The following is a 72,089-nucleotide window of genomic DNA, read 5'->3' on the forward strand; positions in this document are numbered from 1 at the left end:
TCTTTCCGTTGCAATGGTGAATGGAATTGTTTCCTTAATTTCTCTTTCAGTTTTCTCATTATTAGTGTATAGGAATGCAAGGGATTTCTGTGTGTTGATTTTATATCCTGCAACTTTACTATAATTATTGATTAGCTGTAGTAATTTTCTGGTGGAATTTTTAGGGTTTTCTATGTAGAGGATCATGTCATCTGCAAACAGTGAGAGTGTTACTTCTTCTTTTCCAATTTGGATTCCTTTTATTTCTTTTTCTGCTCTGACTGCTGTGGCCAAAACTTCCAAAACTCTGTTGAATAGTAATGGTGAAAGTGGGCACCCTTGTCTTGTCCCTGACTTTAGCGGAAATGCTTTCAATTTTTCACCATTGAGGATAATGTTTGCTGTAGGTTTGTCATATATAGCTTTTATTATGTTGAGGTATGTTCCTTCTATTCCTGCTTTCTGGAGATTTCTTATCATAAATGGATGTTGAACTTTGTCAAAGCCTTTCTCTGCATCTATTGAGATAATCATATGGTTTTTATTTTTCAATTTGTTAATGTGGTGTATAACATTGATTGATTTGCAGATATTGAAGAATCCTTGCATCCCTGGGATAAAGCCCAATTGGTCATGGTGTATGATATTTTTAATGTGTTGTTGGATTCTGATTGCTAGAATTTTGTTAAGGATTTTTGCATCTATGTTCATCAGTGATATTGGCCTGTAGTTTTCATTTTTTGTGGGATCTTTGTCAGGTTTTGGTATTAGGGTGATGGTGGCCTCATAGAATGAGTTTGGAAGTTTACCTTCCTCTGCAATTTTCTGGAAGAGTTTGAGCAGGATAGGTGTTAGATCTTCTCTAAATTTTTGGTAGAATTCAGTTGTGAAGCCTTCTGGACCTGGGCTTTTGTTTGCTGGAAGATTTTTGATTACAGTTTCAATTTCCATGCTTGTGATGGGTCTTTTAAGATTTTCTATTTCTTCCTGGTACAGTTTTGGAAAGTTGTACTTTTCTAAGAATTTGTCCATTTCTTCCACGTTGTCCATTTTATTGGCATATAATTGTTGATAGTAGTCTCTTATGATCCTTTGTATTTCTGTGTTGTCTGTTGTGATCTCTCCATTTTCATTTCTAATTTTATTGATTTGATTTTTCTCCCTTTGTTTCTTGATGAGTCTGGCTAATGGTTTGTCAATTTTATTTATCCTTTCAAAGAACCAGCTTTTGGCTTTGTTGATTTTTGCTATGGTCTCTTTTGTTTCTTTTGCATTTATTTCTGCCCTAATTTTTAAGATTTCTTTCCTTCTACTAACCCTGGGGTTCTTCATTTCTTCCTTTTCTAGTTGCTTTAGGTGTAGGGTTAGGTTATTTATTTGACTTTTTTCTTGTTTCTTGAGGTATGCCTGTATTGCTATGAATTTTCCCCTTAGGACTGCTTTTAAAGTGTCCCACAGGTTTTGAGTTGTTATGTTTTCATTTTCATTAGTTTCTATGCAAATTTTGATTTCTTTTTTGATTTCTTCTGTTATTTGTTGGTTATTCAGCAGCGTGTTGTTCATCCTCCATATGTTGGAATTTTTAATAGTTTTTCTCCTGTAATTGAGATCTAATCTTACTGCATTGTGGTCAGAAATGATGTTTGGAATGATTTCTATGTTTTTGAATTTACCAAGGCTAGATTTATGGCCCAGGATGTGATCTATCCTGGAGAAGGTTCCATGTGCACTTGAGAAAATGATGAAATTCATTATTTTGGGATGAAACGTCCTATAGATATCAATTAGGTCTAACTGGTCTATTGTATCATTTAAAGTTTGTATTTCCTTGTTAATTTTCTGTTTAGTTGATCTATCCATAGATGTGAGTGGGGTATTAAAGTCTCCCACTATTATTGAGTTATTGTTAATTTCTCCTTTCATACTTGTTAGCATTTGTCTTACATATTGCGGCGCTTCCGTGTTGGATGCATATATATTTATAATTGTTATATCTTCTTCTTGGATTGATCCTTTGATCATTATGTAGTTACCATCTTTGTCTCTTTTCACAGCCTTTGTTTTAAAGTCTATTTTATCTGATATAAGTATTGCCACTCCTGCTTTCTTTTGGTCCCTATTTGCATGGAAAATCTTTTCCCAGCTCTTCACTTTCAGTCTGTATGTGTCCCCTGTTTTGAGGTGGGTCTCTTGAAGACAACATATGTAGGGGTCTTGTTTTTGTATCCATTCAGCCAGTCTTTGTCTTTTGTTTGGGGCATTCAACCCATTTACGTTTAAGGTAATTCCTGATAAGTATGATCCTGTTGCCATTTACTTTATTGTTTTGGGTTCGAGTTAATACACCGTTTTTTTATTTCCTGTCTAGAGAATACCCTTTAGTATTTGTTGGAGAGCTGGTTTGGCGGTGCTGAATTCTCTCAGCTTTTGCTTGTCTGAGAAGCTTTTGATTTCTCCTTCATATTTGAATGAGATCCTTGCTGGGTACAATAATCTGGGCTGTAGGTTATTTTCTTTCATCACTTTAAGTATGTCTTGCCATTCCCTCCTGGCTTGAAGAGTTTCTATTGAAAGATCAGCTGTTATCCTTATGGGAATTCCCTTGTGTGTTACTTATTGTTTTTCCCTTGCTGCTTTTAATATTTGTTCTTTGTGTTTCATCTTTGTTAATTTGATTAATATGTGTCTTGGTGTGTTTTGCCTTGGGTTTATCCTGTTTGGGACTCTCTGGGTCTCTTGGACTTGGGTGATTATTTCCTTCCCCATTTTAGGGAAGTTTTCAACTATTATCTCTTCCAGTATTTTCTCATGGTCTTTCTTTTTGTCTTCTTCTTCTGGGACCCCTATGATTCGAATGTTGTAGCATTTAATATTGTCCTGGAGGTATCTGAGATTGTCCTCATTTCTTTTAATTCGTTTTTCTTTTATCCTCTCTGATTCATTTATTTCTACCATTCTATCTTCTAATTCACTAGTCCTATCTTCTGCCTCTGTTATTCTACTATTTGTTGCCTCCAGAGTGTTTTTAATTTCATTTATTGCATTATTCATTTTATATGGACGCTCTTTTATTTCTTCTAGGTCCTTGTTAAACCTTTCTTGCATCTTCTCAATCTTTGTCTCCAAGCTATTTATCTGTGATTCCATTTTGATTTCAAGACTTTGGATCAATTTCTCTATCATTATTCGGAATTCTTTATCAGGTAGATTCCCTATCTCTTCCTCTTTTGTTTGGTTTGGTGGGCATTTATCCTGTTCCTTTATCTGCTGGGTATTCCTCTGTCTCTTCATCTTGTTTAAATTGCTGAGTTTGGGGTGTCCTTTCTGTATTTTGGCAGGTTGTGGAGTTCTCTTTATTGTGACGTTTCCTCGCTGTGTGTGGGTTTGTACAGGTGGCTTGTCAAGGTTTCTTGGTTAGGGAAGCCTGTGTCGGTGTTCTGGTGGGTGGAGCTGTATTTCTTCTCTCTGGAGTGCAATGAAATGTCCAGTAATGAGTTATGGGATGTCTATGGTTTTGGGGTGACTTTGGGTTGCCTGTATCTTCGAGCTCAGGGCTGTGTTCCTTGCTGCTGGAGAATTTGCTTGGTATGTCTTGCCCTGAAACTTGTTTCACCCAGAGAGGTTTACAGCGTTATATGGAGAAGAGAAGAGTGAGGAGGGAGTTAGAGGTGACCTGAATGAGATGAGGTGGAATCAATAGAGGAGAGAGTGGGCTATTCAGTAATCTCTTCCTTATGTGCACTCCACAACTGGACCGCTCAGAGTTGTTCACAGAGTTATACAGAGAAGAGAAGAAGGAAGAAGGTGGCAGAGGTGGCCAAGAGGATAAATGGGGGGAATGAAAAGGAGGGAGACAGATCCAGCCAGTAATCAGTTCCCTAAGTGTTCTCCACCGTCTGGAACACACAGAAATTCACAGAGTTGGGTAGAGTAGAGAGGGGTTAGGGAGGAGACACAGGGGACCTGGTGGAGAAAAAGGAGAGTCCAAAGGGAGAGAGAGCAGTTAAGCCAGTAATCTCGCTCCCTAGTGAAAAATGGGTCCTGAAGATTGGGTTCTTAAAGGTACAGAATTGGTAACAAATACATAAAAGCAAAAATTAAAAATCTAGAGTAGAGTTTGGAGTTTCAAAAATACGACGTTAAAGAAAAGAAGAAGGAAAAGAAAGAGAGAAAAAACGAACAAACAAAAAACAAACAAGGTCGCAAAAATTATAAAGAAAATATAGGTACAAAATTGATAACTAATACGAAAAAGCAAAAGTTAAAAATCTAGAGTAGAGTTTGGAATTTCAAAAATACAATGTTAAAAAAAGAAGACGAAAAAGAAAGAGAGGGGAAAAAAAGACAAACAAGAACAAGCAGAGTCGCATAAATTATATAAAAAAAAATACAGGTACAAAATTGATAACAAATACCAAAAAGCATAAATTAAAAATCTAGAGTAGAGTTTGGAATTTCAGATATACAATGTTATTTAAAAGAAGAAGAGAAAGAAACAGAGAAAAAGAAAAAAGAAAAAAGTGTCACAGAAATTATATAAAAACAAAAACAAACAAAAAACTATAGGTACAAATTTGATAACAAATACTAAAAAGCTAAAATTAAAAATCTAGAATAGAGTTTGGAATTTCAAAAATACAATGTTAAAGAAAAGAAGGAAAAGAAAAAAAGGTCAAAAAATAATTTAAAAAAATATATGAAGTTTGCTTTATAAAAAAATAGGGTCTTCTTTTTTTTTTGCAAAGTAATTGGTTATAAAAGTGGAAATTAAAGGAATAATAGAGGTCTTAAAATTTTTTTTTAATTAAAAAAAAAGAAAGAAAGAATGATCATACAAATAGTAAAAATATATCTAGTACTTTGTCCGTTTTTTTTTTTTTTTTGGGGGGGGGGCATAACAACTTTAATATTTTATTTTCTCGAGAAAAGTGCACATCTTTATGACTGAACATCTAAGAACGGCTTACACAAGGAGAACCACACCCAGAATATAAAGGTCTAGAGCTCTCTCCTGGTGTGTTCTGGGATCATGGAGGAGAAGTCACTTATTGGAATTAGCACTTCAAGACTGAGATCAAATTTCACCCCTTGTTTTGTTTTCAGTGGAGCTGGGAGAGAAACACACAAGAAAATGATCCCCAGAGAAGCCAAAGAAAAGTAAAACAAACATAACCCCAAACCCCAAAAGGCGATCATGGCAATTTCCTGCTGACATTGGAAAGACAACTTGAAAGCAAATAAGAAGGCACAGCAAGGATGCAGGATACAGCCTCAAGGCACCTCCCCAGATCCCAGCCTCCCTGGCACCAGGAAGCTGTCTTCCCACAGCCTTTTGCTTAATCTTTGTTTGTAAACTCAACAAACCTCCATTCCCTCCTGGTGATCTTTGAGAACATCAGGTGCAGTTTTCCAGACACTGTCAGGAGTTAAACCTCCCCCCAAAACATCATAAGATAAAAACTGAACACCATTTTTAGACCAAACAAGAAAAATTCTCCTACATCATTCCCAGGCTTGAGAGAACCCTCAAGAGTGGCAGCTGTCTCAACTACAACTTAAAGTTGAACTGCTGAAAAGTCTTGTGTAAACAGAAATCTTAGGCCAGGCCAGGTACAAGATGCAGCCAAAGCTGTCTTTTATCACATAGGCTATCACACAAGTCAGCTGGTCCCCTTGATAGTGACACTCTGGCCAAACATTTTTTTTTCTGGCAGCAGTTTAAGGAAAATGGACAGGCAAAGGCAATCTTGACAGGCCATGGTGTGTCTTAAGAAGCCTTTTTCTAGCTGCTTTAATTTCTTTTATGTTAAAGCAACTAACATTTTAGACTCCCCTGACCCAAACCTTCTGATAAGTCTCATGTGGTGTATTTCCAAGAACTTGTCCTTTTCATCGCAGTCAAGTTTGTTGGTGTTTAAAAATACCCCCACTTTTGACACTCTAAGGGCAGTCCCTGGTTTGGGGTGAACAGGGCCCTCTAGAAACAAATTCAATCTCCAGCTTCTGTAAAGGTAAGAACTACGTTAAACTGGACCCAGACCTTGCCCATTCCTGGTAGGAAGTAGCAGAGATCCTCAAGGCTACAGAAAGTCACTTTGGCAGCAGGGGCTGGGAGACTGGACAAATCACACACTTTGGCTGTCCTCACAGTGGAAAGTTCTGGGGTATCAGTGTTCCAGGGTAGAAAGACGTACTGTGTCACCAAGGTTGGATTCAGGTGGGCAGGAAGGGCCACTGAGTGGAGGATGGGGCCAGGAAGGTGTCAAAATGAAGATCACCTCCCAGCAGGAGCCCCTGGTAGCTAGGGACGCCCAACCTGGGCGTTTTGTTTTGTCCGGTTTTGTTGTGAGTATTGTGGGTTCAGTTCATTTTTGGCTAGTTTCTTGGTCCGACTTATATTTCTCAAGATCTATAGGCCCCTTCCTATGTAGATGGTAGTAACCACAGGGTTTTAATCTATTGCCTGTAGCTTCCAAGGCGGTTCCCTCTGTTATAGCTTCTTCTGTTTGCTGGTCTCTTCAGTGTCTGGTTTCTGCCCTAACACAAAGGGGACGGTGGAGGACACTTTTTTTTTTTTTTAGGCTCACTTGTTCAGTCGCGCTGAGGGGAGGTAGGGAGGGATTCTGCAAACAAATAACACTGGCGTGTGCTCGCAGTGCCTCAGCCACACTGGGTCTGCCCCCCGTTCATGGCGCGTGTAGCCTCTCTGCCCACGCTGCTCAGCCTCTAGGTTGCTCCGCCGGGAACCATCCGCGGCCGGCCCTGGGCTGCCTGTACTTCCCAGGTCCAAGCCTCTCAGGTTCAGGCACTCAGGTAGTCCTCAGAGGCGCAGACTTTTGGTTGGGCCTACGTTTTGTGCCCTTCCCAGATCCGAGCAGCTCAGGTAATGAGGTGTTTGGCGCGCGCGATTGCTGCGACTTATCACCTCTCCGCCGCTCGGTTATCTAGGTGTGCACTGGCGCACTTTCTCAGGCAGATGTTGACCATCCAGACCCCCAAGAAGTTTTAGTTAGCAAAGAAGCCTGCTTACAGTTTTATAGATAATGTCTCTCTGGGTCTGCGATTCTCCCCTTCCGGCTCTGGCTGCCTATCACTGGAGGGGGATGGTCTGCCGCCGGCTATCTCTGTACAGTCCTTTATTCCATGCGCCGGCCTGGCGGTGTCATAGGTTAGGGCTGGCTTTTCGCGTGGTAGATATCCCACAGTCTGGTTTGCTAGCCCAAATTATTTTGCTCAGATAGTGCTCAGGGTATTCAGGCAAGATTCTTGCGATGCAATCCGCGCCGCGCCTCCCTGCCCAGCCCCCGCTTGCTAATGGCAGATTCAGGCATCTGCACTGCTTCTCCACTGGGGGAGTTACCGTAGGGCTCGCAATGTGCGGGTTTTAATTATTTATTTTTCCTCCCTGTTATGTTGCCCTCTGTGCTTCCAAGGCTGGGCACAGATTCGGCAGTGAGAAGGTTTCCTGGTGTTTGGAAACTTCTCTCTTTTTAAGACTCCCTTCCTGGGACGGAACTCCGTCCCTCCCTCTTTTGTCCCTTTTTTTGTCTTTTATATTTTTTCCTACCTTCTTTCGAAGACTTGGGTTGCTTTTCTGGGTGCCTGATGTCCTCTGCCGGCATTCAGAAGTTGTTTTGTGGAATTTACTTGGCGTTTAAATGTTCTTTTGATGAATTTGTGGGGGAGAAAGTGTTCTCCCCGTCCTACTCCTCCACCATCTTAGCTCCTCCCCCACTAGGTTGGTGATAGCTTTTTTTTCCAAGGAGCAAGTGTGTTTAAATTTCATGGCTGCAGTCAACATCTTCAGTGATTTTAGAGCCCCCCAAAATAAACTCTGTTTCCACTGTTTCCCCATCTATTTGTCATGAAGTGGTGGGACTGGATGCCATTTTAGTTTCCTGAATGTTGAGCTTTAAGCCAACTTCTTCACTCTCCTCTTTCACTTTCATCAAGAGGCTTTTTAGTTCTTCACTTTCTGCCATAAGGGTGGTGTCATCTGCATATCTGAGGTTGTTGATGTTTCTTCCAGAAATCTTGATTCCAGCTTGTGCTTCATCCAGCGCAGTGTTTTTCATGATGTACTCTGCATATAAGTTAAATAAGCAGGGTGACAATATAGAATATATAGCCTTGACGTACTTCTTTCCTGATTTGAAACCAGTCTGTTGTTCCATGTCCAGTTCTAACTGTTGCTTCCTGACCTGCGTACAGGTTTCTCATAAGGCAGGTAAGGTGGTCTGGTATTCTCATCTCTTTAAGAATTTTCCACAGTTTGTTTTGATCCCTAAAAGTCAAAGGCTTTGGTGTAGTCAGTAAAGCAGAAGTAGATTTTTATGGAACTTTCTTGCTTTTTCAATGATCTAACAGATGTTGGCAATCTGATCTCTGGTTCCTCCGCCTTTTCAAAATCCAGCTTGAACATCTGGAAGTTCACGGTTCATGTACTGTTGAAGCCTGACTTGGAGAATTTTGAGCATTACTCTGCTAGTGTGTGAGATGAGTGCAATTGTGTGGTAGTTTGAGCATTCTTTGGCATTGCCTTTCTTTGGGATTGGAATGAAAACTGACCTTTTCCAGTCCTGTGGCCACTGATGAGTTTTTCAAATTTGATGGCATATCGAATGCAGCTCTTTCACAGCATCATCTTTCAAAATTTGAAATAGTTCAACTGGAATTCCATCACCTCCATTAGCTTTGTTCACAGTGTAGCTTCCTAAGGCCCACGTGACTTTGCATTCCAGGATGTCTGGCTCTAGGTGAGTGATCATGCCATCATGATTATCTGGGTAGTGAAGATCTTTTTTGTACAGTTCTTCTGTGTATTCTTGCCACCTCTTCTTAATATCTTCTGCTTCTGTTAGGTCCATACCATTTCTCTCCTTTATTGAGCCCATCTTTGCATGAAATGTTCCCTTTGTATCTCTAATTTTCTTGAAGAGATCTCTGAAAGTGAAGTCGCTCAGTCGTGTCCGACTCCTTGTGACCCCATGGACTGTAGCCTACCAGGCTCCTCTGTCCATGGGATTTTCCAGGCAATAGTACTGGAGTGGATTGCCATTTCCTTCTCCAGGGGATCTTCCTGACCCAGGGATCGAACCCAGGTCTCCCGCATTGTAGACAGACACTTTACTGTCTGAGCCACTGGGGAAGTCTGAAGAGATCTCTAGTCCTTCCCACTCTGTTGTTTTCCTCTCTTTCTTTGCACTGATTGCTGAGGAAGGCTTTCTTATCTCTCCTTGCTATTCTTTGGAACTCTGCATTCAGATGTGTATATCTTTCCTTTTCTCCTTTGCTTTTCACTTCTCTTCTTCTCCCAGCTATTTGTAAGACCTCCTTAGACAGCCATTTTGCTCTTTTGCATTTTTCTTCTTGTGGATGGTCTTCCTCCCTGTGCCACAAACCTCCATCCATAGTTCATCAGGCGCTCTGTCTATCAGATCTAGTCCCTTAAATCTATTTCTCACTTCCACTGTATAATCATAAGGGATTTGATTTAGGTCATACCTGAATGGTCTAGTGGTTTTCCCTACTTTCTTCAATCTAAGTCTGAATTTGGCAATAAGGAGTTCATGATCTGAGCCACAGTCAGCTCCCGGCCTTGTTTTTGCTGACTGTATAGAGCTTCTCCATCTTTGGCTGCAAAGAATATAATCAATCTGATTTCGGTATTGACCATCTGGTGATGTCCATGTGTAGAGATGTGTCCTGTGTTGTTGGAAGAGGGTGTTTGCTATGACCAGTGCATTCTCTTGGCAGAACTCTATTAGCCTTTGCCTTGCTTCATTTTGTACTCCAAGGCCATATTTGCCTGTTACTCCAGGTGTTTCTTGACTTCTTTCTTCTGCATCCCAGTACCCTTTAATTAAAAGAACATCTTTTTTGGGTGTTAGTTCTAGAAGGTCTTGTAGGTCTTCATAGAACCATTCAACTTCAGCTTCTTGAGCATTAGTGGTCAGGGCATAGGCTTGGATTATTGTGATATTGAACGGTTTGCCTTGGAAACAAACAGAGATTATTCTGTCTTTTTTGAGACTGCATCCAAGTATTGCATTTCGGAATTTTTTATTGACTGTGATGGCTACTCCATTTCTTCTAAGGAATTCTTGTTCAAAGTAGTAGGTATAATGGTCATCTGAGTTAAATTCACCCATTCCAGTCCATTTTAGTTCACTGATTCCTAAAATGTCGATGCTCAGTCTTGTCATCTCCTGTTTGACAACTTCCAATTTGCCTTGATTCATGGACCTAACATTCCAGGTTTCTGTGCAATATCACTCTTTACAGCATCAAAGCTTGCTTCCATCACCAGTCACATCCACAACTGGGTGTTGTTTTTGCTTTGGCTACATCTCTTCATTCTTTCTGGAGGTATTTCCCCACTGATCTCCAGTAGCATATTGGGCACCTACTGACCTGGGGATTTCCTCTTTCAGTATCCTATCATTTTGCCTTTTCATACTGTTCATGGGGTTCTCAAAGCAAGAATACTGAAGTGGTTTGCCATTCCCTTTCTCGAGTAGACCACATTTTGTCTGAAATCTCCACCATGACCTGTCCATCTTGGGTGGCCTCACACAGTATGGCTCATGGTTTCACTGAATTAGACAAGGCTGTGGTCCATGAGATTAGATTGGTTAGTTCTCTGTATTTGTGGCTTTCAGTCTGTCTGCCCTCTGCTGGAGAAGGCTAAGAGGCTTATGGAAGCTTCCTGATGGGATAGACTGATTGAGGATGAACCTGGGTCTTGTTCTGGTGGGCGGGGCCATACTCAGTAATTTGTTAATCCAATTTTCTGTTGATGGGTGGGACTGTGTCCCCTCCCTGCTATTTACCTGGGGCCAAACTGTGGTGGAGGTAATGAAGTTAATGGAGACCTCCTTCAAAACATCCCATGCATGTACTGCTACACTCAGAACCCCCAACCCTGCAGCAGGTCTCCACCAACCCACGCCTCAGCCAGAGACTCCTGGACACCCACAGGCAAATCCGGAACAGTCTTCTGTGGGGTCACTGCTCCCTTCTCCTGGGTCCTGGTGCACAAGGTCCTGTTGTGCCCTCCAAGAGACTATTTCCCAGTCCTGTGTATGTTCTGGCAGCTCTATTGTTGGGTTAATGGTGACCTCCTCCAAGAGGGCTTATGCCATACCCAAGTCTGCTGCACCCAGAGACCCTGTTCCTGCAGCAGACCACCGCTGACCCGTACCTCCACAGGAGACACTCAAACACAGTTTTGTCTCCGTCTCTGTGGGGCCCCTGGGACCTCGTGCCCACAAGATTTGTTTGAGCCCTCTGAGCGTCTATGGCAGGAATGGGGTTTGATTTTAAATGCGAATTTGCCCCTCCTTCCATCTCGTTGCAGCTTCTCCTTTGCCCTTGGACATGGGGTATCTCCTCAGATACTCAGATAGGCTACCAAATACAGAGTGTCAGGGTTAATCTCTTAAGAAATGTTGAAAAGCACTGCCTTTCATAAACAAGTGGAGAAGGCAATGGCACCCCACTCTAGTACTCTTGCCTGGGAAAGTCCCATGGACGGAGGAGCCTGGTGGGCTGCAGTCCATGGGGTTGCTAAGAGTCGGACATGACTGAGCGGCTTGACTTTCACTTTTCACTTTCATGCATTGGAGAAGGAAATGGCAACCCACTCCAGTGTTCTTGCCTAGAGAATCCCAGGGACGGGGGAGCCTGGTGGGCTGCCATCTATGGGGTCGCACAGAGTCAGACACGACTGAAGTGACTTAGCAGCAGCAGCAGCAGCATAAACAAGTGAAAATATTCTGAAACATCATATACCTACATATGCATTAATGTATTTGTATATATATATGTGTGTGTGTGTGTGACTGTATGAATTTGTGATCAGTTCAGTTCAATTCAGTCACTCAGTTGGGTCCGACTCTTTGCGACCCCATGAATCGCAGCACGCCAGGCCTCCCTGTCCATCACCAACTCCTGGAATTCACTCAGACTCAAGTCCATCGAGTCAGTGATGCCATCCAGCCATCTCATCCTCTGTCATCCCCTTCTCCTCCTGCCCCCAATCCCTCCCAGCATCAGAGTCTTTTCCAATGAGTCAAGTCTTTGCATGAGGTGGCCAAAGTACTGGACTTTCAGCTTTAGCATCATTCCTTCCAAAGAAAATCCCAGGGCTGATCCCTTTCAGAATGGACTGGTTAGATTTCCTTGCAGTCCAAGGGACTCTCAAGAGTCTTCTCCAACATCACAGTTCAAAAGCATCAATTCTTTGGCGCTCAGCTTTCTTCACAGTCCAACTCTCACATCCATAAATGACCACTGGAAAAACCATAGCCTTGACTAGACGGACCTGTGTTGGCAAAGTAATGTCTCTGCTTTTGAATATACTATCTAGGTTGGTCATAACTTTTCTTCCAAGGAGTAAGCGTCTTTTAATTTCATGGCTGCAGTCACCATCTTCAGTGATTTTGGAGCCCCCCAAAATAGTCTGAGACTGTTTCCACTATTTCCCCATCTGTTTCCCATGAAGTGATGGGACCAGATGCCATGATCTTTGTCTTCTGAATGCTGAGCTTTAAACCAACTTCTCACTCTTCTCTTTCACTTTCATCAAGAGGCTTTTTAGTTCCACTTCACTTTCTCTTCACTTGGATTACTGTTATATTGAATGGTTTGCCTTGGAAACGAACAGAGATCATTCTTTCGTTTGTGAGATTGCATCCAAGTACTGCATTTCGGACTCTTTTGTTGACCATGATGGCTACTCCATTTCTTCTAAGGGATTCCTGCCCGCAGTAGTAGATAGAATGGTCATCAGAGTTAAATTCACCCATTCCAGTCCATTTTAGTTCACTGATTCCTAGAATGTCGACGTTCACTCTTGCCGTCTTCTGTCTGACCACTTTCAATTTCCCTTGATTCATGGACCTGACATTCCAGGTTCCTATGCAATATTGCTCTTTACAGCATAAGACCTTGCTTCTATCACCAGTCACATCCACAACTGGGTATTGTTTTTGCTTTGGCTCTATCCCTTCATTCTTTCTGGAGTTATTTCTCCACTGATCTCCAGTAGCATACTGGGCACCTACCGACCTGGGAAGTTCCTCTTTCAGTATCCTATAATTTTGCCTTTTCATACTGTTCATGGGGTTCTCAAAGCAAGAATACTGAAGTGGTTTGCCATTCCCTTCTCCAGTGGGCCACATTCTGTCAGACCTCTCCACCATGACCCACCCGTCTTGGGTGGCCCCACGGGCATGGCTTAGTTTCATTGAGTTAGACAAGGCTGTGGTCCTAATGTGATTAGATTGAGTAGTTTTCTGTGATTATGGTTTCAGTGTGTCTGCCCTCTGATGCCCTCTTGCAACACCTACCGTCTTACTTGGGTTTCTCTTACCTTGGACGAGGGATATCGCCTCACTGCCGCCCCTCCTGACTTTGAACGTGGGATAGCTCCTCTAGGCCCTCCTGCGCCCGCGCAGCCACTGCTCCTTGGACCTGGGGTTACTCCTCTCGGCCACCTCCCCTGGCCTAGGGCGGTGGGTAGCACCTCCTGGCCGCCACCCCTGACCTCGGACGTGGGGTAGCTCCTCTCGGCCACGTTACATGTGCTGTCGCAGCCGCCCATGCTATATGAACTTGTGATAACTATTACTAAATTAAAGGATTATGACCACAAATCCAGAAGACAAAGAACACGACTGAACTGTAAACAGATGTTGTTATTCAAATTAACACTCAAGATGAAATTTACACATTACCTCAAAGATGTGTTACTAAAATTAAACCCCAATGCACTGGCACGACCCAGAGGGATGGTACAGGGAGGGAGGAGGGAGGAGGGTTCAGGATGGGGAACATGTGTATACCTGTGGCAGATTCATTTTGATATATGGCAAAACCAATACAACATTGTAAAGTTAAAAAATAAAATTAAAAAAAATAAATAAAATTAAAAAAGAAAGAAAAACACAATGAAACAGAAACTGCCTAATGTCCTTTATCTATTAAAGGAGTTGAGTACAATGTTCCAGAAATCTGCAGGGCAAGAAGATTTAATTGAAAATTTTCCAAGAGGTAACGAAGAAATATCACTAGACTCAGACAAAACCATCCATATGATCATATGAGTTGCAATTAAAGTACTTCCCATTCAAATTTGATCCTTAATCCCCTAGGCAGAATTAGGTACTTCTGAAAGTTTTCATTAAAGCCTATATATGTAGAGAAAACCATAATTTCAAAAAGTACATGCACACCAATGTACAACAGCAGTATGTACAATAGCCAGGACATGGAAGTGACCTAAATGTTCACCAACAGAGCCATGGATAAAGAAAAATTCCTAACAATTCTGTATCTATTAATGTTTTTTCATTAATGCACAAACATACTAACCTACTGGAAAGATGTCTTTGTTTTACACATACATGAGAATTAAAAAATAAAAATAGTCATCTTTCTGTTTATTTCTTTCTTTTGTTTGTTTATTTCAAGTACTAATATTTTCACAGATTCTGTGGACTCATAAAGATCTAATGTATGAATCCAATTTCTTATATTTCCCCCATGAATATTTCATAGCTACTAGACTGTAAAATTTATTTCTGAGTGATTTATCACCACAAGCAACAAGCCAGTTAATGGTTTTTGTATGTATTGATGGTTTAATACATTTTTTTAAAATAAAATGCCTTATCAAAGTGAATGCAACTTCCCTGTGGGTCCAGTGGTTAGAACTTAACCTTCCAATAAATAGGCTGCAGGTCCCAACACTGATCGGAAGCCAAGACCCTACATGTATCATGTTAAAAAAAAAAAAATAGAAACAATATTGTAACCAATTCAATAAAGATTTTAAAAGGGGTCCACATTAAAAAAAAATCTTGAAAAAAAAAAAAGAGTGAATGGACTTATAGAATTTTGATAGATAAACCAACCAAGGGGACTTTTCAAAACACATCTGTACTTTCTTATCTCAAGTCATATTTTGCTCTTCTCACAGATTCGCATTTAACTCACTCATCCAACTATCCTCAGAGCATTGCTGAAAACCATTTCAATGGAAATATTCCTTACTTCATCCTACAGCATATAAAGAGGGAAAGGGGAGTGAAAAGCTGACTTAAAACTCAACATTCAGAAAACCAAGATCATGGCATCTGGTTACATCACCTCATGGCATATAGATGGGGAAACAATGGAAATAGTAAAAACTTTATTTTCTTGGGCTACAAAATCACTGAGAACAGTGACTACATCCATGATATTAAAAGACACTTGATCCTTGGAAGACAAGCTATGACAAACTTAGACAGAGTATTAAAAAGCAGACAGATTACTTTGCCAGCAAAGTCTGTATAGTCGAAGCTATTGTCTTTCCAGTATTCACGTATGGATGTGAGAGTTGGACCATAAAGAAGACGGAGTGCTGAAGAAGTGATGCTTTCTAACTGTGGTGTTGGAGAAGACTCTTGAGTCCCTTGGACTGCAAGGAGATCCAACCAGTCCATCCTAAAGAGAATCAACCACGAATATTCATTGGAAAGACTGATGCTGGAGCTGAAGCTCCCATACTTTGGCTACCTGATGGGAAGAGCTGAGTCATTGGAAATGACTGGGATGCTGGGAAAGACTGAAGGCAGGAGGAGAAGGGGACCACACAGGATGATATGGTTGGATGGCATCACCCATTCAATGGAGATGAATTTAAGCAAGCTCAGGGAGATGGTAAAGGACAGGGAAGCCTGGTGTTCTGCAGTACATGGGGTCACAAAGAATCGTCCGTGACTGAGCAGCTGAACAACAACAGAATTGGCAATCATCTGTTAGCTGCTATTAGTATGTATCTGTCTGCTTCCACAGGAAGACAGCTCACTGGATGAATTACTGGGCCCATCTGCTTTCTGATGAATCCTGAGGCTTAGTCTCTTATTGGCATTCAATCTGTATGTACTGAATTCATGCCAAAGCGTGGACAGGAGGACTGTACAGCACATACATTCTTTATGAGCACATGTAGGTAAATGTTTACAGCACATTGTACTGAACTTATTCTCTAGCCTGCTCCTGTCTGATAAAGGAGAAATCGAGACGTTCTGTGGACAAGGAAACTTCACCATTCCTATACAAATGATCTTAATAATAACACCCTTTTATCAAGAGCAGTGTCAACAGACCGACTGACTGAAATGCCCAGAATGGAATTAATGTGTGCCATTCAGCCAGACTAACACGTGTGATGGAAAGAAAACAGAGAGTGATTAATAAATACCAGTATGGGAACATTAAAACAAAGGTGCTCAGTGCTGAGACACAATGGACCTTTCTCTACGGGACCCATCCTCTCTGAGATCTGTAGGACATTTGGTCCTGTCCACGTCAACCTGCAATCCTAAAACTTTCCCCAAGTACCAGGAAGGTCATGGATACATGACTTTTGCTTCTTCTCGTGTCTCTGTTTCTCTCCAGCTGGAGAGCTTTGAGACATTTTCAATATCAAATAAAGCTCAAAGAAAGCGGTGAACATTTATAGCACGAAAACTTGATGTGAAGTATAGATGTTCTATCCTCTATGCACATTGAGTGCTATCCGTCATTTGCTTGGGCTGTGCGCACCTCATAGTGTTTCCCTGACATGTAGTGGAAGAACTGGTCAGTCTTTCCTGAGTCACACTAAGAGGGCACCTTTGGGAGCTATGCTGAAATTGTACAATGTGGGTAACTATTTACAGAAATCCCTACTCTGGGTCGCTCTGCTTCTAGATGGGGACTCCTGTGAGAACATACGTGCGTCTTCCTTCTGTCTTTGTACATTCCTGTTTGTCTTACTGAATCCTGACGTCTTTCCCTGACATCACACTTCTCAGCGTGAACAGTGGCAGGGTCAGGGTGCTGGGTGACTTCTAGACACACCAGGGCCAGTGCCCCCTGGCCTTCTAGAGCCTTCTTCCTCGTCCACTGGATAGTGCTGAATACAACCCTTTCTACCATATGCCCAGGCATCTAATGACCCTTGGACAATGGCTCTGGATTCCAGTCCTTAATACATCCTTCGGTCTTTGTTTTGACTAAGAAATGGCATACACACACACACACACACACACACACACACGGTAGCCCACATTTGCCCATCACAAGCCAAAATCCCCAAAGAAACACCCTGACTTATTAATTCACCAGCTGTACCAATGGGGACTCAACCAACACCAAAGTGCAAAGGCCATGACGCTGTTAAAGTTGCTCATCAGTAGATGAAGACTGGTTAAAAAAGAACAGAGGATGATAAACTGGGGGAAGGAGAAAGAGTAAGGGAGTGTGGGGCTGTTATACTGGACGGAGAACCGTGTCCTGCAGAAATCTACAGGTTCCTATGAGGACTGAGGCTTCATTTTGGGTCAGGGCAGCAGGGTAACTCAGGCGATTCAGGATTTCTCAGCCTCCCTGTGATGGACATGTGATGGGACAATTCTCTGTCAGCGGTTGCCCTGCATATTGTAGGCTGTTTAGCATCCTGTTTCATTTCTAACAACCAGATGGAAGGTGTCACCACCCACCTATCCCACTGTCACAACCATACATGACAAGTGTCTCTCCTGGGTGTGGGGGCACATGCTCCATTTGAATCAGCATAGACAATAACCTTCTCTGGGGTCACAGAGCATGTACTCAATTGAGAGGCACCATGTAGAGAAACTGGAATTCTGAAAGAGATGGGAATACCAGACCACCTGACCTGCCTCTTGAGAACCTGTATGCAGGTCAGGAAGCAACAGTTAGAACTGGACATGGAACAACAGACTGGTTCCAAATAGGAAAAGGAGTGTGTCAAGTCTGTATATTGTCACCCTGCTTATTTAACTTATATGCAGAGTACATCATGAGAAACGCTGGGCTGGAAGAAGCACAAGCTGCAATCAAGATTGCCAGGAGACATATCAATAACCTCAGATATGCAGATGACACCACCCTTATGGCAGAAAGTGAAGAGGAACTAAAGAGCCTCTTAATGAAGGTGAAAGAGGAGAGTGAAAAAGTTGACTTAAAGCTCAACATTCAGAGAATGAAGATCATGGCATCTGGTCCCATCATGGCAAATAGATTGGGAAACAGTGGAAACACTGCCTGACTTTATTTTGGGGGGCTCCAAAATCACTGAAGATGGTGACTGCTGCCATGAAATTAAAAGACTCTTACACCTTGGAAGGAAAAGTATGACCAAGCTAGAGAGCATATTAAAAAGCAGAGACATTACTTTGCCAACAAAGGCCCATCTAATCAAGGCTATGGTTTTTCCAGTAGTCATGCATGGATATGAGAGTCAGACTATAAAGAAAGCTGAGTGCTGAAGAATTGATGCTTTTGAACTGTGATGTTGGAGAAGACTCTTGAGAGTCCCTTTCACTGCAAAGAGCTCCACCCAGTCCATCCTAAAGGAGATCAGTCCTGGGTGTTCATTGGAAGGACTGATGTTGAAGCTGAAACTTCAATACTTTGGCCACCTGACATGAAGAACTGACTCACTGGAAAAGACCCTGATGCTGGGAAAGATTGAAGGCTGGAGGAGACGGAGATGACAGAGGATGAGATGGTTGAATGGCATCACCAACTCAATGGACATGAGTTTGAGTAAAAACTCTGGGAGTTGGTGATGGACAGGGAGGCCTGGTGTGCTGCAGTCCATGGGGTCGCAAAGAGTCAGATGTGAATGAGCAACTGAACTAAACTGAGGTAGAGAGTGTCTCCAAGATCAGACCTTTAAAGATGGGCTTGCGGTTCTTTATTTCTACTTTAGATTCTAATAACGTTGAACCTTGGTCAGGAGTCCATGAGGAAACCTGTGTGTTCTTCGTGACCAAGGTCACACGTTTCCTTGCATTGTTTAGATAGGAGTTGTGTAATATAAGATATAAAAACAGTGACCACAGAGAAAAAGGAAAGTAAGACAAAATTAATAAACTTGGAAAGAGAGGCTTTGTAGTTCCAGAAAACTGGAGAATCGAGGAGACACCAGGAAGATGTACCAAGCATGGTTTATTATTATTTGTTGGGGGATTACAAGATTATTGTTTGAGTAAGGTGATTCTGCTTTGTTTATCAGTTTTTTACCTACATTTTTTGTCAATATTTATGAAGGAGACTTTGGATTAAAGGTCCTATGACTGCCTTTAGTTACAAACAAGCAGGTTGCTAAAACCTGCTGCAATAACCTCTTGGAGAAACTGTGTTTAATCCCCCCTTGATTGGCAGTTAGAAAGGTCTTCCTGAGATGGTATGGTCCAAGAACACACTCCCCGGTGACACGTGTTGGTAAGAATATGAAAGGAAAATGTGAGAATGTTAGAGGTGCCTAAGGAGAGATGGAAGGGTGATGATGGATAGATAAGAGGTGTTAGCTGGGATCATACTCCTGTTAAAATTATCTGAGTCAGGATGACTCTGGTGGTCCAAGGGTTAAGACTCAACACATCCGCTACATGAGGTGATGATTCCACCCCTGGTTGGGTAACTAAGATCCCTGGTTGTGGAAAAAAAAAAAAAAACAAAGTAGAGATTCTTTGGCTGTTTGAGGGACCTTGAGAGTAACTAGATGTATAGAGTTAGGAAATTTCCTTTTTTATTTTAAATTCTACAAGTTACAAGAAATACAGTCGTGCTTTTTCACTTCCTTAGAAACAACTGAGTCAATGAGTAAATGATATATCACAGATTAGATGGATAAAGGATGTCTTGAAGGGGAGAGAGGAACAGAATTGCTCACGTGCCTTTTCAGACATGAGGGTAAGGGGCATTTGGACAGAACCTCCTCTTAGCTATAAGGAGGACAGAGCCCGCTGTGGGGCAGGAAGAGGTGATCAACATTTTGTGCTGACATGTCCCTCCCCTCAGAGAAACGGGAGGTTTTCCAAAGGTCTCTTCAGAAATATTTTTTAACTTTGTTAAATCACACACTCGACTTTAGAAAATAAATTTTAGACTATCTCCTAAATGTTAAGGAAATGGCAGAGGAGTTGGAGATATGTACCTTGGACAGCTTATCCCAGCCTTATCTCAGGATACAAAGGTAAATAAATATTCCTGGCCTTGGAACATTAGAGTGCATTGTGATATCTCACTCCCTCTAAATGTTCCATGTCCAGATCCTCTTAAGCTTCTCTTAAAACAACCCTCATGATAAAGATAACACACTGATGTGACAGCAGATCCCTGCCAAACAGGATACGGAAGATGACTTCTGTGTAACCTTGGGCTTAGGAGGAACAACCATTGGTTCGTGACACGTCACACCAACAAAACGATCCTATAAAAAGTGGCACAATTCCCGTCCTCTCCAGCCACTGGGACACAGTCAGCCTCGACAGACGAAGGACCACGACAGACAAGATGAAGGTTCTGTTCCTGACTCTTCTCCTTGGTGTGGTTTGTGCCGCCCAAGAAGAGGAAGCTGAGCAAAATCTCTCAGAGGTACCAGGGAGGAGGCCTTGGGGGTGTGTGTGTGTGTGTGTGTGTGTGTGTGTGTGTCCCTTTTGTGGTTTTGATATGTGGACCCACTAACCGATCCTCCTCCCTCCGACTCAATACTGCTCCATTAACTGACTCTAGACCTGCTCCATTTCGTCTCTGTGTCATCTCTACTGTGTATTAATTGACTCTCAGGCATTTTTACTAGTCTTGTAACAGAAAAAAGTGGATCAGCAAAACAGCTGTTCATTTTGAGATCTTGTATTTGACATGAGAACTCAAGCTATCTCAGAAATGTCTCAATTCCTTCTTTTGCTCTGACTCAGTTTTGCATTATTTCATAAATCCTGCTTTGTCCAGTCAAGGTAGATAATGTGTGCTGACTTGCACTGGGGGTGGGAAACCTTTGACTCATGATGCTGGATGAAATAAAAAGACAAGAACTACATTTTCTAAGGGGGATTTTGCTTTCAGCTTTCAGGACCATGGAGAACAGTGTACATTGGATCCACCAACCCAGAGAAAATCCAGGAGAATGGACCATTCAGGACTTACTTCCGTGAACTTGTGTTTGATGATGAAAAGGGCACAGTGGACTTTTACTTTTCTGTCAAGTAAGTACAAATAACCAAGAAGGAAAACATATGTGCGAAAAATCAGACACAACTGAGCAACTATCACACACACACAAACACACTTTTGAATTTTCATATGGCTAATCTTTCTGAAATCAACCTGACTGAAGTGAGCATGTGGCTTGTTAAGTTGTTTCAGAAGTGTCTGACTCTTTGCAAACCTGTGGCCTGTAGACCACCAGGGTCCTCTGTCCATGGGGATTCTCCAGGCAAGAATGCTGGAGAGGACTGCCGTGCCCTCCTCCTGGGCATCTTGCCAATCCAGGGATTGAACCTGCATGTCTACCACTTGAACCTCCTGGGAAGCCCATGAGCAATTATTATATGCAGCTTTGTGGAAGGCGTAAGCCTTCCCCGGTGGTTCAGATGATAAAGAATTTGCCTGCAATGCAAGAGAACTGAGTTCGATCCTTGGGTCGGGAACATCCCCTTGAAAAGGAAATGGCAACCCACTCCAGTATTCTTGCCTGGAGAATCCCATGGACAGAGGAGCCTGGTGGGCTACCGTCCATGGGGTCACAAAGAGTCAGATGTGACTGAGCAACTAATTCTTTCTTTCATGGAGGGCATAGTTCAATATGTTTTGACAGGCACACATCTTTTTCGTGAACTCCACTGCACAGATATCAAATTTCTCCATCTCTGCCCAAACTCTCCTTTTCCTCAAAATTAGATGTCTACCCACTGAGCCACAAGTTAACAATGGGTCTGCTTATTGTCTCCTCTCTTAGAACTTCAGATGACAAGATTACCCTGTGGGGATAAAACAAAGAAAATTCTAAGTATATGTCTACTTTTTCCATTGCTTCAAACACCTTGTATATGTTTGCTTTTTAAGGCGGGATGGAAAATGGAAGAATGTACATGTCAAGGCTACAAAGCAAGACGATGGTACTTATGTTGCTGACTGTAAGTATGACTGCTTCACTGGTCAGAGAACATTTGGGTAGAAATCTTGGGACAATTGTCTTCCATAACCCCACACACCTGAATTCTACTCCTGCTAACAATTAGAAGGGTGAGCAGGCTCCAGTCCTTAGGATATTCAAGCACTTCACTTTGTCATGAGACAATGATTCAAACACACGGCCTGGAGGTCTCCTCCCAATCAGGAGTGTTACTGCTACTGCTAAGTCGCTTCAGTCGTGTCCGACTCTGTGACCTCATACATGGCAGCCCACCAGGCTCCGCCGTCCCTGGGATTTTCCAGGCAAGAACACTGGAGTGGGTTGCCATTTCCTTCTCCAATGCATGAAAGTGAAAAGTGAAAGTGAAGTCGCTCAGTCGTGTCCGACTGTTAGCAACCTCATGGACCGCAGCCTACCAGGCTCCTCCTTCCGTGGGATTTTCCAGGCAAGAGTGCTGGAGTGGGGTGCCATTGCCTTCTCCTCAGGAGTGTTAGCCACTGAGAATAACAGGTATAGACCTGTATTTCATATGGTTCTCAGACAGTTTACAACAGCCTTACGAACTGATGTCTCAAGGGTCTATCTTGAGTCTTCACATCAGTGTCACTTTTTTCAAACAATTTTAAACATCTTAATCCATCCAAGGTACAGAGGATGAACTTGAACCCAAGGAAATCATCTTGAGTTCAACCATAAAGGAAACTGTTGGTCAAAGCAGTAGGGATGCTGGCTAAGACTTTTAACTTCTTTATAATGGCCCCAAACTACCTTCCTAATTTTAAAAGTCTTAGTTCAGTCGCTCAGTCGTGTCCAACTCTTTGCGACCCCATGAATTGCAGCACGCCAGGCCTCCCTGTCCATCACCGACTCCCAAAGTTCACACAAACTCATGTGCATCGAGTCGGTGGTGCCCTCCAGCCATCTCATCCTCTGTCATCCCCTTCTCCTCCTGCCCCCAATCCCTCCCAACATCAGGGTCTTTTCCAATGAGTCGACTCTTCACATGAGGTGGCCAAAGTACTGGAGTTTCAGCTCAGACAGTAAACGTTCTAAGGGCTACACATTTGACTGTGATTTAAATGTAGCAGCATGTGATGACAACCCGTGTCTAAACGAAACAGTCGCACAATGCTTATACGACGAACACAAATCAGTGACATTTATGCCTGGAAAATTTCCTGAATGGCTTTTAATATTTGACAACTTTTAAATTATGTTTTTATTTTCTTACTCTGATATTATTTTTTCCTTTGGCCAAATCTCAGTGCTTCCGCTGTCTTTACTTTTTCTCCAGTTTTGCAACCCTTTTTAGCTGCAGTTTTTACAGAGCGACTAAAGAAGGGAGAAATAGGTTATAACCCCTTCTTGTAAGATCTCTTGGGGACCAGCAAGTGCTACCCCCCAACTGTGTTTTGGGGGCTGTGAGGTGTACCCACATCAAGCCTTAATGGTGACCTGACGCCCATAAGATAGGTTGGCTCTCACTGTCCCGTTGCCTTCGTTAATGTCACAGCCAGTTCAGTGATGCTGCAATGCCCACCTTGCTGAAGTCATGGTCAACCACAGGCAGTCACGGATAATCTCAGGACCTGCATCATCCAACTTAAGTTGTCCCAGCGTGACCCCAGGCTCTAGACTCATGGTAGGCTTGGGCACATTGCATGTAACATCTAGGGGCTCTGAGACTATGAAGCTGCTTCTGCTGCTATTTTTTCTCCTTCTCCATCACACTAATAATTTTCAGTGTTTCTGACACTGAACAATGCCATTGGCATGTTTCAGGTACAAAGGCGGGTAGTTTTACCTCCTGTCTTTCTTAGGGATTACTATTAGGTGTGATGGAAGCCAGGAGAGACAGAATGGATGTAGACAGTCTAGACGTGACACACAGTAGGTCAGAGCTGCTTCTTGTCCAGATACATGGGACAGAGTGGACGGGCGGGGCAGAGAGGAGGGGCAGCCCTCCAGGTGGGGACGGAGCTCGCTGCCTGCACTTCCCAGCCGGTGAACTGTCTTCACACCAATGGACATGTCATACCCCAAGCTGAGGGGCAGAGGAAGCACAGGAATTAACATCAAGTGTTCCTAAAGCTGCCTGGCACAGTGTAGGCACTCGAGAACACATGCTATTATTTTTTTCTTTCATTAACTATTTTTAAAATTTGATAATATTGCATATTAATTATTTCAATAGCAGGTCTGTCTACAAAACATCTCAAATTGTCCCAAATATTTTTTAATTTATTTTTAATTGGAGGATAATTGCTTTGCAATGTTATGTTAGTTTCTGCTGTACAATGTCAATCAGGTGTATGTGTACATAGTTCCCTTCCCCCTGGAGCCTCCCTTCCCTTCCCCCATCCCAGCCCTCAAGGTCATCACGGAGCACCGAGCTGAGCTCCCTGTGCTATCCAGTAGCTGCCCACTAGCTGTCTGTTTTACACATCGTAGTATATACATGTCCATGCTACACTCTGAAATGCTAACTTGATTTACCATTTCAGTTGATTTACCATTAAGTTGATATACCCTAAAGAAAAATCAGTTCCACGGCTGGAACAACAGAAATACAAATAATTTTGGATCTTGGATTTGATAATACACTCCTGTTTTTCTTTTTTTTTTAACTGTTGGGTTCATTAGAGCACACGTTGTAGAAGACAGCTGAGCAAGAGGGCAAAGTGTGACTGGTTAGTTGTATGAGGACGGGGGGAATAAGGAAAAGTCTCGACTGCTCTTGCTCTCCTTGCTGCCATGGCAGCTGTAGGATTCAGCCCACCCACACATCAGCACAGGATGTTCTATTGCTATTACTCTCAACTTGCCATGATGAATCTAACTGAAAATACACAAAGGTGGAGTCCTAAAAATGTGCATATTCTCTCTCTCACAGATGAGGGTCAAAATGTATTTAAAATTGTCTCTCTGTCGAGAACGCATCTGGTAGCACATAACATCAACGTGGATAAACACGGCCAGAAGACAGAATTGACCGGACTGTTTGGTATGTGTGACATCCTCCTATGCACATCAACACTGTCATGTAGAACTTCCATTATCAGCGCTCTTATCCGCAAAATCATTATGTGGTGATGGTATCTATTATGCAGCCCACGGAACCTAGATCTTTCTGTTCGTGGAGATAAGGACCCTGGAACAAAATCTACCAAGAAAGAGGAGCTCAGAGGGGTTGAGGAGATCATATCATCAGACATTTCTAAATAATTCCCGTTTGTTGAAATTAAAGATAGCCAATAAGTTTTAGTAGAAATAGTTTTTTGTTTAAATTTTTCGTTGAAGGAAAATTATTGTGTTGGTTTCTACTTTTATTTTTTTTAACACTTTAATTTCAAGATATGGCTATAAGGAAACTACTCTTATTTGTTGAGTTTATACTAGTTTCTCAATTGATTCTAAGACTTGGATCAGAAACTTTTATTTTTAACCTTTCTCCTGTGCAATTTTTCAAATGCACTGCTATTGTGAACACTGATATAAGCCCAAATACCTACATAGAAGCACTGAGACAAGTGTACATCATTGGAACAACATATGCCTAGTTAAGGAAAGGTTCTGAGCAGAATAGTGGGTTAATTAAAGGATAAATCATCTCCCATTTTCATGTGTGATGAGGTGAGTGTGTGTCTATCAGGGGAGAACTCTGTCTGCTTTTTATTTGGGTCAGAACAAGACCTCAGTGGCAGATACAGATAATTGGAAGTAGGTGAGCAAGCAGATCAATTCCATAGTGTGATGAAGTCCCCAGATCCATGAAACTCCTGTGAGTCTTTGGGGTACTCCTGCTGATGCTGAGCTGGGAGGTCTAGTTACAGAGTTGGGTGGGGATTAATTCTTAAGACAGACAGCAGACATCTGAGTCATGAAATGGTAACTGTTGGAGGCTTAATTTATATCAAGTGAAGATCTGACTTGGACACTCCATTTCTTGTTCTGCATTCAGAATGGGTTCTGAGGGGCAAAATTCTGCTTTCTATGTGGTGTTTTTCAGTTAAACTGAATGTTGAAGATGAAGACTTGGAGAAATTCTGGAAGCTGACGGAAGACAAAGGAATTGACAAGAAAAATGTTGTGAATTTCTTGGAAAATGGTAATGGAATTCTACTTTTTCCTAAGTATATCATTCACCTTATATGCAAATATACTATCAGGAAACAAATCAATTTATTTGATATCTATTTCTCCATAAATATTATTTTATATAATCTGGTACTTAAAAAAAAAGTCTTGGAAATCCTGTGGAATGGTACTAATTGGTGGATCTTTCTTTCCTGTCCCTTTGGTTTTCCTCCAGAAGACCATCCTCACCCCGAGTGACAAGGTCCAAACAAACACCACTGTAAGTGAAAACAGTCTTTTACTAATACTGTTCCATTAAATAAATCGATAAGGACACATGGTGATTTCATATCTGCCAAATTTTGTGGATAACTATTATCTTTGGCCCCACAGCTTACATTTGATCAGTAGAGAAATATCTCTGTCACAACAGGTAATTCCTCTTCTCTCGAGCCATATTAAATTGCTGTTTGGTTGGTTGATTCATCCTGAGCAGCTTTGATGAGAAAGCCTTATCCTGCAGGAATATCGCAGACCAGAGTCATCAGGGAGAAGCAGGAATGATCACGAGTTGGTGGAAGCTTAACTAGTTTTCCCCTCAATCCTGACTTTGTGGTTGTCCACATACACCCCTCCTCTAAGAGAACCAAGACTGAAGGGTGCTCATGTTGACTCAAGACAAGTGCTCAATCTCATATAATTCTGACAGAACCAGTAGAGGTCTTCCAGTCACACTGTCTGAAACATGCATTTGAATTCTATTCCCCTTCACAAGATGATTTTCTTAAAGTGAAATTTTTAAACTTTCTAACCTAAGACAGCCTAAGAAAATGACACACATCTAGGATAAAGTGTGGCTTTTAATTTTCTGTTGAGAAAGAAAAAAAAAAAATGAAAGAAAAAAAGCAAAGACAAAGACTAGCTTCCAGGCAAATATGATAAGAAAGATGTGGTACGTATATTCAATGGAATATTCAGTTCAGTAAAAGAATGAAGTAATGTCATTTGTAGCCACATGGTTGGACCTAGATATGATCAAACTGAGTGAAGTCAGAAAAGTAAAAGTGAAGTCGCTCAGTCCTGTCCGACTCTTCGAGACCCCGTGGACTATAGCCTATCAGGCTCCTCCCTCCATGGGATTCTCTAGGCAAGAGTACTGGAGTGGGTTGCCATTTCCTTCTCCAAGGGATCTTCCTGACCCAGGGATCGAACCCAGGTCTCCCACATTCCAGGCAGACGCTTTAACCTCTGAGCCACCAGGGGGGTCAGAAAGGGAAAGACAAATATCACATGATGTCACACATACGTGGAATCTAAAATATGACATATGAAAATCACTCAGTTGTGTCTGAGTCTTTGTGACCACATGGACTGTAGTCCTGAAATTCTCCAGGCCAGAATACTGGAGTGGATAGCTTTTCCCTTTTCCAGGGGATCTTCCCAAGCCAGGGATCAAACCTAGGTCTCCTGCATTTCAGGAGGATTCTTTACCAGCTGAGCCACAAGGGGAGCCCAAGAATACTGGAGTAGGTAGCCTATCCCTTCTCCAGGGGATCTTCCCAACCTAGGAATCGAACTGCAGTCTCCTGCATTGCAGGCAGACTCTTTACCAACTGAGCTGTCAGGGAAACCCAAAATATGACATGGAGGAACTTATTTAGAAAACAGAAACAGGGTCACAGCCCTAAATAACAGACTTGTGGCTGCCAAGGGTGAAAGGCTGGAGAAGAGATGGAATGAGTATTTGGAGTTAGAAGGTACAAGCTACAATATACAAGATGGATAGACCAAAAAGTCCTAAAGTATAGCACAGGGAACTATATGTAATACTCTTTAAAAACCTACATGAGAAAATAATCTGGAAAAGAATAGGTATACGTATGTACAAACTAACTGCTTCGCTGCACACATAAAACTAATGCAACATAGTTAATCAACTATACTTCAATATAAATTAAATTTTTAAAAATTATTTCTTGAAGACCCTAAAGACAAAACTTGAAGAGTTAGAAGAATGCACTCTAATCACAGAATCTGAATGTGCATTGTGAAACCATTACTCCTATAATGGATCATATAGATAGAAGGTCACCTCATATGTACATCCTGGGGAAAATTCCACATGGACCCCCACCTACATCAGAGATGTGGAGTAGTGAGTGCCACCAGGATTCTGACATTGGATCACCTCCCAGCTTCTGTACCCTGGACAACCTACTGCCTGAGGCTCACCCCATCAGCCATCACACAGTCAACTCTACTAAACTTTTCAGTTCAGTTCAGTCACTCGGTTGTGTCCAGCTCTTTGCAGACACAGAGTGTCCATGGACTGCAGCTCCCTGTCCATCACCAACTCCCAGAGGTTACTCAAACTCATGTCCATTGAGTCGGTGATGCCATCCAACCATCTCATCTTCTATTGTCCCCCTCTTCTCCTGCCTGCAATCTTTCCCAGCATCAGGGTCTTTTCCAGTGAGTCAGTTCTTTGCAGCAGGTGGCCAAAGTATTGGAGTTTCAGCTTCAGCATTAATCCTTCCAATGAATATTCAGGACTGATCTCCTTTAGGATGGGCTGGTTGGAACTCCTTGCAGTCCAAGGGACTCAAGAGTCTTCTCCAACACCACAGTTCAAAAGCATCAATTCTTCAGTGCTCAGCTTTCTTTATCAACTAAACATTTTGTCCTGTTTTATTCACCTACAGAAACAGTCATGGAGACCAGACATGTCCTCATTTCCATTGAATCAAGATCAACACAAAGACGACTTCTCTGGTTCCTGGTTAACATGATCCTTCTCTCTTCACACTCACACTCCCTTTCTTATCTCATCTCTCCTGGTCACTAATCACATCCTGTCTGGTGGTGTTTGATTTCTGAGGGTTTAAATAAATTGGTTCAATTTACAGTCAAGTTATGTGTGTTTGTACCAAAAGTCCCCGTTTTCAAACACCCAAAAATGCACATTAAATTTAACTATCCAGAAACATATGCCTTTAATAAGATAGGTGTTCCATCAGAGGCAATTCTGAGGAGGAGGATATAGAGATTCCTAGAGGTGTCCAGGGGAGAAGGACAGAAAGGACATGGGATAGGGACAGGGTTATGGATCATCTTAACTGCAGTGAGAAAGGGTAATCTGGTCAAGAAAGATGTCAAGAAAACATCGTATTCATTACATGGAAAGGAACCGTGTTCCAGTCTTTGATCTTCATAGAGAGAAAGTATAAAATGCCATGGGCCACAACGTAAGGGAAACGTATATTCTGACAACACCAACACTTCTGCAGTTGAGCTGAAGATACTTCTTAACGACTTGGACCACTAGGAACCAAAGCTGGGCAGCATGTGCACCTTGGTCAATTCGTAGCATCATGAAGTCAGGGCAGTGCTTGGAGGAACAAGATGATTGACAGCTCAGGCAGGAAGCTGTCACTGTTTACAACATCTGAAGATGTTTCTTCCAGCCTCTTATGCTTCAAAGAGGTGTTAGTAGTTTGAAGGAGGTGTTAGTAGTCTGAAGGAGAGGCCATTCCCACTGTCATGGGGAGAGCACACAGATCAGATCTCCTTGTGGTTTACAATCTACAAGATGGAATACCCTCGAGATATAGAACTTATGGGAGTTGCCTGGTGTTCCAATGGTTAAGAATCTACCTGTGGATGCAGGGACAGGGGTTCGATCCCTGATCCAGGAAGATCCCACATACCAAGGGAAAACTAAGCCAATGGAACACAGCTGCTGAGTCTGCACACTTGGAGCCCATGCTCCAAAGAGAAGGTACCACGAAGAGGAGCTTGGTCACTGCAAGTAGAGAGGAGCCCCCATTCCCTGGAGCTAGAGAAGGCCCAGGAAGCATTAAAGACCCAGCACAGCCCAAAATTAATCATTAAATCTTTTTTTTTTTTTTAAATGATGCAGATAGTGATTGCAGCCATGAAATTAAAAGACGCTTACTCCTTGGAAGAAAAGTTATGACCAACCTAGACAGCATATTAAAAAGCAGAGACATTAGTTTGTCAACAAAGGTCCGTCTAGTCAAGGCTATGATTTTTCCAGTGGTAGTGTATGGATGTGAGAGTTGGAGTATAAAGAAAGCTGAGCACCCAAGAATTGATGCTTTTGAACTGTGGTGTTGGAGAAGACTCTTGAGAATCCCTTGGACTGCAAGGAGATCCAACCAGTCCATCCTAAGGGAGATCAGTCCTGGGTGTTCATTGGAAGGACTGATGATGAAGCTGAAGCTCCAATACTTTGGCCACCTGATGAGAAGAGATGACTCATTGGAAAAGACCCTGATGCTGGGAAAGATTGAGGGCAAGAGGAGAAGGGGAAGACAGAAGATGAGATGGTTGGATGGCATCACTGACTCAATGGACATGAGTTTGGATGGACTCCAGGAGTTGGTGATGGACAGGGAGGCCTCGTGTTCTGTGGTTCATGGTGTCACAGAGTCAGACACAACTGAGCGACTGAACTGAACTGCCATGGAATATTTCCATGGTGAGTATTTTTACCCATAAAAGCGGTATGTGCTGACAATATCCATTATGCAGTGTACAAGGCCTATCTATTTATGTTCACTGAGTCAAATCCTGGAAATTAATCTACCAAGAATGAGTAGCTCAGGGTGGAGAGCAGAGGCAGTATCAGATCATCAAACATTTCAAAATAATTCCCACTTGTTGGCATTAAAAAATGAAATTTTACTAGAAGAGATTTTTTTTTCCCATTTTTTATCATGCCAACAAATTTCAAGCCACGGTTGAGGCTGTCCTTAACTAGCTCATTTTATACAGTTGTAAAGTGCATTCTAACCCTTGGGACAGAAACTTTTATAATGAATCTTCATCCTATTCAACTATTCAAATGCACTGTTTTTAGGAACACTGACATCACCCCAAATACCCACATAGACGCACTGACAGGTATGTGTACCCCTGGAACAACACATGTCTGTTTCAGAAAAGGTATTGGTTAGAACAGTGGGTTAATTGAAGACTAAACCATCTCCCATTACTATGTGTGATGAGGTGAGTTGTATCTGTCAGGGGAAACCCTGTTCCCTACTTATTAGGGTCAGAACAAGACCTGAGTGGCAGGTACAGATACTAGGAAGTTGGTCAAGGAGCAGGTTGGTTCCATACTAAATTCATGGAGCTCCTGCAAGTCTTTGGGGTCCTGCTAAGGACACTTGTTTGGTCTAGTTACAGAGTTGCACGAAATTAATGGTTAAGACACAGACATCTGACTCATGGGAATTGGTTGCTGTTTGAGGCTTAATTTATAAGAAGTGAAGATCTGAATTTCACACTCAACTTCTTGTTCTGTATTCAGAAATTTCTCTGGGTTCTCAGAGGCAAAAATTCTCCTTTCTTCATGGTATTTTTCAGTGAAAGAAAGTGATATTGAAGATGAAGCCTTGGAGAAGTTCAAGGAGTTTACAATAAAGAGAGGGATTAAAGAAGAAAATATTGTGCATATCAAAAAAAAGTGGTAAGGGAATTATACTTTTTCCTAACTATATCATTTATTTAGCATGTAAATATGCTATCAAGATACAGTTGAATTTATTTAACTTCTTTCTCCATGAATAAACTTTTATATAATCCCCAACTTATAAAAAGAGAAAAACACTGGAAATATTGGAGAATGGTTGTAAAGAATGAATCTGTTATTTCCTCCCCTGGATAACTGTCCTCCCAGTAAGAAGAAAAAGCCTTCACAATAACTTCAGTGTAAATGAATATTTGTGTGTTTGTGCACAGTTGCCTCTGACTTTTTGCAACCCCATGGACTGTAGCCTGCCAGTCTCCTGAACATGGGATTATCCAGGCAAGAAAACTGGAGTGAGCTGCCATTCCCTTCTCTAGGGGATCTTCCTCATCCAGGGATTGAACCTGGGTCTCCTGCATTGCATGCTATACTGTACCATCAAATATATCAATAAGGACACACGGTGGATTTCATATATGCTAAATTTTTCAGGTAGCATTTTTTTTGTCCCAATAACTTACTTTCTATCACTAGAGAAATTTCTCTGTCTCCACAGGTAACATCTCTTCTTTTGAGTCATATTAAATAGCCAGTTGGTTGGCTGATTAATACTGAGCAGGTTCAGTGAGAAAACCTTAGCCTGCAGGAATCGTGCAGACCAGAGTCATCAGAGAGAAGCAGGAATCCCCATAAGCTAGTGGAAACTTGTGTTCCCATCAGTCCTGACCTCACATTTGTCCACACACATCCCTCCTCCAGGAGAACTGGGATTAAAGAGAACTCATATTTCCTTCAAATCCACTATTTAATCTCACATAATTCTGACAGAACCAGTAAAGGCCTTTACCACATGGTCTGAAACATGCATTTATAGTCCCCCTCAGGGCTGCTGTCTATGGGGTTGCACAGAGTCGGACATGACTGAAGTGACTTAGCAGCAGCAGGAGGTTTTTGTTCTAGTGTGATCTTTAAACTTTCTAAGCTATAAGGCAGCCTCAGAAAATGACACTGATCTAAGCTAAAGTGTGGCTTTTATTTTTCTGTTGAGATAAATGGAAGAAATAAAGCAAATAAAAACACTATCTTCTAGGTGTATATGGTAAAAAGAAAAGCTGTAATACATAGGTACAATGGAATGCTCTTCATCCATAAGAAAGAATAAAATAGTACTACTTGAAGCAATATGGATGAACTTAGAGATGATCGTACTAAGTACCTGAATATTGAATGCTAGTTGCTCAGTTGTATCCAATTCTTTGCTACCCCATGCAGTGGAGCCCACCAGGCCCCTCTGTCCATAAGATTCTCCAGGCAAGAATACTGGAGTGGGTTGCCATTTCCTTCTCTAAGAGATCTTCCTGACCCAGAGATAGAACCCAGGTCACCCACATTGCAGACAGATTCTTTACCATCTGAGCGACCAGGTAGCCCATACTAAGTAATGTAAGTCAGAGAAAGAAAGATAAGTAGCATATGATATCATTTATGTGTGGATTCTAAAATACAACACAGATGAATTTATCTGCAAAACACAGACTCACAGACATAGACAACTTGCTTGTGGTTCCTAAGCGGCAGGGAGAGAAGGATTGGGAGTTTCAGATTCACAGAGATAAGAACTATTGCATACAGGATGGATAGACAAAAAAGACCTACTGTAGAGTACAGGGAACTGTATTCATTGTCCTGGGATAAACCATAATGGAAAACAATATGCAAAATAATATATGTGTGTGTGTGTGTACTCACACATATGTACATGTGTGTGTGAATAACTTTCCTGTAGAGAAGAAAGTAAAACAGTATTGTTAATCAACTACAATTCAACATAAAATAAGAAAATGATTCTTGAAGCCCCCAAAGACAAAACATGTGGAATCAGACGTGCTTACTCCAATCACAGAGTCTGTAAACCATCTTAATTTGAACCATACCCATGAATGTGCATTTTGAAATCATTAGTCTTAGATTGCTTCCAGTACATAAAAGGTCCCACCATATATACATCCTGGGAAAAATTCCACAGGGACTCCAACATCACAGAGATGTGGAGTACTGAGGTCCACCAGGATTCTGACATTGGATCAGCTACCAGCTCCTGTACCCTGGACAGCCTACTGCCTGAGGCTCACCCCTGTCAGCCGTCACAGAGTTGACTCTACTAAACCTCTGGTTCTGTTCTACTCACCTACAGAAAGAGTGCCTGAGACCAGACCCATCCTTGTCTCCATGGAATCAAGATCAACAACACGAAGATGACTTTCCTGGTCCCTGAGTAACACGATCCTTCACTCTTCACACACACTCCCTCTCCCATCTCGTCTCTACTGGTCAGTTAATCATGTCCTGCTTGGTGGTATTTGATTTCTGAGGGTATAAATAAACTGATTTAATACCATCCCTGCACATGTGTGTGTGTGCAAAAGTCACTTGATCTAAAACACACAAATATATGCATAAAATTTAACTATCCAGAAACATATGCCTTTAAGAGGATAGATGGGTTTCCCTGGTAGCTCAGTTGGTACAGAATCTGCCTGTGGTGCAGGAGATGTGGGTTCGATCCCTGGGTTGGGAAGTTCCCCTGGAGAAGGGAATGGCAACCCACTCCAGTATTCTTGCCTGGAGAATTCCATGGACAGAGGACTGTGATGGGATACAGTCCATGGGGTTGCAAACACTTGGACATGACTGAGCAACAACACTTTCACTTTCAGGAGAGATATTCATCAAAGACAACTCTGAGGAGGATTAACTAGAGATGTCCTAGAGGTATCCATGGGAGAAGGAGAAGAAAACTAATCCATCATTGGACAGGGGACAGGGTTATGGATGCTCTTACTGTACTAGGAGGAGGCAGGCTGGTCAAGAAAGATGTCCCCAGAAAGCATCTTACTCGTGTTAGGAAAAGAAACTCGTGTTCAGATTTACTAAGATGTACTCACAGAAAGTGTCAGAGGACATTTGTCATAATTGAGGGGAAGGCAATGGCACCCCACTCCAGTACTCTTGCCTGGAAAATCCCATGGATGGAGGAGCCTGGAAGGCTGAAGTCCATGGGGTCGCTGAGGGTCGGACACAACTGAGCGACTTCACTTTCACTTTTCACTTTCACACATTGGAGAAGGAAATGGCATCCCACTCCAGTGTTCTTGCCTGGAGAATCCCAGGGACAGGGGAGCCTGGTGGGCTACCGTCTATGGGGTCGCACAGAGTCTCGGACATGACAAGTGATGTAGCAGTAGCAGCAGCAGCCTCTTCTAACAGCACCAACATTTCTGCAATTGAGCTGAAGGACTCATAATTCTTAACGACTGCAACAGAAGGAATCAAAGATGGGGCAGCAGCTGACACTTAGGAGCAAAATGATGCAGCTGTAACTGATCCACATTCATAGGACGTAAAGAAGATCTTCCAGCCACTTATGGTTCAAAGAGCTGCAGACACTAGCATTTCCAGGGACTGAACATTCCCGTGACAGTGGGCAGAGCACACTGACCGAGGTATTTAGAATCCAAAAGATCTAGCGAGCACTCAAGATACAGAACTTATGGGGCTTCCCTGGTGGTCCAGTGGTAAGGAATCCACCTGCTTTGCAGGGGCCTCACATTCCATCCCTGATCCCGGAAGATCCCACATGCCATGGAAAACTAAACCCATGTGTGACAACTACAGAAATGCGTGTGCCCAGGGCCTGTGCTCCCCAAGTAGAGAAGCCACCTCAAAGAGAAGCCTGCATACTGTAATTAGAGAGTAGCCCCTGTTCGCCGCAACTAGAGAAAGCCAGTGCAGCAACTAAGATTCAGAGCAGTCAAAAATAACAAACAACTATGTTTTTCTCAAAAACATAAAGATATAGACCTTGTTTAAAAGTTTGGACAAAAGTTTAAAGATCTGCTCCAAGTCCTAGGTAAATAATACTAGACCTAGTGATATGTAACAGAATAAATGATTTCCTTCCTACATAGTCATGACCTCCAAATCGGATACAACTGGTCATTGTCAAAGGTACCAGGAATGAATGTTTCCATGGCTTAGTTCATAGTAATGGCAGTCAAGGGCTTTCTTTAAGTTCTCCTACTTGTAAAGCAGAGTGGATGCAGTTGGAGCTCTGTCTCTGGTCTTCACAGTACTTCTGCAAATGCTGGATTGGATGGGTGGGTAGACACAGAGGCAACAGAACAGTTATGGGGTGAATCTCTTCATGGCTATTGAAAGTCAAGACCTGGCATAAACCAGTCAGAAACTGTGAAATATCCTATTCCTACATGTGTGTATATATATATATATATACATGCATATGTACATACATGTGTATTTGTTTTTTCAATATTAATAGGAAAAAACAAGTTATCACCACAAATCCAACAGATAAATATCACGGGGTAACTAGGAACAGATTTATTTTATTGGAATTAATGACCCAGATGAAATGTAGACACAGTACTTGAAAGACATGGAACTGAAATTGATGTGGTGAAACAGAAGATTCCTCCTGTCTTTTCTCTATTAAAGAAATTGAATAGAATATTCCATAAAGTTGGAGGTCAAGGATATTTAATTGAAAACTATCAAACAAGTAAAGAAGAAATATCACTAAACTTTGAGAAAGTCATACAATGGATATGTGATCACATAAGTTCATATTAAAGTATTTTCCATTTTATTTTGTTATTTAATCTCCTAGTCAGAACCAGGTTCTTCTGACAAATTAGTTTAAATCCTATTTACTCAGAGAAAACCATAATTCTAAAATGTGTATGCACCCCAATGTATAGATGTGAGAGTTGGACTATAAAGAAAGCTGAGCGCTGAAGAATTGAAGCTTTTGAACTGTGGTGTTGGAGAAAACTCTTGAGAGTAACCCTTGGACTGCAAGGAGATCCAACCAGTCCATCCTAAAGGAAATCAGTCCTGAATACTCACTGGAAGTACTGATACTTCGGCTGAAACTCCAATACTTTGGCTACCTGATGTGAAGAACTGACTTGTTTGAAAAGACCCTGATGCTAAGAAAGATTGAAGTCAGGAGGAGAAGGGGACAACAGAGGATGAGATGGTTGGATGCCATCATCAACTCAATGGACATGAGTTGGAGCAAGCTTCAGGAGTTGGTGATGGACAGGGAAGTCTGGCGTGCTGCAGTCCATGGGGTTGCAAAGAGCTGGACACGACTGAGCGACTGAACTGAACTGAACTGAACCCGAATGTTCACAACAGCACTGTTTAAGATACCAGGACATGGAAGCCACCTAAACATCCATCAGCAGAGGAATGGAAAAAGAAGTGGTATGTATACACACAGTGGAATATTACTCAGCCTTTTGCAGAAATTCGGATGGATCTACACACTATCACACAGAGTGAAGTGAGTCAGAAAGAGTAAAACAAATACTGTATAATAATGCTCATGTGCGGAATCTAGAGAAATAAAGCATATGAATCTATTTCCAAAATAGAAGTAACGACCATAAATGTAGAAAAAATGTATGGACACCAAGGGAGCAGGGGGGTGCGATGAACTGGGAGTTCGGGATTGACACATATACCTATTGATATCATTTTTTAACTTATTTTATTTTTTAATTTTACAATATTGTATTGGTTTTGCCATATATCAACATGAATCCGCCACAGGTATACACATGTTCCCCATCCTGAGCCCTCCTCCCTCCTTCCTCCCCGTACCATCCCTCTGGGTCGTCCCAGTGCACCAGCCCCAAGCATCCAGTATCGTGCATCAAACCTGGACTAGTGACTCGCTTCATATATGATATTATACATGTTGAGTAGGTTCTCATTAATTATCTATTTTATACATAATACCTATTAATGAGAACCTACTCTACAGCATGGAGAAGGCAATGGCACCCCACTCCAGTACTCTTGCCTGGAAAATCCCATGGATGGAGGAACCTGGTAGGCTGCAGTCCATGAGGTCACAAAGAGTCGGACACAACTGAGCAACTTCACTTTCACTTTTCACTTTCATGCTTTGGAGAAGGAAATGGCAACCCACTCCAGTGTTCTTGCGTGGAGACTTCCAGGGACGGTGGAGCCTGGTGGGCTGCCATCTATGGGGTCGCCCAGAGTCGGACACGACTGAAGTGACTTAGCAGCAGCAGCAGTACTCTATAGCACAGGGAAATCTCTACTCAGTGTTCTGTGGTGACCTAAATAGGCAGGAAATCCAGAAAAGTGGACATACGTGTATAGGTATAGCTGATTCATACTGCTGCAGAGCAAAAACTACACAAGAGTGTAAAGAAACTATATTCCAACAAATTAAAAAAGAATTCTATATATGTACACATGCTTTTCCCTTAACCCACAAACATATTAACATACTGGAGAGCAGTCTTTGCTTTGCACATACATGAGGACTAAAATATAAAGAGAATTGTATGTCTGTTTATTTCAAGTACTGTTATGTTCACAGATCACATTGATTCATCAAGAACTAATGTATGAATCTAATTCCTTATATTTTCCACTATCACTGTGTCACAGCTGCTAGACTGTTAAATTTATTTTTAAATGTTCCATCATTGCAATCAACAAATCAGTTAATGGTTTTTATGTGTAGTCCAACCAGTCCATTCTGAAGGAGATCAGCCCTGGGATTTCTTTGGAAGGAATGATGCTAAAGCTGAAACTCCAGTACTTTGGCCACCTCATGCGAAGAGTTGACTCATTGGAAAAGACTCTGATGCTGGGAGGAATTGGGGGAAGGAGGCGAAGGGGACGACAGAGGATGAGATGGCTGGATAGCATCACTGACTTAATGGACGTGAGTCTGAGCGAACTCTGGGAGTTGGTGATGGACAGGGAGGCCTGGCGTGCTGCGATTCATGGGGTCGAGAAGAGTCGGACACGACTGAGTGACTGAACTGAAATGAACTAATGAAAGTTACTCAGTCATGTCTGACTCTTTGCAACCCCATGGACAATACACTCCATGTAATTCTCCAGGCCAGAATACTGGAGTGGGTAGCCTCTCCCTTCTCCACGGGATCTTCCCAACCCAGGGATCTTTCCAACCCAGGGATCAAACCCAGGTCTTCCTGCATTACAGGCAGATTCTTTACCAGCTGAGCCACCAGGGAAAGCCAGTTATTTGTTAAGCTCTTAAATATTCTGCCTCCTTTCACAGCAAGGCTGCTCACAGGATGATGTAATGAGTCTGTCTGCTTCTTGCTAAATTCTCAGGCTTAGGCAGTTGTAGGCATTAAATCTGTATTTGCTGAATTCAGGACAAAGCGTGGAGAGGGGGAATCCTACAGAACACACATTCTTTATGATGTACATGTAGGTAAATGTTTATAGCGCATTGTACTCAACTCAATCTCTAGTCTGTTCCTGTCGGGAAAAGGAGAAATTAAGACATTCGGCAAAAAATGAAACTTTTGTCTCATTTGCTGCACACACCTTGAGAAGGGCAAAAACTGAGGTTTACTGTTATTGATGCTGGCTTTGGGTTCCAACCTGGCATTAGCTGACAGACGCCAATGATAAGGGTAGGATAGAGGGGGGGAATCTTAATTCTTATACAATTGATATAAATAATGAAACATATTGATCAAAGACTACAGCCAAAGGCTGACTGCCTGAATTATCCTCACAGGAATTGATAAACACACACACACGGAACTGGAAACAAACAGATGCCAACGGATAAATACCAGTTCATAAACAAAAAACCAAAAGTACACAGAGGTGACTCACAATGGAAATTTCCTTTGTGGAAGCTGCCCTCTCTGACGTCTGTGTGATATTTCTTTTTACCAAGAAATGTCCTGTCTTGTACACATGGTTGCCGAAATTTGCCTGCTGAGAACAGAAACCTCCGAGGAAGCAGCCTGTCTCACTCACTCACCAGTTCTAGCACTGGATGTTCAGCCAACAAAAAACGCAAAGACCATGACATTGTGGAAGTTACTCACCAGGGAATGAAGACTGCTTATAAAAAGAATAAGCGATGATGAAGGGAGAAGGAGTTAGGGAGTGTGGGTCTTTGACACTGGAGGGGGGACCATGTCCTCTAGAAAATCTACAGGTTCCTACAAGGACTGAGGCTTCATTCTGGGTCAGAGCAGCTGGTTAACTCAGGTGATCCAGGATTTTCAGCCTCCCAGTGATGGACACGACTGGATAATTCTCTGTGAGCTACTGGTCTGTGCGTTGCAGGCTCTTTCAGTAGCCTGACTCCTCTCTATCGACCAGATGGAAGGTGTCAACAGCCACCTCTCCCACTGTGACAACCAGAAACATCCCCATACACAAGTGTGTCTCCTGGGAGCCACAGCACGTCTCCTGGGAGCCACAGCACATCTCCTGGGAGCCACAGCACGCCTGGTTGGGAAGCAGCCTTAGAAAAGAACTTTCCGGTCTGGTCAGACCAAAGCTGCTGGTTAAAGACAGAGAAATCTACACGGGGAAATTGTACGGCAGGGAACTTTTAAAAGGGGGACAAACTTTGAGAAGACCTCCTTCTGAAAAGTGTGTGGTTTGGAACCAGAAGCAATGGCGTCTCCTGGGTTGCTTTTTAGAAATGCAGGTTCGGCATTTGAATCAGTTCTAATGAGGTGGAGGAAACTGGAGCCTATTATACAGAGCGAATTAAGTCAGAAAGCAAAACACCAACACAGTATATTAATGCATATATATGGAATATAGAAAGATGGTAACGATGACCTTATATGTGAGACAGCAAAAGAGACACAGAAATAAAGAACAGATGTTTGGACTCTTTGGAAGAAGGTGAGGGTGGGATGATTTGAGAGAATAGCATTGAAACATGTATATTATCACATGTGAAATAGATCACCAGTCCAAGTTTGATGCATGAAACTGGGCACTCAGAGCCGGTGCACTGGAGCAACCGAGAGGGACGGGATGGGGAGGGAAGTGGGAGGGGGTTCAGAATGGGGTCACACGTACACCCACGGCTGACTCATGTCAATGTATGGCAAAACCCACTACAATATTGTAACGTAACTAGCCTCCAATTAAATAAATATAAAGTAAAAATAAATAAATAAATAAAAAAAGAAAAAAGAAATGCAGGGTCAGGCTCAACACTAAACATGCTCCATCAGGCATGTGTCACCTTGTCTGGGGTCACTGAGCATCTTCCTCTTTGAGAAGCACTGTGTAGAGAAGGTCACCAAGGTAGATCTCAAAAACTGTGGGGCTTCCCTGGTGATCCAGTAGCCAAGAATCTGCCTCCCAATGCTGGAGACTGCAGGTTCAATCCCTAGATGCGGAACTTCGACCCCACAATCCCTAGATGGGGAACTTCGACCCCACATGCTGCAGGGAAGCTAAGTCCACACGATGCACTGATGCACCACTGAGCTTGTTAACTGCTGCAGAGAAGTAACAGTTCTGACCCCAGGCTGGAACTCTTTCTTTGACTTGCTTTTCGCTGCTGCTGTTATTATAATCATATATAATCAGAGTCAAAGTTGTTAGCCAGTCAGTCCTGTCTGACTCTTTGTGACCCCATGAACTATGTAGCCTGCTAGGCTCCTCCATCCATGGGATTTTCTAGGTAAGAATACTGGAGTGAGTAACCATTCCCTGCTCCAGGGGATTTTTCCGACCAGGGAAAGAATCTGGCCTTCTCATATTGCAGGAAGATTCTTTACCACCTGAGCCACCAGGAAAGCTCAATGGTACATAACGACCTGCCTCAAAGGACACTGCCCCTCTGCGTGACTGTAAACTCAAGTGCCTTTCTTCAGTTCATAGAGAGATCATCTGAACCTGACCACCTGTGAGCGGCTACAAAAAAGAAGAGATAAACACACCCCTTCCAAAGGCTGGTCCTTCCCAGAGATGTCTTGCAAGACTGAAGACACAGGTTACGTTACTTCCTCACTATCTCTCACTCTCTGTTTTGCCTTTTGGTATAAGTTCTTCATCGCTCCTCTCCATCTGACTCTATAGAAGAACCTGGCATCCAGACCCCAACAAGATAGCTGCCCTGAGACGTTAGTCTGCCATCTTCTTGATCATTTGGCTTTCCAAATGAAGTGATATTCCTGGCTTCAGTGCCAAGTCTCTCAGATACAGTGGCCTGTTGTGTGGTGACCAGAGGGAGGTTGGACTTGGTGAGAAGTCTGCCTTAGCCAGCCAGGAGCCTAGATGCTTGAGGCTAGCCGGTCATGATCAGAAAATATTTGGGCAAGACCCTATTTGTCCTCAGGACTTCCGTGCAAATGAGGCACATATTGGTTTAAGCAAATCACTGACCTCAGTTCCCCCTGATTGCTGCCTTCCTGGTAGGACTATGCAGACTTCTCCTTCTGTCTTTCCTGGTGCCTTCACCTCTTTCCCCTTCAGTCCAGGTTGATTTACAGGAGCCTAGATGTTGCCTCTGAGCCTTCCCTAGAGGTCTTCTCCCCTAAGCTAAATGAGTAAAAGTGAAGTTTTCCAACATAGGTAATGGGTATGTCAAGTCCTTCAACTTCATTGAGGTAACCGTTTCCAATTCTTTCAAACAGAAAAACAAACTATCTTTGTTTTACAAGTGTAGTCTTTTCAGGACCCAAGGGTGGCTCCGAAAATCCTTTACCACTCCAAAATCTTTCCCCGTTTATCTTAAGAGGCTTGTGAATATTAAACAAGGGGGAAACAAAGTCATTGTAGGAAGAATTTGCCCACAGTTTTGAGATGAAAATGTCCCATCTGGTCTTCTAAATTTAAGAGAGTGCAACGTAATTTAGAAGCTGGTTTGTACAAGATACTTATAAATTTCTTTTCCTGCAAATATTCAGCCATCTAGCCAAGTGAGCTTGACTTGTTCCATTTCTCAGAAACCCCATTTGAATCTAAACTCTTTTGCAAATTGATGGGTTTTTACATTGTTCTACCTGACTTAGGACCGAATTCTTGAAAGATAAACTGAGGCCTCTTTGTTGCTGTATGTAGGCATCTTTGTCTTTGGATAACGCTGCCACAGTTGCTTTATAAAAGAGCTCTATTTAATTAAGTGAATGTAAGTGCTCACAAACATACAAACCAAACAATTCTAAGTAAAAGAAAAAAATTATGCCAAATGACTGTCACATTCACGTGAACCGGGATATTCCATATTAAATTAGGGTCTGGTATTAATGTTTAAGTTTGTTGATCTAATTAATAGAGACCTGTCTTGATTATCAACATTAGATATAACTAAGTATGGTTTTTCCAGTGGTCATGGATGAATGTGAGAGTTGGACTATAAAGAAAGCTGAACAGTGAAGAATTGATGCTTTTGAACTGTGGTGTTGGAGAAGACTCTTGAGTCCCTTGGACTGCAAGGAGATCCAACCAGTCCATCCTAAAGGAAATCCGTCCTGCATATTCAATGGAAGGACTGGTACTGAAGCTGAAATTCCAATCCTTTGGCCACCTGATGCAAAGAGCTGACTCGTTGGAAAAGACCCAGATGCTGGGAAAGATTGAGGGCAGCAGGAAAAGGGGATGATAGAGGATGAGATGGTTGGATGGCATCACCGACTCAATGGACATGGGTTTAGGTGGACTCCGGGAGTTGGTGAAGGACAGGGAGGCCTGGTGTGCTGCAGTTCATGGGGACGCAGAGTCGAACATGACTGGGCGACTGAACTGAACTGATAATATTTGAATTGTGTCGATGTTTAACAGAAGCTAAATAAAATCTTATCATATGTCTTACAAATCTGTCAGCAAGGAAAGTAACTCAATGTGAACAAACTTTTGAGGAGAGTATGCAAATGAAACAGGAGTTTTGAGTGAACTTTTAGAAAGTCTTCCACCTTTTAGGATCTCTTGAGATATTCTACAACTTAGAAGTTAAAATTATTTTGAAACAGTTACGTGACAAAAGATTTCTGAATAAGGGTTCCAAAATGGGTTTTGTACTTGATCACTCAGGACTGAGTAAATTTAAAACAAGTTTAATTGAATAAATGAACTTTTAAAGTAAGCAGATGCAAAATGTAAATTTGTTTAAAAAAAACTAAGGCAAGTTTTCTGAAGATGTTCAGTTGCTTTTTATAGCAAATGTTAAGTTTCTTTACCTTTTTAAGTGATCTGTTCTGTATTTGCCTTTGAACTTTTTATTATCACTTTGGCTTAGTAAATAACTTCTTTCACAGAGACCTATGAGCCTGTTGTGTTTTAAAATCTTTTTTTCTTCTGAAAGTTCTTTTGACAAAATTCTCAAATCAAATTACCTCCATCTAACTTTGGGATGCTTCAAAAGGCCCCCAAAACATCCCAAAGGAAGATATTGACCTGATTAGGTTCACTTGATATGTTAAACTGCATGGGAGGTGTTTTCAGATTAGTAATAAACCTTAAGTTATATTGTAAATGATAAAGATAGTCTAGAGATTATATGGAATTCCTAGAAATCTGATATGTTCCGGTAGAATATTATTAGTCATAATTCTAGTTATTATCTGAAAGTGTTGTAGGTTATAGCAGTAACTGGATTGGTTTGTCAATTACCTTGTAATCAGATTTAAACTTGACTTCTGAAGTCTTTTCTCATTATAGACAGCTATTGCTTCACTCTTATGCCTTTGGAGAAATGCTTTCAAGGACAGTGATAAACAAAGGATTTTGGATAAACACAAGATTCTGACATTCAGACCATAATGCTGAACTGAGTAAAAAAGATTATGAAAGAATTCTAATGGGAAACCTGAAGGCTTCATAAAGCTGTTAACATAAAGAATAACTTACAGAGACCTGAGTGAACTAGTACATATGGTCATAAATTTTATGATTTCTATATAAGAAATTACTGGTTTAAATCTGTATTTTCCAGGTGGAAGAAAAATGTTCTCTTAAAATAATTATGACTTATACGAACGTGGTAAATTATAACTTTTGTGAGTAAAACGGAAACATGTTTTTCTCTCTACATAGTTGATTCTGCCAGTATAGTCTTGTCTCAACCATTAAGCCATGTAAAAATGTGCGTGGCCAGTACAATGAAACTGCAGATAGCTCATTAAATCAGTTATACCTCCTTGGGTCGCTTGATTTTCGCAACTGGATTAAAACTAGTTATACGAACCATTGTTTAACTTTGTTCTTTGTTTTCCAATCATGCCTCCTGTTTCTCTGCTGAACTACATCACTCTCTATGTTACTAGCTTCATGACTTATATCCTGTCTAATTTATAAAGTTGTCTCTTGCAGTAACCAATATGTAATCGGACATCCAAAATACCTCTGTGGCTAAACATTTTGAGAAAATCACATGTATAACATAAAACAATTGGACAGTGTGATTCTAGGTATGGGAAGAAGCTACATAGGAAAATGGCTCCTGGATTATAGTTAGAGACAATCCAGGGATTTTTAAAATTACTGCTGGCCCTGGTACAAAGCATAACACCTGTAGTGGCTTAAAAAGAATATGTGACTGGACTGGACAAAAATAAACAAACAAACAAACAAAATCACTGAAATGAGACTCTCAATGCAGTGGGACGAAAGTGTCCAGCAGATGTTGGTCACATTCATGACCGAGAGGGGAACCTGAGAAATGGAACCAGCAATTGCAGCCCTCCAAGTGCAACCCGTGGGGTCGCAAAGAGTCGAAAACGACTGAGTGACTGAACTGAACTGAACATGAACCGACGAGCCCTGAGGAAGAGGAATACCTGCCTCTTAGAAGTCACCAGACTTCAGTCACTGCATATGGTGAACCCTGAGGAAATGCTGAGAAAGCACGATTACAGGCGCCCAGATGGCTGAGGTACAGACCAAGGAAATCATTTCAATAAGCCAGGGCTTTTCAGTCTTCGCATACACACCTTGAGATGCTTCCACAACTGGAGATGCTGCCTTCTGGGTTTGAAGCAGTCTAAGTCTAGATTTCTAGAGCCTTTACAAAGAGGAACCAAGAGAAGACACATTAACACTAAGCAGCAATGGGAGACACCCCCAGAAAGAGAAATCTGATAAAGCAGGACAGTCGTTTTTCAACAAGACTTATGGACTGGACTAAGATGGGGGAAATCGTCGTAGAGAAGAACCGGCTCTGACTCCCTGTTGGAACTGTTTCCTTTGACTTGCTTTTCCTTGCCATTGCTATCATAGTCCTACGTAATGGCCTGCCTCAGAGGACCACGCCCCTCTGCCTGGCTGTTAAACTAGAGTGCCTGTGTTCAGCTCACAGGGAGACGATCTGACCTTTCCCACCAATGAAAGGAAGAGATGAACACACCCCTTCCAAAGATCGGCCCTTGGGAGAGATGTTTTACAAGACTGAAGACCCTTTTGACTTTCCTTCCTCACTATCTCTTGCTCTCTGTTCCGTCTTTTGACTTGAGTCTCTCATTACTTCTCTCCATCTGGCTCTGTATAAGAACCAGGCATCCGGACCCTGACAAGATGATTACTTGGGGACATTAGCCTGTCATCTTCTCGGTTAGCCAGCTTTCTGAATCAAGTCATATTCCTTGCCTCAATACCTCGTCTCTCGGATTCATTGGCCTGTTGGTCATAGAGCTAGAGAGTCCACGCGCCGTAACTAAAAACTGGCCATAATGAAACAAAATTCCATGTGCTGCAACTAAGACCTGAAACAAATAAATAAACCTGGAAATAAATATATATTAAAAAACATGTTTTTATAATATAAGCTACATATGCAATTGTTTTCTTTGAAAAAACGTGGGCTTGTGGTTTATTATGTCATATTAAATTCTAATTGCATTGGAACCTTGCTGATGAATGCTAGAGGGAACGCAGAGTTTTGGGTAGCCAAGCTCAATAGCCTCCTTTCGCTGTTTTAGACAGGAGCTGTGCAATCTAAGATGTAAAATCTGTGCTAACAGAGAAAACAGACAAGCAAGACAAAATTAATAAACTGGGAGAGAGAGGCTTCCTAGTTACAGAAAGGTGGATAAATTCAAGAAGGAGACATAGCAAGCTTAGCTTTAGCGTTATTTTTGAGTGGTTGCTGAGTTAACATTTGAGTGAGATGGTTGTCTTTTTATTTATCATTACATTATCTGCATTTTGACCACGATTCGTGACATAGTTTGTATTAAAGGCTGTATGACTTCCCTTTGGTACAAAACAATAGGATTTTTTTTTTTTTTAATGAATTCCCTTGCGAGTGGCAATTTTGTTTTTTTTTTTAGTTTATTTTTTAGTTGGAGAATTGCTTTGCCGTGTTCTCTTCACACCTTGCGTGCGGCAAGCTAAGCATCACAACTCTCCTCACATCGCCTCTGCTTTGAGCCGCTCCACTTGCTCTATCCCGCCCCCTCTAGGTTGTCGTAGAGCGCATGGCTGGGCTCCCTGTGTGGCATGAACTTCTGAGCCACGTGGCAGGGAAGGAGTGGAGACACAGATGCAGAGAACAGGCTCGGGAACACAGTGAGGGAAGGAGAGCGTGAGATGAATGGGAGACAGCAGGATTTTCACAACTGTTGTGAAAAACTCGTCAGAGCAACTGAAGATTAATGTCCCCTGGACTGGCAGACAGTGAGGCCTTCCTAAGGCGCGATGGTCTTAGGATACATTCCGAGGGGACACGTGTTGGTGGGAACCCGAAAGAAAGACCTGAAAATGCTGGAAGTGCAGAGGTTGAGATGGAAGAGTGATGACGGGCAGATAAGCGGTGCTAGCTGGGACCACATCCCTGCTGGAAATGATCTGATTCAGAGACCTTCCTGGTGGTCCAGTGGTTAGGATCCTGCACTTCCACTTTGCTGGGTACAGGTTCTATTCCTGGTTGGACAACTAAGAACCTGCGTGCTGCTGGGTGCAGCCAAAAGAGACAGACAAAAAAACAAATTATCAAATAAAATAAAATTTAAAAGAAAAAAAAAATTATCATCTGGATCAAACACCAAAGAGAGGCAATCATTTCAGGGTCTTTTGAGACAGGAAAGCCTTCAATCGCCCAGATTTCACAGCCAAAAACTACAACAGGATACGATACAAAGGGATGTGTGAACGAAAGAGAAAAAATGACACGGCAACCAAAAGAAAAGAAGGAAGACGAAACAAAAGATAATACTGTTGTTCCATGGAAAGATGGAAAGGATCAACTGAAGAAGTGAGCCGAAGACATTCTTGAGACAAGGTTGAATCTAAGCATAGGACTCTGAGCTCTGATTTGTCTCAGGAGCAGCCAGTACTGGGTGAGCCCTCCAGGGATTGTGCCTCAGCTGACTTGGGAAACTCACTGTTTCTTCATTTCTGCACTCAGAAAATATCACATCTTTTAATGTATTTACTTGATAAATCACTATCAATGAAGATGAACATAAGTAAAAATTTGATTAAAAATACAAAACAATAGATTCTTTCATATGAAGCTAGGAAAATAACTAGAAATATGGAGTCAGGAAATTTACTTTTCCCATTTAAATTCTAAAAATTACAAGAACTACTATCCTGCTTGTTCACGCACCCAGAGAAACCACAGAGTTACTGAGTAATTACTGCATGAGAGATTAGGTGGTTAAAAGGTGTTCGGAAAAGGGGTAATGAAAATGAATTGTTGACATCCCTTCTTCGAATAAGGTTAAGAACATTTGAATGGCTCTTCCTCTTAGAAACTAGGAAGAAAGAGCCCGCTGTGGGATGCTTTGTGCTGACATGCTCCTCACTTTTGAGAAACAGGAGACTTTCCAAAGGTCACTTACAAAACAGATTTTCCTTGGCTAATGCACACAGTCAATATTTACTTTTACATAATAAATTTTAAACACTCTCCTCTGTTAAGTGAGCAACATGGGGAGTGGGAGGGCGCAGGCAGTATGTGCCTTGGACAGCTCATCCCATTTTGGATCTCCGGATATAAAGTAAATATTCCTGACTTTGAAATTTTCACACGTGTTCTGTGATTTCTCACTTATTCATAAGCCTCTCTTGAAACAAATCTCATTATGAAAATGACAAAATACCACATCTATGAAAGATTCTTTTAAGATTAATCTCATTATTAAAATGACAGAGTGCGAGAAAAGCTTATCTCTACCAACCAGGAAACTGAAGATGACATCCGTGTGACTTCGGTTGTTTGAGGAACAACCATTGGTTCGTGATGCATCACGCCAACAGATGCAGGCTATAAAAGAGGCACCGGTTTCACATCCTCTCCAACCACTGGGACACCCTCAGCTGCTACAGAAGAAGAGACAGCGAGATGAAGGTTCTGCTGCTCAGCGTTGTCCTTGGTCTGCTTTATGCAGGCCACGGTGAAGCTCAGCTAATTCTCAAACCGGTACCAGGGGTGGTGCAAGCTGGGAGGAGGTCTTGGGGTAGACGTGTGTGCATGTCCCTTTTGAGGTTTGGTCATGTGGATCCCTAAGTCTGGCCATCTCCCTGCAACTCAAAGTTGCTCCATTCACTGGCTCTATACCTGTTCTGCATGGCCTCCGTATCATCTCTGCCGCCTACTCATTGGCTCTCGTGCCTGTTCACTGCTCTTGTAAAACAGAAGATCTCACGGCTGTTGGACTAGGGCTCTTGCATTTGACAAGACAGCTCAAGCTATCTCAGTAATGCCTCAGCTCCTTCCTTTACACAGCTCAAGCTATCCCAGTAATACCTCAGTCCTTCCTTTATGTGAGTTGAGTTTTCACATGATTTTAAACCTAGGGCTGTGTCCATAAAGATAGGTAACTTCTGCCCAAGTGAAAGGACAAGGGAAACTCCTGAGGGATGATGTTGGTAGAATTTCCAGAGATGGCTGAAGCTTCCTCACAGGAATTTGATTTTAGTTTTCAGGGGAATGGAAAACCCATTACATCGCAGCCAGTAACAAAGACAAGATCACTGAGGGCGGGCCATTCCACGCGTATGTACGTCATCTTGAGTTTCATGCAAATAACACAGTTGACCTCGACTTTTATGTCAAGTAAGTAAAAGTCACCCTGAAGGAAAAAATAAACCTATAAGCTCTTGTGTCTAGAGGAGGGTGAGGCTTCTCCATCTGCAGGGAACTCTCTGGACAATGTTGAGAGCGTAATGCCATGAGTTGTGGATGAGCAGGGTCTCCGAGCTGGGGTGGGGGCAGTTCACTTGTGAGCCTCCAGGGGAAGTCCTGGTGTCTTTGCTTGGAAGACGGTGGGAGTTCCAGAAGCTCCACTGGCATCCACTCATTAAAGGAAAGAGGGACTCGGCAGTGGGAAGAGGCTTGTGTCCTGGAACCAACCAGGGGCTTGAACCCTTCCTGCAGAGTTTGTAAGAGATGGTTCCCACCGAGCCCAGAACCGAGGGTACTGAGAGAGCCCACAGTGAGCTCTGCTCTGTGGGGTGTCCTCACGAGATATTTCATCACCACTGAATTCACTGAAGTCCTCACAGCCCCAAATGAGAATCCCAGCTGGTAGTAGGGGTAAAGAACATGGATTTCTCCCTGAAAGAATTCTGGAGTGGGTTGCTATTCCCTTCTCCAAGGGGATTTTCCCGACCCCAAGATGGGACCCTGGTCTCCCGCATTGCAGGAAGATTCTTTACCACTGAGCCGAGATAGTATACATACAGTCAAAGTATAACCACACATACAGATACAGACTCACACAAACACACAGATATATATGCCACACACACATATGCACGTGTGTTGTCACTAATATTTTAAGAACACCTATTATCGTCCTCTGCCGTCTTTACAATTTTCGTGCCCTGTGTTTAACTTTTCACGCGGCCACCCTTTCTGAAATCGGCTTTACTGAAGTGTATTTATGTTTAATCTGCCCTTTGTCGAGGTCTTTATTCAATGAGCTTTCACATATCCACAACTGTTTCATGAGCTCCACAGTCGAGATATAGAATTCTGGGCTTCCATGGTGGCTCGCGGTTAAGAATCCACCTGCCAATGCAGAAGACGCAAGTTGCGTCTCTGGAAGATCCCCCATGCTGCGGAGAGACCAGGCATCTGTGACACAGCTACTGAGCCTGTGCTCTGGAGCGTGCGTTCCAGAGCCCATGCTGCACAAAAGAAGCCACCAGAGTGAGAAGCCTGAGCGCTGGAACTCCAGAGTCGCCCTCGCTCACCACAACAGGAGAAGAACCTGCATAGCAACGAAGACCCAGCACAGTCAATACTACACATTAGGATTAAATATATATACTATATATATATATATAAGGAGTGATATATATTATATGTATATAATAATGAGCTCCATCACAGCTCCTTTTCATCTCTCATTATTCAACATCTACTCCTCGGGCAACAGGTAAGAACTGACCAGCTTATCCTCACCTTTTCTGGATCTTCAGACGACAAAGTTATGCACTCTCCATCATTTTCTCTGGTTTCTCTCAGTCAGCACAATGTTTTTAAAATTTAACTTTGTGTCCACATATACAGGGAGCTGTGGTTTTCAACCACGTGAAAGGGCTTGGTTTGCATAGATAAAATTTTGTATATTTGCAGCTTTTGGAAAATTGTTTTGTTCCCGCCTTATAATTCTTTTCAGTCACTTCAGTGTATTTCCCTAAAGACTGATAACAGTAAAATCAAATGACTGTGGATGTTCCTTTACAAGGAGTCTGTTCAAAAATTAACCCAATTCTTGTTGAGTTATTTCCATTTAAATATTTGTTTCCTGTGCATTCTATGTGCCAAATATCTCTCTTTTTTTTATCACATACATGCACAGAGGACAATATAAGAAGTCACCCAAACTCTTCTGTTACGTAGCTGACAATATATACTAGGGGCTTCCCTGGTGGCTCAGAGGTTAAAGCATCTGCTTGCAATGCAGGAGACCTGGGTTCGATCCCTGGGTGGGGAAGATCCATCCCCTGGAGAAGGAAATGGCAACCCACTCCAGTATTCTTGCCTGGAGAATCCATGGATGGAGGAGCTTGGTGGGCTATACATAAGACAATATATACTTAACATATATTATATATGTATAATTTCCTTATGTCATATAAGCATATCACGTGTACTTGTGTTTTTGCTTATGTGTGTATGTGTCAATGTGTATACATACATAGATGTGTCTTTAAAGCTTAATCCTCGTATGGTGTTGTGATAGATAAAGAGTGTGCCTTTTGAGAAAATTACAAATTTTCTTGTAACTCTTGATGATATGAGCTTCTCACATTCTCTAATGAATCACTCCCAGGGTTTTGAGAGAATGCCCGAGGTCTGTGATGATGGCTATTCCTCTCAGTTTCCAGAAACTAAATAAAGGAAAGGCTCATTCTTATTAGGCTTTCCTAAAATTCTAGACGTCTCCATGTGTACTGGCTTTAAACAAGGCCTATATTGTGTTTGAAATTCATCTTTGCAACCACTAGTCAGATCTAACGTGTAGAGAAACCATCCTAGTCACCGCACAGTCGCTTGATCTTAGACAACATATTTCTTTTCTTTGTTCACATTGTTCACAGGCAGTAACGTGACACAAGCACAACCTGGGGTGTGATACAAAAAGAAATTCTAATTATATACTGAATTTTGCCATTTTAATAACACAACTTGAACATATTTCGTCTTTAAGGTCAGACGGAGAATGTGTAAAAAAACAACTCACAGGAGAAAGGCAACAACTTCTCATTTATCATGTTGAATGTAAGTATTTGATGTTGAATGGAAGAGTGTTTCACTGGGAGGAGTGTGTTTGGGTGTAAATCTTGGTCTTGACTTCCTTCAATTACCCCATACACCAGCATTCTACTCCTCCTAACAATTAGAAGTCAAGGATTGGACCATCTCCACACAACTGAGTTTTACTCAAGACTAGAGCCAGACATCCTAGAGTGTGAAATCAAGTAGGCCTTAGGAAATACTACTGTGAAAAAAGTTAGTGGAGCTGATGACATTCAACCTGAGCTATCTAAATTACTAAAAGATACTGCTGTTAAAATGCTGCACATAATATGTCAGCAAATTTGGAAAGCTGAGCATTGGCCACAGGACTGCAAAAGGCAGTTTCTGTTCCCATCCCAGAGAAGGGCAACACCAAAAAATGTTAACTACCACACAATCTGCTAATTTCACATCCTAGTCAGATTATGCTCCAAATCCTTCAAGCTGGGCTCCAGCAGCACGTGATCCAAGAATTTCCAGATGTGTAAGCTGGGTTTTGAAGAGGCAGAGGAACCAGAGATCAAATTGCCAACATCTGCTGGATCATGGAGAAAGTAAGGGAGTTCCAGAAAAACATTAATTCTGCTTCACTGATTATGCTAAAGCCTTTAACTAAAGGCTTGCCACAAACTGTGGACAATTCTTAAAGACATGGGAATACCAGAACACCTTACCTGTTTCCGAAGAAACTTGTATGCGAATCAAGAAGCAGCAGTTAGAACTGCCCATGGAAAAATGCATTGGTTCCAAACTGGAAAGCAGTACCTCGGGGCTGTGTATTGTCACCCTGCTTACATGACTCGTATGCAGAGTGCATCATGTGAAATGCCAGGCTAGGTGAATCTCAAGCTAGAATCGAGATTGCCGGGAAAAATATCTAGAGGCTCTGATATGCAGACGATACCACTCTAATGGCAGAAAGTGAAGAGGAACTAAAGAGCCTCTGAATGAGGGTGAGAGAGGAGAATGAAAAGGCAGGCTTGGAACACAGCATTCAAAAAACTAAGACCATGGCATCTGGTTCCATTACTTCATGGCAAATAGAAAGGGGGAAGTGTGGAAGCAGTGACAGATTTTATTTTCATGGGCTCCAAAATCACTGCAGATGGTGACTGCAACCATGAATTTAAGAGACGCTTACTCCATGGAAGTAAAGGTAAGACAAACTTCAACTCTGCATTTAAAGGCAAAGATGTTGCTTTGCTGACAACAACCCATAGAGTCAAACCTATGGTTTTTCTAGTAGTCATGTATGGATGTGAGACGAAAAGATCATATGATGAGTGGATCATAAAGAAGGCTGAGCACTGAAGAATTGATACTTTCGAACTGTGGTGCTCGAGAAGACTCTTGAAGTCCCTTGAACTGCAGGAAGATCAAACCAGTCAATCTTAAAGGAAACCAACCCTGAGTATTCATTGAAAGGACTGATGGTGAACCTGAAGCTCCAATCCCTTGGCCACCTGATAAGAGCCAGCTTGTTGGAAAAGAACTCGATGCCGGGAAAGAAGGAAGGCAGAAGGAGAATGGGGTGGCCAGAGGATTGGATGGATAGATGGCATCACCTTCATGATGGGCATGAGTTTGAGCAAACAGAGATAGTGGAGAAGAGAAAAGCCTGATTTGGTGTAGTCATCAGATTGCAAAGAGTTGGAAGTGACCTAATATCTAAACAACGAGAAAAACGAGACTAAGCACAGGTGTCAGATTTGTATTTTGTACGGTTCTCACCATGAACATCCTGAGTGTTCATTGGAAGGACTAATGTTGAAAGTGAAATTCCAGTTCTTTGGCCACCTGATGTGAAGAGCCGACTCATTGGAAAAGATCCTGATTCTGGGAAAGATTGAAGGCAGGAAGAGAAGGGACGACAGAGGATGAGGTGTTTGGATGGCATCACTGACTTGATGGACATGAGTTTGGGTAAACTTCAGGGGTTGGTGATGGACAGGGAGGCCTGGCGTGCTGCAGTCTGTGGAGTTGCAAAGAGTCAGACACGTCTGAGTGACTGACCTGAGACTGAGACGGTTCTCACAGAAAATTTACAAGAGCCTTGTGAACCGACATCTCAATATTCTGTCTTGAGCTTGTACATTGGGTTCGATCACTTTTTAAAAACAGTCTTAAGACATCTAAATCTGACCAAGATTTGCTGGATGTACTTGAACCCAAGGAAACTATCTTGAGTTCAATCTTAAAGGCAGCTTGTGTTCAAAGCAATGGGGGTGCTGGCTAAGATTTATATCCTTAAGTCCTCCATGAGGGCTTTAAGCACCATTCCTAATTTTAAATGGCTGAAGATGTACACGTTTGATGAAAATTTGAATACATCCGTATATGATCACAGCCCTTGCCTAAACAAAGTATTGGCAGAGTTTCAAATGCAATGTCCACAAAGAAGTAAAACTTATGCCTGAAATATTTCCCCATACTTTTGTGGATAATTTCTAATAGTTGATGATTTTTAAACTATGCTCTCATATTCTTCAGTTCAGTTCATTTGCTCAGCCATGCATGACTCTTTGCGACCCCACAGACTGCAGCACGCCAGGCCTCCCTGTCCACCACTAACTCCCGGAGCTTGCACAAACTCATGTCCATTGAGTCAGTGATGCCATTCCACCATCTCATTCTCTGTCATCCCCTTCTCCTCCCCCTTCAATCTTTCCCAGCATCATAATTCCCATATTATTTTTTCCTTTGACTGAATCATGAATGCTTCCACTGCTATTGTTTCCTTCATCCTTCTAATACTTTTTATCTGGATTTTTACAGAGCGGATAACAAGAGAGAGAAACAGAATAGTTTGCCGTCTTCCACGGGTCTCTTTCAGGAGCTAACCCCCAGCTGTGTTTTGTGGGGTGAGCTGTCTCACATCAAGCACAGCACAAGCAGCGACCTTGACGGTGACCTGACACCCAGAAGATAGCTTTCCTCTCACTGTGCCATCGCCTTCACAGTGATGCTGCTATGTCCACCTTGGTGAAGTTGCGGTAAAGAACAGGTGGTCACTGATAATCTGAGGGCATGCATCGTCTGGCTTAAATTATTCCAATGTGATCCAAGATTCCTGGACTCATGGTTGGCTTGGGCATATTGTGTATATTTTCGGGGTTATGAGACAGTGAAGCTGTTTCAGCTATTTTTTTTTCTCCTTCTCAAGCAGACATGATTTTAAGTATTTTAACACTGAGGAAAGGTGTTTTCATGTTTCAGGAACACAGTTGTGCAGTTTACATCCCATCTCGCTCAGTGATTGCAGGAGGGTGTGATGGAGGCCAGGAGAGGCAGAATGGACATAGATAGTTTAGAGGTGACAGGCAGTAGGTCAGAGCTGCTTTTCTTGTCCAGACACATGGGGCAGAGTGGACGGGCAGGGCAGAGAGGAGGGGCGGTGCTCCAGGTGGGGACGGAGCTCACTGCCTGCACGTCCCAGAAGGTGAACTGTTTTCAGAACAACAGACACGGCAGTGGGCTCTGTCATACCCCAGACTGAGGGGGCAGAGGAAACAGAGTAATTAATGTAAAGTGTTCTGAAGGTTGCCGGGCACAGGCTAGGCACTCAGGAACACAAGCATATGAATGGTAGGCTGACTGTAGTCCAGAGAAATCAATGCCATGACTGGGATAACAGGAATACAAAAGCTTTTAGAACTTCTGCTCGGTAACACTCTCATGCTGTTGAAAACACTGTTGGGGACTTCCCCAGTGGTCCTCTGGATAAGAATCATCTGGCCAATGTAGGACTCATGGATTGGATCCCTGGCCCGATCCCGCTCACCGTGGGGCCCAAAGCCCACGTGCCACAGCTACTGAGCAGGTGCTCCAGAGCCGGCCAGCAGCTACGACAGAGCCCACACCTCCTAGAGTCTCGACTCGACAAAAGAGAAACCGTTGCAACGAGAGCCCGTGTTCCACAACTAGAGAATGGCTCTCGGGTCAGCACAAGTAGAGAAATCTGCGGACAGTGACGACGATTCAGAGTAGCAAACAATTATTTGAAATGAGATAAGTTTAAAAACTACATCTATTGGTTTCACTAGGACACAGGTTCTAGAAAGCATCTCAGTAGGACAGCAAGGAGTGGCTGGCTAAGTATAGGAAAAGGTGAGAATGAGGGAAAGTCTTGCCTGCTTTTCTTGCTGTCGTAACCACGGTAGCATTCAGTGCACCTACGGAGTGAGGCATCGTCAATGCCGCACGTGCTGTTCATGATGCCCTCAGCCTGTCACAGTACATCCCACTGCCAACAAATGAACACGGGGTTGTACATATTATCTCTTCTCTCTCTCACAGATGCGGGTGAAAACGAAGTTACAATTCTTCATCTGTCACCTGACGCTATAATAGGATCTATTCACAATGTGGATGAAGAAGGAAAAGAGACAGACTTGGTTGGAGTACTCAGTATGTATGGCATTCTAAAATTCCCATTGCTATTGTCACGCCACGTGTCCATGCCAGAACTTTCATTCAGAAAATCACGAGGTGTTGACAATATTCACTATTCAGTGTACAAGGTCTTCATATTCGTGTTCACTGACTTGAGTATCCTGGAAGGTAATCTACTAAGAAACAGGGGCCAAAAATAATTTTCAAACATTTGAACATAGTCTCTACCTGTTGATATTAAAAAAATAATTTTTATAGAGTATTAAAAAAATACACCAGCTAAGCTCAAGCCATGGCTATAATGAGGATGGCATGAATTACATCATTGTATATCTGTTTTCCCATGTGTTATAACCTCTGGAACAAAAACTTGTAAAATATATCTTTATCCTGTTAAATTATCACAATACACCCTTCTTATGAACAGTGACATGACCCCAAATGACCACACAGAAGCACTGAGGTGAGTGTACCATCGTGACAGTAGATGTCTATTTCAGAAACGGTTCTGTGTAGAATGGTTGGCTAAAGAGTAAATTGTCTCCCAAGTGGTGTGTGATGGGGTTAATGTGTCTCCACAATGAGAAAACCCTGCTTCCTAACTGGGGTCCAGAACATGACAGGAGTACAGGTACAGGTTCTGGGAAGCTTGAAAAAGAAGCAAGTCAGTTGCTACTGTGATGGGTTGAGTCTCAAATTCATGGAGCTCCTGCAAGTCTTTGGGGGTCCTGCTGCTGATGCTGGCAGGGTTCAGTTACAGAGTTAGAGGGAAATTAAATCTGAGGACAGCAGTCATGTGTAACATGGGACCTGGGAACTGTTTGAGGCTCTCTTAAATTATACAAGTGGAGATCAGACTGGCACATTCGATTCCTTGTTCTGAATATTCAGAAATTTCTGTGCGTTCTCCTTTTTGCATGGTGACTTTCAGGCAAACGTGACCAGATTTCAGACTTAGTCTATCAGAAGTTCAAAAAGGAGACAGAGGACAAAGGGATTCCAGAAGAAAATATCGTGAATTTCTCTGATAATGGTAATGAAATTATACTTTCTTCCTGACTATATCATTCACCAGGTATGTACATATCAGGAAACAAATCAGCTTATTTAAAATTTATTTTTTCCATAAGTAATCTCATGTACAGTTGTGGTTGATGGTGGTTTAGTTTCTAAGTCTTATCTGACTCTTGTAAGTCCATGCATTGTAGCCCAACAGACTCCTCTGTCCATAGGATTTTCCAGGAAAGAATACTGCAGTGGGTTGCCATTTCCTTCTCCAGGCAAACTTTCAGACCCAGGGATGGAACCTCAGTCTCCTGTATAGCAGGCAGATTCTTTATTGACTGAGCTACCAGGGAAGCTACTATTATAAAATACATTACTTAAAAAAAGAAAAGAAATTTTAAAACTACTGGGAACGGTAGTAATCAGAGGCTCTTTTATTTCTCCCATTTTTTTTTTCCACAGATGACTGTCCAGAGGAGTGAATAAAATTTACTTCCACACTTTTGTAAGTAAACATAATTCATTATTAATGCTACCCCACCAGATAAATCAATAAGGACACATGGACATTTTATGCCTAATGCCCAATAAGTGGCTTCAGTTGTGTCAGACTCTGTACGACCCCCATGGGCTGTAGCCCACCAGGCTCCTCTGTCCATGGGATTCTGCAGGTAAGAATACTAGAGTTGGTTGCCATTTCCTTCCCCAGGGGATCTTCTCAACCGGGGGATCGAACAAGCCTTTTTGCATTGCCTGTATCAGCCAGCGGGTTCTGTACCACCTGCGCCTAATTCATACACGCCAAACGTTGCATGTAACAATGATTTGTCCCAATAACGTACATTCTAGCACTGGAGAGCTTTGTCTGTTACCTTAGGTAATTTCTCTTGAAGACAGTTGAAATTACAAACTGTTGGCTTGATTATTGCTGAGCAGCTTTGGTGCAAGAGCCTTATCCTGCAGGAATCTTGCAGGCCTGAGTCATCAGAGAGAAGCAGGAATCCCCACAAGTGGGTGCAAACTGCTCAGTGTTCCTGTCAGTCCTGACCTGATATTTGTCCACACACGTCTGTCCTCCAGGAACACCAGGATTAAACAGTGGCCACCGTTTCTCAAGACCAGTGTTTAATCTCACGTGACTCTGACAGAACCTAAGTGCCTTCCAACCACACTGTCTGAAATATGCATTTGAATCATATTCCCCTTTAGAGGGTAATTTCTGTTACTGGGATCTTTAAGGTTTCAAAAGTAGGACAGCCTCAGAAAACGACACTGATCTCGGCTAAAGTGCGGCTTTAATTTCCTGTTGAGGAAAAAAAAAAATGAAAGAAAAAAGGCAAAGACAAACACCAGCTTGCAAAGGAATATGACAAAAAAAAAAGTTGTAAATATTCAATGGAATATTACTCAGCCCTAAAAAAGGAATGAAATCATGCCATTTGCAGCAACACGTATGTACCTACAGATTGTCGTACTGAGTGAAGTCAGAAAGAAACAGACAAATGCAATGTACATCATTTATATATGGAATCAAAAATAAGAGATGGAGGAGGTTATTTACAGAACAGAAACAGACTCACAGACATAGAGAACAGACTTGTTGTTGCAAATGGGAAAGGATTGGGAAAGATATGGATTGGGAGTTTGGGTCAGCACAGGCAAACTATTATAAACAGGATGGATAGAGAACAATGTCCCACTGCATAGCACAGCGGACTAAATCAAATATTCTGTAACAATCTAAATTGGGAAAGAATCTGAAAAAGAATTGATATTAATACATGTATGTATACATTAATCAGGCTCCAGTACCCCTGAAATTAATACATTGTTAATCCCCTGTATTCCAAAATGAAATTAAAAAAAAATTAGTTCTTGAAGACCCAAAAGATAAAATCTGTGGAATTAGGAGAGGAATGTAACTCAACCACATTGACAGTAAAGCACCTATAGATGAAGCATCGCCATGAGCATGCATTCTGAAATTATTACTCCCAAATTAATCCCAAATGGAAAATCTCCCACCTCATGCACATCTACGGAAAACCTGCCATCTCAGAGGTGTGGAGTTTCGACGTCCACCAGGATTCTGTCCACTGCATCCCCTACCAGCTCCTGTACCCTGGACAGCCTGCTGCCTGAGGCTCACCCCTGTCAGCCATCACACAGTGACCTCTACTAAACTTTTGATCCTTTTTTATTCACCTACAGAGTCATTGAGACCAGTCACATCCTCTTCTGCATGGAATCAAGATCAACAACACAGAGATGACTTTCCTGCTTCCTGATTAACAGGATACTTCTCTCTTCACATACACACTCTCTTTCCCGTCTCATGTCTCCTGGTCACTGGTCATGTGCTATCTGGTGGTATTTGATTTCTGAAGGCTTAAATAAATTGATTTAATATCTGCCCTGCAAATGTGTGTGTGTGCAAAAGTCACTTGATTTCAAACACGCAATTTTCCACTTTAAATATCCAGGAAATGTGAAAGTCACTCGGTCATGTCTGACTCTTTGCGACCCCATGGACTATATAGCCCATGGAATTCTCCAGGCCAGAATACTGGAATTGGTAGGCTTTCCCTTCTCCAGGGAGTCTTTCCAACTCAGGGACTGAACCCAGGTCTTCATCATTTCAGGTGGATTCTTTACCAGCTACCAGGGAAGCCCCAGGAAACTGGGCCTTTAATAGGACAGGTGTTCATCAGAAGCAATTCTGATGAGGATTCAATAGAGATGCATTCAGGTGTCCAGGAGAGAGGGACAAAAAAAGACTAAACAACCATGGAACAGGAGACAGGAGACAGGATCTCCCCCTGTCCTTTAGATGCAATTAAGACTACATGCCTCTTTGATGCAATTAAACTACCCAAAGAAGTGGCAGTAACACACCGCTGGGGCCATCAAATGGATGATTCTGACATAACAGAGGGTAACAGAAGAACCCACTGACAAACAAAAAAGACAGCCAGCCCGTCTATTAATACTCAGGCTCCCCTTCTGTGGGGCTCCCCTCATGACTCAGTTGGTAAAGAAGCTGCCTGTAATTCAGGACACTACCTGCAGTGTAGAAGACTTGAGTTTGATCCCTGGCTTGGGAAGATCCCCTGAGAAGGAAATGGTAACCCAGTCCATTATGCTTGCCTGGAGAATCCCATGAACAGAGGAGCCTGGCAGGCTATAGTCATTGGGGTCTTGAGTTGGACACGACTGAATGACTAAACCACCACCTCCTGTGGGACAAGAATCACACTGATATAAAAACCCCATTATTCACCTGAGGAACTTTGATGTTTCCTGTCTGACGGAGATATTTTACTCCCCTCCGGATGCCTTCAAACAGATGAGAAACGTATATTACCCTCTAATGGCAAATGCAAGGTTCTTAAAACTTGACATCAAACATCCAACTTGGGAATTGAAAACATTTCCCAAGTTGCTTCATGTCTCTTTAAAGAAAAGGGATTAAGAAAAACTAAAATTCAAATTATCAAGGGATGTAAAATATGTTTCTTAGTTTCAGAATACTAAGTTCATGGCATCTGGTCCCATCACAGCATCTGGTTCCCTTTCATGGCAAATAGATGGGGAAACAGTGGCTGACTTTATTTTTGGGGGCTCCAAAATCACTGCAGATGGTGACTGCAGCCATGAAATTTAAAGACGCTTACTCCTTGGAAGGAAAGTTATGACCAGTCTAAATAGCATATTAAAAAGCAGAGACATTACTTTGCCAACAAAGGTTCGTCTAGTCAAGGGTATGGTTTTTTCCAGTAGTCATGTATGGATGGGAGAGTTGGACTATAAATAAAGCTGAGCACTGAAGAATTGATGCTTTTGAACTGTGGTGTTGGAGAAGACACTTGAGAGTCCCTTGGATTGCAAGGAGATCCAACCAGTCCATCCTAAAGGAGATCAGTCCTGGGTGTTCATTGGAAGGACTGATGCTGAAGCTGAAACTTCAATCCTTTGGCCACCTGATGCAAAGAGCTGACTCATTTGAAAAGAACTGATGCTGGGAAAGATTGAGGGCAGGAGAAGGGGACGACAGAGGATGAGATGGTTGGATGGCATCACGGACTCAATGAAGTGAATTTGAGTTGGTGATGGACAGGGAGGCCTGGCATGCTGCAGTCCATGGGGTCGCAAAGAGTCAGGCACGACTGAGCAACTTAACTGAACTGAACTGTAAAATACGTCAAAAGAATAATCCTCATGACAGCCAATCAGCTCGTCCAGGTTTACAACGTGCAGGAAAACATCCTGGAGAAGACTGGCAGATAGATTTCAACCATATGCAAGGCAAGAGACACCAGTACGTACTGGTTTGTGTTGATACCTTTACTGGTTGGATAGAGGCTTTCCCTTGTAGAACAGAACAGGCAAAAGAAGTAATTGAAATTTTAATACATGAGGTCACTCCTTGCTTTGGTCTACATTGAAAAATTTCAAGGGACAATGGCCCAGCCTTTTAGACTGCAATAATGCAATGAGTCTTTCAAGCCCTAGGAATTGAGTTTCACTTACATCGTCCTTAGAATCTCAATCTTCAGGCAAGGTAGAAAAAGCCCACGATATAATCAACAGACATTTATGGAAACTATCACAAGAAACTCACCTTCCGTGTATTTTACTGCTCCCTTTAGCTGCAGTAAGAAATACTTCACAGTCTCTAGGACTCAGCCCTTTTGAGATGTTATGTGGAAGGCCATTTCTCACAAATGACTGACTTCTAGATCAAGAAACAGCTGAACTAACAAAATTTGTCACTAATTAACTTCTTTCCAAAGACAACTACAATCTTTAAAAGATGGGATTGCACAACAAAAAGAAAATAAAAAGTCCTAATATAATCCTGGGGACTTGGTATTAGTAAAGGCCATTCCTAACAATAGTCCCACCTCAACCCCCACATGGGAGGGATCCTATTCCGTTATTCTCGCCTCACCCGACACTGTTGAGGTTACAGGTATCGACATCTGGAATCATCACACATGGATAAGGTCCTGGAATCCTCCCAGAAAAAAATTATAAGGACCATCCAACACCCCCAGAGCAGAAATCCCAAGAGAATTCTCAGTGTTTGGAATGTCAATACACCCTCCTGGAAAGATCGGAAGGACTGTTCAAGAAGGGCCCAGCTAAGTAACTCTTCTAACACAACATGCACAGACACAGACTACTCTATTTTGTTCTTCTTAATGTAATAATGATCTCTCAAGTCCCTTTAGATTGGACACAGAAAGTTTTCATTTTATGGGCACATTCTCATGCAATGTTCAAAAATCGATCTGGTGGTTGGGTCTGTGGAGTTCTACCATTAACCTCCATTCATGGACTGCCTTGGTTAATGTCACCCTTAGATGGATCCGATTTTCAAAAGGTATGTCATTTTATGCTTCCCTGGAGGCTCAGAGGGTAAAGAATCCGCCTGCAATGAGGGAGACCTGGGTTTGATTCCCTGGGTTGGGAAGATCCCCTGGAGGAGAACATGTTGACTCACTCCAGTATTCTTGCCTGGAGAATCCCCATGGACAGAGGAACCTGGTGGGCTGCAGTCCATTGTGTCACAGCGTCAGACACGGCTGATTGACTGAGCATATGTCATTTTGTCCAAGAAGATAAAGATGAAACCAAAAATATAAATGTCCTTAACATGAATTTATTGACTTGGTGTAATACTACTAACGCATTCGGTCACAGTCTACATTTTGATTATGATCAAACAGAAAGAGATGCCTATGGCTATGATATAAAACAAGCAACCAATACTAGCTATGCATGCAGGGGAACCAAAACCACACAATATACTGCCCAACAAATGCACCAAATCTGGGACCAGTACATGTGGACAACCCCAGAAAAGGGGCAATTGATAAAAACAGCTCCCATTTGTTGGAAACAAAATAATCATACCAAATTATATCCTGATAGTACTAAACCTTCAGGATTCTCATCAAAGTCTTTATGTAATCCAACAATAATGGTAAATCATATGAACTGGGCAGATTCAGTCATATAGCCAGGGTCAACTGATTGGGTCAGTCAACTGATTGACTGATTGGGTCAACAGTCCAGGCATATGAATTTTAGCCCCAGATGGAACTCACTGGATATGTGCGACCATTCTTTGGCCCCAGTTACCCCCCAGGATGGATTGTGAAATGTGCCCCTGGGATTATTGTTTGCACATGGTCAAACTTTGAATGCATGACTCAGTCAATCTCTCTATACTACAGGTGAAGTGGACACCATCTGGGTTCCACTGGTATGACTACCTGGCTGCAATATTTGTGCCATCACTTGGCACCCCTGACATAATACTCAGAGAAGAAGCCTTGACTAACTTGACAAGACAGGCTTCAAATGATAATATGATGGAGAATGCAGCCTTCGATTCCAGACAAGCTTTAATGTGTCAAGCTGTACTCCAGAATAGAATGGCATTCGATATATTAATAGCAGCACAGGGAGGAGCTTGTGTCACAATTCATACAGAGTGTTGTGTATATATAACTGATTACTCACAAAATGTGTCTGATTCTCTTCAAGATCTGAAAAGTCACGCCCAGGCAATGGCTGATTCTACGCCTCCTTTGGGGACTACCCTATGGAACTGGATATCAACTTCCACCTGGTGGAACCCCCTGGTCCGGGTGGGAAGCCTTATTTTTTCTCATTGCTGTTTGGCCCTTGTGTTTTAAATTCTCTCTCTCTCTCTCTGTAATGTCTTGCATAGAAACAATCAAACTCCAAATGGTTATGGGAATGGAGCCTAAGAGTACATGCCAAGATACAATAGATCATCCCACAGGTGGAGACCTAACTGCCATCCACTAACAACGCCACTGCAGGCTCAAAGAAACCAGATCGGTCTTGATCCCTTTCCCCATAATGGCAGTTAGAGTCTCCATCTCTAGAGGGGGTTGTTTGAGGTAGAAGTTGCTAGGCAGACAATGTAGGACTCTGAGACCTCAGTCTTGTTTTCAATAAACACCTTGATCCATTAGCCTCAAGCTATACCCTTTGTCCAGAATTGCTGGAATGTGTCCTTGGTCTGATCAATTATCGGCACTCAGATCCAGGTAAGGGCAGTAATTAACTTCTGCTCCATTTGCTGGTGGGAAAAAACAACTGCTTCCCATTAATTTTTAGCCCATACATCTGATCCATTGTAAAATGGCCAGGGGCCATGAGAAAGGGTGGCAACTTAATCCAAAGACTAAGAGAAGTCATAAAAATATTAAGCATAATATTAAGCATAAAAATATTAAGCATCTTGACCTCTAAATGTGTTAAAAAATGACACATTTTAAGGACAGGAACCAACCAAAAAGGTACAGATTAAGGATATAAAAATTGCTGTAAGTCTGCCTTTGGGGGACTCTTTACTCCCTCTCAGTGTCTATACTGAGAGCCTTGTACTTTCCTTCCCTTTAATAAAACCTATTTGCGTGCTACTGTGAGTGTTTGCATGTTCGTGAAGTTCATTCCTCAGCTCCACAAACAAGAACACGAATTTCCATTGCATAGAGTCTATGGAAGCACCTGAGCAACTCTGGCCAGGGTTGCTCTCTGGTGTGTTCCACGCTCCATAGCCCTGTGTGCTCAAGTACCTTCCACACAAGCAGGCGAGGGCTCTCCTTTCTTATTCCTCCCTTAAGCTGAAAACCAGGCGAATTAACCTTGTGCGGGCTTGGGTCAGACACTTAGAAGTCATTACAGTATCTACTGCTTGACGACTCCCATAAAACAGGATAAGGGAAACACAGAAGCGACTAGACCATTAGTGTCTTCCCCCAGCAAGATAATTTCCAGGCAGTCAGGCACATGTTGGTTCACGCAAAATGCCAAGCCCACTTCCCCCTGGTGGCCCCCTTCCAGGCAGGACCGCATGGTGGATCACTCAAACCATTTTTCTGTTACCTTCACTATGTTGCCCCTTCTACCTGGATTGATTTACAGCAGCCTAGGTGTAAATCAATCTGAGCCTTCCCAAGAAGCCTTATCCCCTGAGCTAAATGAGGAAGAGTAAAACCTTCCAGCATAGCTAAATGAGTATGTCTGTCTTTCAATTTCCATGAGGTAGACACCAAATTCTTTCAAAAAGAAAAACAACACTGTGTTTGCTTTACAAACAGAGTCTTCACAGCAACAGAAGGCTAGATCCAAAAATCGATCTACCATTCCCCAAATCATTCCTGTTTATCTTAAGAGGCTTGTAAAACCTAAACAAGGGGATAATGAAGTCATCCTAGGAAGAACTCATTCTTCCCTGATAGCTCAGTTGGTAAAGAATCTGCCTGCAATGCAGGAGACCCCAGTTCAATTCCTGGGTCAGGAAGATCCCCTGGAGAAGCGGTAGGCTACTCACTCCAGTATTCTTGGGCTTCCCTTGTGGCTCAGCTGGTAAAGAATCCGCCTGCAATGTGGGAGACCTGGGTTCAATCCCTGGGTTGGGAAGATCCCCTGGAAAAAGGAAAGGCTACCCACTCCAGTATTCTGGCCTAGAGAATTCCATGGACTGTATAGTCCATGGGATTGCAAAGAGTCGGACACAACTAAACAACTTTCACTTCACTTCAGGAAGAACTCACCTATATTTTTGAGATGAAAAAGTGCTATAGGTCTTCTCAGCAACACTCATCTGTGCTGCCTTTCTGGCATACACAGTTGAGAGTGTGTATTACAAATGTAATTTAGAATTTGGCATGTCCAAGGTAATTAGAAACTTCTTTTCCTGCAAATATCCAGTCATCTAGCCAAGTAAGCTTGACTTATTTCATTTGTCAGAAATCCAAATTCAATCCAACTTCCTTTGCACACTGATGGCTTTTCCTATTGATCAACCTGACTTAGGACTGATGGTAGCTCAGTTGGTAAAGAATCTACTTGCAATTAGGAGACTTGGGTTTGATCCCTGGGTTGGGAAGATCCCCCTGGAGGAGGGCATGGCAACCCACTCCAATATTCTTGCCTGGAGAATCCCTATGGACAGAGGAGCCTGGCGGGCAAAATGATGGCTTTTCTATGGCTCAACCTGACTTAGGACTGAAATCTTGAAATGAGAATTGAGGTCTCTCTTTGTATGTATGTATCTTTGTCTTTGGATGACATTGCTGCAGTTGATTCGTAAAACAATTCTATTGAATTTGGTCTAATAAAAGTAAGCCCTTACAGAGTTGCAAACCAAACTATTCTAACAGAGGAACCAGTGTGCTCATTTGTGTTCAACTCTTTGAGACCTGATGGATTATAGCTTGCTGAGTTCCTCAGGCCATGGGATTTTCCAAGCAAGAATACTGGAGTGGGTTGCCATTTCCTCCTTCAATGGATCTTCCTGATCAAGGGATTGAACCCCATCTCCTATGTCTCCTGCATTGGCAGGCAGGTACTTTACCAGCTGAGCCAGCAGGGAAGCCCAAACTATTCTAAATACAAGAGACATTAAAGTAAGTGAAATTGAGGCTCACATGAACTGAGAAATGGTCAATATTAAACTAGTACCTGGTATTAATATTTAAGTTGATTGATCTAAGTAATATACACATTTCTTGAGCCACCAACATTAAACATAATATTAAGTAGAATACATTTATTGTGCCTAGGTTTAACATAAGCTGCTGCTGCTAAGTTGCTTCAGTCGTGTCTGACTCTGTGCGACCCCACAGACGGCAGCCCACCAGGCTCCCCCGTCCCTGGGATTCTCCAGGCAAGAACACTGGAGTGGGTTGCCATTTCCTTCTCCAATGCATGAAAGAGAAAAGTGAAAGTGAAGTCGCTCAGTCGAGTCCGACTCTTAGCGACCCCATGGACTGCAGCCCACCAGGCTCCTCCATCCATGGGATTTTCCAGGCAAAAGTACTGGAGTGGGGTGTCATTGCCTTCTCCTAACATAAGCTAAATAAGGTCTTATTATATCTGTTACCAATTTGATAGCAAGGCAAGTAACTCAATGTGAAAAAAACTTTTGAGGAAAGAGTGTAAATGAGATTGAGTTTTCAGTGAACTTTTAGAAAGAATTATGTGTTTTAGGATCTTTCCAGATATTCTACAACTTGAAATTTAAATCTGTGCTAAAATAAATTAAGTTATGAATGATTTGTGGAAAATGGACTCCCAAAGGATTTTGTACCTAATCAATCAAATATGACTAAGGTTTAAAAAACTTTCTTTGAATCAATGAACATTTAAAGTAAGCTGAGGCAAAAGGGTAAATTTAGCTTTTCTCTTATAAAATACTCAGTTTTCTGAAGACGTTATTTTGCCTTTGATAATAGAGTTTATGTTTGTTCACCTTTTTAAATGATCTGTTTGGTATTTGCCTCTGAAATATTTTTTTGTCACTTTGCCTAAATAAATACATATTTTTCACAGTGACCTATGATTCTCTTGTGTTTTAAAAATTTTTTTGTGAAATTCTTTTGATAAAATGTCTCAAATCAAAATACCTCTATCTAAATTTGGGATGTTTCAAAGGGTCCCTAAACACCCCAAAGGAAGATATTAAGCTAATTAGTTTCACTTGGTATGGAAAATTACATGGGAAATGTTGTCAGATAAGAGCTAACTCATTTGAGAAGACCCTGATGCTGGGCAAGATTGAAGGCAGGAGGAGAAGGGGATGACAGAGGATGAGATGGTTGGATGGCATCACGGACTCAATAGACATGAGTTTGAGTAAACTCCGGGAGTTGGTGATGGATAGGGAGGCCTGGTGTGCTGCAGTCCATGGGGTATCAAAGGATTGGACAGGACTGAGTGACTGAATTGAATTGAACTGAACTGATGAAGTGATGGGACCACTTGCGATGATCTGTGTTTTTTGAATGGTAAGTTTTAAGCCAGATTTTTCATGCTCCTCTTTCACCTTCATCAAGAGGCACTTTAGTTCCTCTTCACTTTCTGCCAAAGTGGTATCATCTGCATATCTGAGGCTGCTGATATTTCTCCTGGCAATCTTTATTCATATCTGAGGTTGTTGATATGTCTCCTGGAAATTTTGATTCCAGCCTGTGAGTCATTCAGCCTCACATTTTGCATGATGTATTCTGCATATAAATTAAATAAGCAGGGTAACAATATATAGTCCTGATGTACTCCTTTCCTTATTTGGAACCAGTCCATTATTCCACGTCTGGTTCTAACTGTTGCTTCTTGATCTGCATACAGGTTTTGCAACAGGCAGATAAGGTGGTCTGGTATTCCCACCTCTTTAAGCATTTTCCACAGTTTGTTGCAGTCGACAGAGTCCAAGGCTTTGGTGTAGTCAATAAAGCAGATGTAGACTTTTCTGAAATTCCCTTGCTTTGTCTATGATCCAGAAGATGCTGGCAATTTAATCTCTGGTTCCTCTGCCTTTTCTAAAACCAGCTTGTATGTCTGGAAGTTCTTGGTTCACGTACTACTAAAGCTTAGCTTGGAGGATTTTGAGGATACTCTTACTAGCATATGACATGAGTGCATTGTACAGTAACTTGAATTTTCTGGCACTGTTTTTCTTCAGCAGGGATCTTTTCCAGTTGTGTGGCCACTGCTGAGTTTTCCAAATTTGCTGGCATTTGAGTGCAGTATTTTAACAGCATTATCTTTTAGGATTTGAACTAACTCAGCTGGAATTCCATCATCTCCGTTAGCTTTGTTTGTAGTTATGCTTCCTCAGATTCACTTGACTTTGTACTCCAGGTGTCTGGCTTTAGTGGAGTGACCATGTCATAGTAAGTTATCTGGAATATTATCATCTTTTGGGGATAGTTCTTCTTTGCATTCTTGCCACCTCTTCTTAATATCCTATTCTTCTGTTAGGACTTGGCCCTTTCTGTCTTTTATTGTGCCCATCTTTGCATGAAATATTCCCTTGGTGTCTCTAACTTTCCTGTAGAGATCCCTAGTCTTTTCCACTCTATTGTTTTCCTCTATTTCTTTGCAATGGTCCTGTAAGAAGGCTTTCTTTTTTTTTTTTTAATTCTTGAGAAAATTATACTTCATATTTTTTTCCACAAAGGATTTCGTATTTATTACTGCCATTTTCACGTTTTCTTTTATTTATTTTTTTTTCCTGTTTCTACTTCTTCTTTTTTTTTTTTTTAAATTATATCCTTGCTAATCTCTGGAACTCTGCATTCAGTTGAGTATATCTTTACCTTTGTCCTTTGCCTTTTGCTTCTTTTCTTTTTTCAGCTATTTGTAAGACCTCCTCAGACAACCACTTTGCTTATTTGCATTCCTTCTTCATGGAGGGGGTTTTGTTCGCCACCTCCTGTACAGTGTTATGAACCAACATCCAGAGTTTTTCAGGAGCTCTGTCTACCAGATCGAATCCCTTGAATTTGTCACCTTCACTGTACAATCTTTAAAGTGAAGTGAAAGTGAAAGTCGCTAAGTGATGCCCAACTATTTCTGAGCCCATGGACTATTCAGAATTCTCCAGGCCAGAATACTGGAGTAGGTAGCCTGTCGCTTCTCCAGGGGATCTTTCCAACCCAGGGATCGAAACCCAGTTTCCCACCTTGCAGGCAGATTCTTTATCAGCTGAGCCACAAGGGAAGCCCAAAAATACTGGAGTGGGTAGCCTATCCCTTCTCCAGTGGATCTTTCTGACCCAGTAGTCAAACTGGGGCCTCCTGTAATACAGGCAGATTCTTTACAAACTGAGCTATCAGGGAAGCCCCGCATAACCATAGGGGATTTGATTTAGGTCATACCTGAATGGTCTGGTGGTTTTCCCTACTTTATTCAATTTAAGGCTGAATTTTGAAATAAGGAACTGATGATCTGAGCCACAGTCAGCACCAGGTCCTTTGTTTGCTGACTGTATAGTGCTTCTCCATCATCAACTGCAAAGAATATAGCCAATCTGATTTCAGTACTGACCATCTAGTGACATCCATGTGTAGAGTCAGCTCTTCTGTTAAAAGGGGCTGTTTGCTATGCAGCCTCTTGGCTAAACTCTGTTAGCCTTTGCCTTGCTTCATTTTGTACTCCAAGGCCAAACTTGTCTGCTACTCCAGATATGTCTTGACTTCCTAATTTTGCACTGTAGTCCCCTATGACCAAAAGGACACCTTTCATGTTGTTAGTTCTAAAGGGTCTTGTAGATCATCATAGATTCATTCAACTTCAGCTTCTTTGGCATTCATGGTTGGGGCACAGACTTGGATAACTGTGATGTTGAATGATTTGCCTTGGAAACAAACAGAGATCATTCTGTCCTGTTTGAGATTGCACCCCAATACTGCATTTTGGACTTGTGGACTGTGAGGGTTACTCCATTTCTTCTAAGGGACTCTTGCCCACAGCAGTGGGTATAATGGTCATCTGAATTAAGTTCACCCATTCCAGTCCACTTAAGCTCACTGATTCCTAAAATGTCGATGCTCACTCTTGCCAACTCCTATTTAACCACTTCAAATTTACCTTGATTCATGGACTTAACACTCCAGGTTCCAATGCAATACTGTTCTTTACAAAATTGGACTTTACTTTCAGCACCAGACCCACACAGAACTGAGCAATGTTTCTGCTTTAGCCCAGCCTCTTGATTCTTTATGGAGCTGTTTCTCCACTCACTCTTCCATAGTAGCATATTGGACACCTACTAACCTGGTGGGCTCCATCTTCCAGTGTCATATCTTTTTGCCTTTTCATACTGTTCATGGGGTTCTCAAGGCAAGAATACTGAAGTGGTTTGTCATTCCCTCTTCGAGTTAACCATGTTTTATCAGGTGCTGACTATAAGGAACATGCTCTTCAGCCACTCTACATAGCCAGCCGACATGCCAGGCACCCTAGATGTCCCACTGCTGGTCTTCGTTGAGCATGGAAAGCTTCACTGGCTGCTAAGTGTCAATCAACGTGTTGCCCGGGGGCTGGAGTCACCAGGAAGGGGGTCTGGGGAAGGCTGGAGCCACGGTTGTAGGACACCCTGGAGTGGAGAGCTCCCTGACCTCACTGCCGCCGCTAGCCACCCTGAGACCAATCTGTCACCCAGGAGTGGAGGGCTCCCGTCCTCATTTGTTTTGTTAGGGCAAAGTTTATTTACCTCGTTTGAGAACTGGTTCAATTGGAATTGGTTCACTAGGGAAATAGTTCTGGTGGAGGTGGGTAGCCTAGTTGGAGTTAGTTCATGTTTTGTAGGGTAAATTTATTTACATAATTTGTGAAGTGGCTTGGCAACCCACTCCAGTATTCTTGCCTGGAGAATCCCACGGACAGGGGAGCCTGGTGTGCAACAGTCCACAGGGCCACAGAGAGTCAGACTCAACTGACTGATTGACACAACACTCACTCATCTGTGCATTGGTGTTGGAATTTGCCTGTGCCTTCCCTGTTGGAATTTGCCTACGTTCTTTTGTGTCTTGGTGTTATCAAACTTATTTTAAAAAATGGGAAATATTTAATTAATTCCAAAGGACAGTTCTTTGGGACGTACATAACATAGGTTAAGACCAAAAGGACAATAGCCCCTGAGTAACTCACACTTAGACAATTTGGCAGCTTGAAGCACTTTACAAAGGAGAATAACACACTGGTAATAAATGAAGAGGGCCAGGGACTCCCACATACTCCCATGAATTGAGGTGTCTGATTCTAAT

At 42.2% G+C, this 72,089-nt stretch overlaps 1 protein-coding gene across 1 annotated transcript; it reads left to right on the forward strand.

The window, feature by feature from the left end:
- The first annotated feature begins 20,277 nt into the window (after positions 1-20,277).
- On the forward strand, positions 20,278-28,948 carry OBP (odorant-binding protein). Its single transcript, XM_002700469.7, has 7 exons — positions 20,278-20,421; positions 20,893-21,032; positions 21,892-21,962; positions 24,855-24,965; positions 25,971-26,069; positions 26,274-26,318; positions 28,741-28,948. Exons 1-6 carry the CDS (start codon positions 20,341-20,343, stop codon positions 26,294-26,296), a joined length of 525 nt encoding a protein of 174 aa, XP_002700515.4. The 5' UTR covers positions 20,278-20,340; the 3' UTR covers positions 26,297-26,318; positions 28,741-28,948.
- Positions 28,949-72,089: the final 43,141 nt, after the last annotated feature.

The sequence above is a fragment of the Bos taurus genome, chromosome Y, assembly GCF_002263795.3.
Source record: "Bos taurus isolate L1 Dominette 01449 registration number 42190680 breed Hereford chromosome Y, ARS-UCD2.0, whole genome shotgun sequence".
In the NCBI taxonomy this organism is placed as follows: domain Eukaryota; kingdom Metazoa; phylum Chordata; class Mammalia; order Artiodactyla; family Bovidae; genus Bos; species Bos taurus.

What these genes read in the sequence shown, in the direction of transcription:
- OBP (XM_002700469.7), top strand. Translation starts at nt 20,341, where the DNA reads ATGAAGGTTCTGTTCCTGACTCTTCTCCTTGGTGTGGTTTGTGCCGCC. An exon ending in GACTTTTACTTTTCTGTCAA is followed by an intron (nt 21,033 to 21,891) that starts GTAAGTACAAAT and finishes TTGCTTTTTAAG; the next exon opens with GCGGGATGGAAAATGGAAGA. An exon ending in TGGTACTTATGTTGCTGACT is followed by an intron (nt 21,963 to 24,854) that starts GTAAGTATGACT and finishes TCTCTCTCACAG; the next exon opens with ATGAGGGTCAAAATGTATTT.